The 64,747-nt window shown below is 41.4% G+C and overlaps 2 protein-coding genes across 2 annotated transcripts in view; both read left to right on the top strand.

Annotated features, from left to right (window-relative positions):
- The first annotated feature begins 5,502 nt into the window (after window positions 1–5,502).
- LOC134612524 (ATP synthase subunit C lysine N-methyltransferase-like) lies at window positions 5,503–35,155 on the top strand. The gene is made up of 5 exons (XM_063456908.1): window positions 5,503–5,673; window positions 10,109–10,213; window positions 11,215–11,355; window positions 26,233–26,283; window positions 34,921–35,155. Exons 1-5 carry the CDS (start codon window positions 5,503–5,505, stop codon window positions 35,098–35,100), a joined length of 648 nt encoding a protein of 215 aa, XP_063312978.1. The 3' UTR covers window positions 35,101–35,155.
- Window positions 35,156–61,357: 26,202 nt separating this feature from the next.
- Window positions 61,358–64,747, top strand: part of PLK2 (polo like kinase 2) — a 5,735-nt gene continuing 2,345 nt past the window's right edge. The window contains exons 1-8 of the mRNA XM_063454045.1: window positions 61,358–61,606; window positions 62,494–62,601; window positions 62,732–62,848; window positions 62,975–63,104; window positions 63,371–63,458; window positions 63,578–63,673; window positions 64,193–64,391; window positions 64,517–64,664. Of these exons, the coding sequence (XP_063310115.1) occupies window positions 61,388–61,606; window positions 62,494–62,601; window positions 62,732–62,848; window positions 62,975–63,104; window positions 63,371–63,458; window positions 63,578–63,673; window positions 64,193–64,391; window positions 64,517–64,664 (1,105 nt within the window). The 5' untranslated portion in view covers window positions 61,358–61,387. The remainder of the gene's footprint in view (window positions 61,607–62,493; window positions 62,602–62,731; window positions 62,849–62,974; window positions 63,105–63,370; window positions 63,459–63,577; window positions 63,674–64,192; window positions 64,392–64,516; window positions 64,665–64,747) is intronic.

Below are 64,747 nucleotides of genomic sequence, written 5' to 3'. Positions count from 1 at the left end.
TCCATCTTGGAGAAAGTTTGTTTTCAACTCCTGTAGAGAATAACAGTATTTGAGTATCCAGTACAGTTTTTAAACCTGCTACACCTATAAATGAATACTAATTGATATTGATAAAGTATGAATTAGATTTTCATTTTGCAATGAATGGCGTTTCTTGTGTTTTTTTTTTCTTCCAATAGGTGGCATCCTTTCCATATAGAGATGAAGATTTTCAACCAAATGACTATAAACATCTATCATTTTTTTTTTTTTTTAAAGCAATGTTTCCCAAAAATTTTTTGTAGAATAACATTTGAATGTCAGGAAGAAAAGTTTCAGAAGTACCCCTCAGGAGGTACAAGGGTTTTACCACCCTAGGCAAATATCCAGTTAGACATCCCGTTATATATTCCAGTTTATTTTCCCATCTTGGGCACTTTCTAGTCTCTCTCTCTCCCAATGTCTTCCTTCTTTTTTTTTTTTTTTTTTTCCCAAGCCCTCCAACCCTGCCCACACATGCTTATCATTGGGATGGTTCTACCGGTGGTACAGTGGACAGTGTCAGGGGGTTGCCCCAGGGTTGCAGGGCAGTGGTTCCACTTGCTTGGGTGGGAATTTTGCAAGGGGCATTCGCTATGTTCATAAAACATGTATATTTCAGTTTGTTTGAATCATATAGACAAAATGGCACCGATTAATTGTTTTGCTGGGGCTGGGTTGTTTTCAGCAAGAAAAGGAAAAGGAGTTATGGAAAGAGGATTTGATGGTGAACTATATGTACTGTTAATTACACTATTGTATGCAAATAACTCCCTGCTGGTATAAATACCTCTGCATAGCTTCAATAAAGTAATTTCTATTTAAGCCCCTACATATAATCTCGACTCATGTTGTGGAGTAAAGGCTATAATCACTCTCTACATTTTGCCTCTGAATGCTGCTCAGATTACTTCGAGATGGACATTCCGAGTACTTCAACTTAGCAAGGCGATACCAGATGGTCTGAAAATAGACTAGGAAGCCAAGAATTGACGGAGGTACTCAGCTGGAGTACCCGAAGGCCGTTACACAAAGCATCTGGTCTGCAGTTTCGAAGATGCAGATTACTGTCATTGCTCCTTGTTGTGTAACTTAGTGAATGACTCCGAGCATGGCCTTGATAATCTGACAGCAGCAATCTTGAGTTATTCAGAAGTGTTGGATATGCCAGAGGTTCCCAACCCATGGTACGCGTACCTCCATGGGTACAATCCAGGACCCCTTAGGGTACATAAAACAAAATCAATAATGGCGTTGGGGACCACAGGGTGAAGGGCTATTGGGTGGCCCCTAGCCAGCATTACTCTGCATTTGCCAGTAAAAAAAAAAATCTGCCCTTTGGTCAACAACCCCACCCTCTACACGATAACCCAGACTCTAATACACACACAAAGCTCCCTTGGCTCTCTCTGCCTCCTAACTCTCAACACCTCCAGCCAGCAGAAGCCATCCTTCTGCTCCAATAAGGTAGGAAACTGGAGGCTGGCTAAAATGACCACCTCTATGTCTGTGTATCTGGGTCTCTATGTCCGTCTGAGTGTGTGTCATTGTTTGTATATGCATATGTGGCAATGTTTGTATCTGTGTGTCTGTACGTTTTTATGTGTGTTTGTCTGCACATCTGTATGTGTGTCAATGAATCTAAATGTGTGTCAGTACGTCTGTGTCTGCGCAACTACATGTATGTCAGTGTTTGCATCTGTGTGTCTGTGTATCTGCATGTGTTGCAGTGTGTAGCGGACCACGGGTAACCTAACCGGTTACCTCTGCTAATTCCATTCCTTCAGCCGGTCGGGAACCATGTAAACTATATAGAGACCCATTTCCCCCCCCTCCCCATCCCCACCCCCCCACAGTAACTGTATGACACACAGTCCTAGAGGTACAACAACAATTTTATTGGCCACACACAGCTTTTATGCATAACCCCGTGCAAGGGGTTTCCCACCCCAACATACAAGGACACATCCCAGCATCCTCCCCTTCCCTGGGATCTCAGAGCAGGAAGGGTCTCTTCCACCTTTGGTCCCAAAGCCCGCCACTAAATCCACAGGTTTTCCCACAACAACCGCCAGGGGTCTTCTTCCCAAGAGTCTCTGTGCTTGGGAATCTAGACGCGGTAAAAAGGAACCGTCCCTCTGTCTTCCAGGCACAGGAAAGCCTGCCCGCTCCAGAGAGCCCGCCTAACTCGCCAGTGCCCGGAAAGTGCCCACACCAATCTCAGGGACCCTCTCTTCGGTCCCTCCCTCGTCACTCTCTTCTCTCCCCCCCTTGTCCCTCTCTTCTCTCCCCCCCTTGTCCCTCTCTTCTCCCCCCTTGTCCCTCTCTTATCCCCCCCTCGTCCCTCTCTTCTCCCCCTCCCTTGTCACTCTCTTCTCCCCTCCCCACTCTCATTCCCCCTCCTAACCCCGTCAATTCCACTCCCTGTCAATTACTTCCCCCCCACCTTGTCAATTTATTTCCCCCCCTTTTAATTTATTCCCCCACCCTGCCTGTCCATTTATTCCCCCACCCTCCCTGTCCATTTATCCCCCCTCCCTGTCCACTTATTCCCCCCTCCCTGTCCATTTATTCCCCCCCTCCCTGTCCATTTATTCCCCCCCTCCCTGTCCATTTATTCTCCCTGTCCATTTATTCTCCCTGTCCATTTATTCTCCCTGTCCATTTATTCTCCCTGTCCATTTATTCTCCCTGTCCATTTATTCTCCCTGTCCATTTATTTCTTCCCCCTCCCTCTCCATTTATTTCTCCTCCCCCCCTCTCTCCATTTATTTCTCCTCCCCCCTCCCTCTCCATTTATTTCCCCCCCTCCCTCCCTCTCCATTTATTTCTCCTGCCCTCCTCCCTCCCTCTCCATTTATTTCTCCCCCCTCTCTCTCCATTTATTTCTCCTCCCCTCCTCCCTCTCCATTTATTCCCCCCCTCCCTCCCTCTCCATTTATTTCTCCTGCCCTCCCCTCCCTCCCTCTCCATTTATTTCTCCCCCCCTCTCCATTTATTTCTCCCCCCCTCCATTTATTTCTCCTCCCCCCCTCTCCATTTATTTCTCCCCCCTCTCCATTTATTTCTCCTCCCCCTCCCTCTCCATTTATTTCTCCCCCCCTCCCTCTCCATTTATTTCTCCTGCCCTCCCCTCCCTCCCTCTCCATTTATTTCTCTCCCCCCTCCCTTTATTCCCCCCACCCTCCCCTACCTATGTTGTAGCGTGGCCGAGCTCTGTACTGTCCGCGGGTACAGGGAGCATTTGTTTCCTGTACCCGGCCGGACTAAAAGGAAGTGAACACTCAGTGTTCACTTCCTGTTAGTCCGTCCGGTTACAGGAGACAAATTCTCCCTGTACCGGCGGACAGTACAGAGCTCGGCCACGCTACAGTGAGGGAGTGACAGGAGGGAGTGCTGAGCGCTTCCCTCCTGTCAGCTCCTCTCTTCATGCTGCGCCCGGGCGGTGTGCCCTTATGGACGCACCAGCCCGGGCGAAGCTGCAGCTGCCTGAGGCGACAGAGCGCTCGGGCGGCTGCAGCATTAGGGGGCCCGGCGCTTCTGGCGGCGCCCCTTCCCAAGGGGCGCCCTAGGCGGCTGCCTAGTCCGCCTTAATGGTAGCGCCGGCCCTGGCAGGCCCTGAAACGCACACTAGTGAAGGAAATTGACTGCTATTATACTACATTAAAAAAAGTTTTTTTTTTTTTTTTTTAATGCAAGCTATTGTGACACCAGTGAGTGAGTGGTGGCACTGGGCAAGTGGGCAAAGTATATGCTGTGAGCCTGACACACAGGCTGGCTGGCAGGCAGGCAACTGCAATTACATTACACAAAAAAAAAGCAGACTGATGTTCTAGCCCTAAATAGGGCTTTTTGGGGTGCTGTCCTTACAGCAGAGATCAGATGAGTCATTCAGGACTGTAGTGGACACTGAATACACTAGCCTAGCTATCAATTTCCCTATCAAATCAGCAGCAGCTACACTGTCCCTACTCTCACTAAGAATGCAGCTTCACAATGAATGTAAAATGGATGCTGTCCATGAGGTGGGAGGGAGGGTCTGCTGCCGAATGGCTGGAATGTGTCTGCTGACTGTGAGGTACAGGCCAGGGTCAAAGTTTACTCAATGATGACGAATGATGACTCAATGAGGGGGCGGACCTAACAGCGCATGTGTTCGCCATCCGTGGCGAACGCGAACAAGCAATGTTCGCCAGGAACTATTCGCCAGCGAACAGTTCGGGACATCACTATACCATATTTAAGACTATATCGCATTTGAAAAATTGAATTCCCAGTGTCCATATTGGTCTGTGGTTTGTGAGTGCAATTCACTTAGCACATTAGGGGGTTATTGCCTAAATTGGGGTATGCTGTGTGATTTTATTTATTTGTGTTCCTTTTGTAGGTTTGCTATATCTCCATATGTATGTTTTCATATTTGTTGTATCAGGACTGGGAAATACTGGGAATAAACCTCAGGGGTCCTCAAACTGTGGCCCTCCAGATGTTGCTGAACTACAACTGCCATGATTCTTTGAATTACATAGATAGCCAGAGAATCATGGGAGTTGTAGTTCAGCAACATCTGGGGGGCCGGAGTTTGAGGACCGTTGCTCTAAGTGCTGAACTGAGTAACTTGAAGACATTGGAGGTTATAATGAGAAAGCATTAGCCTGTGCACGAAAGTGTAGTGGTGATTGGCTGCGTCAGCTGCATCCACTCAACCTATCACAGCTGCAATTGCTGGGGTGAATTGCTATTTTCTAATGAGAAGTGTGTAATCTTTGCCTTAGCCATATCTCCAGCGATGGTAAGGCTATGGGTGGCCATGGTCCCTAATTCAGTGTTAAATTGCCCAAAAATGGTTTAACACTGAATGGATGGACATCACTAGGGGACTCCTACTTGTTTAATTCAGTGAGATGAAATGTATATGTGTTGTGTGTCAGTTTTAATTTGTTGCATATTTTGTAATGCATCATTAATACAGTTTATAAATAAATTGTGCCAAATCTGGAGTGTCCAAAAAAAAAATATTTTTTTTTTTTCTTTTCATTCAGGGGTTTCTTCTGCTACAGTAACTAGCTTGGTAGCACCCACATTACATTATCAGCAGTCTCACATGACTTCAAGTGTAGGGAGAATTTCTTGTGATTTACTTTCTAACGTTCAATAATAAAAGCTGAAGATGACCTGCAAAACATCTTTGATCATCTAGCATACGTTGTATGAAGTCATGTTCGTTTCTCAGTCTGTTTGTGCCCACCCAGTTTTGTTGTTTTAAGGGTAGACGACATGGAATGGGCAAACTAGATGGACTGATTGGTTTAGTTATGTTTACAGGCATTTTAAGGGCTCTAGGCACCTTTCTGTTTTGTCTGGCAGGAATATTTTTAACATGATTCAATATCACTTATATGTTTGAACTTGTAGTCTCCCTTGAGTTAGAAAACTTATTTCTTTAAACTTTATTTCTTTGTAGAGTGAAACCGCTTGCGGGCCATGGAAGATAATATTGATACAATCCTACTCAATAAGACCACTAAATTCCTTTTCAATGATACCTCAAACTATCGGTTGCCATGGATTGCTTCTGGAATGACTGTAAGTTCATATGCCTTGTGGGCAATATTTGTCTTGCCAGGCTTCCGGAAGGTTCCTTGGAAACTAAAGGTAAGCCATGTGTTTATGGACAAAATTAAATTACAGGAGCAAGAATACACTTGCTAAGAAACATAGCAAATATCCTGTACTGTTTTCAAGATTATACTTGTCTCGCCACCTAGAAATGACAGCAGAACTGTTACTGTGTGGTCTGTTTTTTTTTGTTCATTTTGCAGAGAACTCCCAACATAACCAGTGCTATAGTAGCTCCCTGAGAAGAAGGGACATTGCTATCTTCTTATTTTGCCAGGAGGTGCATCATTGATGTACTCTTGTACCTGTAGTAGGTAGTAGGGCCATGCTGTGTAACATTGATGGACATGTAAGACTGAGCTCAGAAACTTGCTCCCCATTGCTCAGGACACCCCAATAACACAGGATTATTTTATATGGACAAGTCAAGGACCTTTTACGTTATTCTCATTTATTTGCTGTATTTGTACCATAATCCCTTTTGTGTGCACTGTCTTTTATGTATTAAATCACAATCCATTAGCTTTTTGGTGTTGGCTATTACAGATTTAATCCTGTAATTCAAGGATTGGTCTTGGTCTGTGTCTTCCTGTGAGTGTGGAGGTTAATCTACATGTGTTAACTATATTTGCTCAGGTTTTTTAGTGGAAAAACCTATCTGGGGCTGAGGCAGGGGGAAACAACTCTCATATTAGATGGGTACGCTAGTTTTACGCATGGGCCCTTAATTCACCTCAATGCTGTACTCTCATGCTGGAGCAAAAGAAGACCGTGCAGAAAAAGGTGGCGGTAACCGTGAGGGACAGGTTCAGGTAAGTAAAATTTTGCCTGCATAAGCCACCGAAACCCCAGAGGCGATTTCACCTTTGGGGCTCATTGCAAATTATGCAAAGTCCCAGATGGTGTGACAGTGCTACTTGAAAAGGTCCAAAGATACATAGTTTGCACTAATCTATAGTTTTAAAGTGACATAAATGTTATAAACTTAAGGGGACACTCTAAATACCAAAACAATCTTAGCTAACAAAAAAATGTTTTTGGTGTTTACATCATATCCCTGCAGTTTCACTTATACAGCCTTAGCCACGCCTCCATGGCTGTGACTTGCACAGTTACCAGATTTAGACAGATTTAATTTTTCAACATTATTTATTTTGTGTTTTTATTCAGAATTTTTTATCTCCTTCTTTAATAGTCTGCATGAGCTCCGTTTATGATAAACACACTGTCCTGTAAGATCTGATTCAAAATGAACAGGGGAATACAGTCTCCTCACATACCACCAACTTACCCTGTAACATCACTCTCTCCTCCCCCTAAACAGGCATCCTGTCACATCACTCCCTCCATCCCCACACACACACACACACACACACTCACATTGTCGCTTGACCCCCCCACCACACACACTGTCAGTTTGTAACATCACCCCCCCTTACACACACACTGTACTTCCACATCATGCCACACACACTCATTCACCATGTTACAACACAGTCAGTATGTCACACTAACTCCTCAATCACAGTCACCATGTCATAGTCACTCCCCACACTTAGCCCTCACACACAGTCACATTGAGAAAGTCACCCTGTCGAACTCACTCTTTCACAACCACCCTGCAACAGTCACCCTCTAAGCACACGGGCACCCTTAGGCACAGACCATAACCCTCATACTCGCACAATCATCCCTCACACACACAACGCAGACCTACCATAAACACAATGTAAGACAAAGCCCCTCCCATACACACAACACACAAGAGTCTCCCTCCAGAGATACAGAGACATAGATTTGCATTGCAGGCACAGTCATAGTTACACATACACACAGATATACACTTACAAATCCACAAGGATACTCCCTGCCAGACACACACTTTCAGACACATACACACTACACAGTGATAAATATGCACACAGGAACCAATACACACTGCCAGACAAGCATTGTGAATGTGCGTGTCTCTGTACATCAATGTGTTTGTGTGTGTTTTGAGTGTACATATGTGCATGTATCAAAGTGTATATAATTGCATCAGAGTGTGTGTGTGTGTATGGGTAAGAGGATTATAAACTATGTGAGGAAAAAAGTATGTTAAATGTTGATAAATGTTACTTATTTATAACTGTTTTCCTATATGTAACCTTATTAATCGCTAAATTAATGCACTATTTAGGCATACTGAAACAAAAATATACAATTTAACATTACTTTTCAGGAAACCCAAAATACTTCCTTAGTATTAAAGGGGTTAAAGGACTTGTGTCACTTCCCAGGATTTCTAATATTGTTTAACAAATAGGTTTGTGAGGTTTGAAAAATTAAATTAAATCCACGCATCCTTTTTTATTTTATTTTTTATTCTTTATTTTTGTTGTGCAAGAGATGACAATCAACTTTCAGTGCCACAATCACAATAGTAAGCATTTCAAAGGCAATCCGCATCATGGTAAAAGGAAAAACTGCACATATTTTTAAGTAAAGGAAACACAAATATCAGGCTGTTCTGACACGTCAACTACTAAATAAAGTGCAGGCTAAGCATAGGTATGTAAGACTAGTCAGTCATACTGGAGGGAAGTAAGTTAGCGAAGTTGGAATCACACTAGACTATGCTTAAGTAGCACGATACATAGGAAGCAGAGTGATAATATGCACATTGAGTACATGGGTATATAGACTTCGCTTAACCATGTGTGCGTTAAGGTAAGAAATCCACTGAACGTTATACAGATATGTAGACAGTATAGTACAAAGACATATACCAGTGGGGGGCGCCACAATCACAAATCGTGCGTATATTTACCATCTATATTGCATGGTGATCATATAAAAAGAGGAATAAAAAAACATACATAGTGAAGTATTTAATGACATAAAATATCTAAAACAACAGTAAAAATATACACTCACAAAGAAGGTGGCACAAAGAGACTTATGTCTAGTTGTGCAAAAGCGCTTGTCAACCTCTCATGGGTTTAAAAATCCCTGGTAATATAGTTACAATGTCGATGCCTCTTGAAGTCATCAGCCAGGCAAGGAGATAATGGATATAAAAAAGAAATGTACTGTATTTTATCCCAAAAGAACCGAAGAGCAATGCTAAACACCCAAAAGTGTACCTCACATACACCCAATATATAGTAACAAAGGAGAAAATCTGTACTACACCAACAAGTGACAGTACAGATTAAAGGGGTAGCAGAGCAAATATCATAAAAATACAACCTGTGTATAGAATAACACAACAATTTCCAGGATATCTAGAATGTATAAAAAAATCACACAATGGTGAAGTATGTACAATAATGAGTGGTTCAGACCCGGAGGTAGAAAACTTACAAGATTATACTGGAGATCAGCGCCTGTCTCCCTTCCAAAGGGTATATATACAAAACGGCATTTCCTTCAGGATGGGTATGCGATGTAGTATAGCAGCATATGCAAAGACCTCCAATCCTAAGGAGATAATGGAGTCTTTTAGGGAGGTGTTGACAGGTATCTCTGCTCGACGCGTTTCGTCCCCAGGACTTTTTCGAGAGCTCATTAAATACTTCACTATGTATGTTTTTTATTCCTCTTTTTATATGATCACCATGCAATATATATGGTAAATATACGCACGATTTGTGATTGTGGCGCCCCCCACTGGTATATGTCTTTGTACTATACTGTCTACATATCTGTATAACGTTTTTGGGGATTGGGAGTGATCCCTTATTGGGAGTGGCTGTCCTGCACTTTCTTTGCACTTTATCCCTTATACCGTTTGGATATATTAAGAAATCCACTGATCTTTATCCTGCATCATTGTGCCCCCATATTAGCTCCCTGTCAAATATTAAACCTAGAGGGGCAAAGGTTTAAAAATAATATCAGGAAGTATTACTTTACTGAGAGGGTAGTGAAAGCATGAAATTGCTTTCCAACTGAAGTGGTAGAGGTTAACACTGTGAAGGAGTTTAAGCATGCGTGGGATAAGCAGAAGGCTATCCTAGCTATAAGATGAGGCCAGGGACTAATGAAAATATTTAGAAAATTGGGCAGACTAGATGGGCCGAATGGTTCTTATCTGCCGTTACATTCTATGTTAGAAGATCTGCCATTCGCACCAGGTTCTCAGCATAAATAAAGCATACAGTGAGGATGAAAATGTTTCTCTGTCTGTCCTTATTTGCCGTTTGCCATGTTTAAACTGGAGTATCGCATTCTTTGTAAATGATTGAATTTACATTGAAAAGAAATTCTCATGAAAAAGGTTAACCCAAGTAATAAGTGATTTTTCAGTGTTTTATTCAATGATGTACATTCCACAGAAGTGACAATTCCCCTTTAAGTTACATTCCCTCCCATTCCATGAATTGTGGGAGTGCTTTCTAAATGCTCTGAGAATTCTGAATCGTACCAGCTTTATGGGTTATGAATTATGTGCTTTATTATCTTGTGATTTGTGTTTGTTTTACAGGTGCCATTCTTGCCTTCCAGTAAGCATCAGACCGCAAACGTTGTAAAACTTTTAAATGGGCGGAAAGGGAGACTTGTTGACCTTGGGTCAGGCGATGGCAGACTGGTAAGATTTACGGCTGACTATAGTTATCTAATACATACATTATAATTGTGCTGTAAGTTTGCTTCCATGTCTGTTCCATGACATCCAATAATGCTTGTTATTCAGATGTAGTGAAATGAAATTCTCACTAGCAAATAAAGTAGCAAAATGCATTGTTAATTATGCAAAAAATCTTTGTTTAGCACTGTTTTGTGAGTCAAATTGCTCCCTGATTTTGTACCTACGATTAAAGAAGCACTATAGGAATTCAAATGTGCATTTCTAATGCAATTGTGCCCTAGTTACCATTTATGTGACTCCCACCCGAGGGTTAAAACGCTAGTTTAATTATCTGTTCTCTCATCAGTGGGATATGACAACCAGACCACTTCCTTGAAAGTGATTTGGGTGCCTATTGGGTCCCTTTAAAGGGACATTCTAGGCAGCATAGCAACGTATATTCATTAAGGTGGTTATGGTGCCTTGAGAACCCTTGTACCATCCCACTGTTCACTGTTGAGCCATTGTCAAACAGGTTGAGAGTGTCCATGGCTTCACCCCCACCTAACTCATGGTAAGGCTTATGTTGAGTGTAAAACCACATGAGCCATAGCAATTAATACCAGCGATAGACAGAAGTAATAGACTGAGAGTGCAGAACTAACGCTCTCCACCTACTTGTGCTGCATAGACTAATGTGGAAGAGGTGCACATGCCACATGCAAAATTTAGACAAAATTAATAAAGGCAACCCAGAGCAAATCTTTCTGGCTGCATGACCGTACTGACGTGCGACTAGGCTCAGGGTGCTTTGTACACTAGCACCTTTGCAATCATTCAGAATTGCCATGATACTTAGAGTGACTCTTTATAATGCATCCACGAACAGATGCAGAAAGATGAAGTCTCAGTTATGTATGTTTCCCATATTCCTTTTCATTTTTATAATGCTTATAGCATTATAGGTATTATTACATAATTTGCCGTGTAATTTTGGGCTGTGACATTTTGTGTACTTGTAGGTTTTTGCCGCAGTATCCATCGGGTTTCAGAGCCGAGGATATGAGCTTAATCCAATCCTGGTAACATGGGCAAAAACACAGGCCCGGTGGAGAGGGATATCTGAAATGAACGCAAGCTTTGTCAAGGAAAACTTTTGGACAGTAAGAACATGTTTATCTTTTTGTTTTTGTTTTTTTAAATTCTTTATTTTTGACGTGCATGAGGGTAACAAGCATTCTCGCTATTCCACAACAGTCATAGCGAGGTAAGGGTAAACTATGATGTTAACAGTATAGGCATGTTGATATGACAGTACACATTTTTGTTTTTATATAGAGACATAAGAGTAAATATGTTTAACATATCGAGTAAGTTAAGAAACATTCTGTTGGAAGGCGCCACATCAGCGTATCACAAGTTTTCACAATATTCCGACAGTGGCATGATAGGTCGCACACATTTTATATTTTGCAAGCTTAGCCAACTAGGTGTGTCGTCCGAGTGAGGTTAAGTAAAATAAAACAAAAATTTTCCTAGAAACAAGCGCAGATAGCATGCATCATGTAGAGCAATATACAGTTAGTCCCGTGTAGGATATGGCTAAGCAGTGGACAGGTCTGATAAATAATGTAATGATACAAAGCTACAATAACCAAGTACTGTCCTGCAACTAGCTTAGCTTAAAGGAGACAATATAGGTTGCCATATCTAATGCAAACCTGCTGCACATGCTAGTTAACATAGATTCTTAGGGCTTTATTATGTCAAGACTATGTAAGATGCCCGTGTTCCCAATAGTATGTAATGCATTTAGGCTAGCCTTTCAGGTTACTCTAGTCCATCTAATTGTCGAGTGAAAAACTGGGTGGTTGTGTAACCTAAGGTCTCTACCATCCTGGCTGTTGGAGCACGTCTAGTGAACTATGTATGGACCCGGTGTGTATTCGGTTGTCGGGTCCTGCTGGGGACGTAGGGGAGATTAGATCTGCCAAGATTAATTCTGCCGGGTCGCCCTACTGTGCTTGGCTGTGTTGCCTCGGTTTCGAGTTGCTCAGAGAGAGGGGGAATGGCAAGGATCTTGAGGCCCCTGCTGTCTCTGGTGAGGTGTGTGTGTTTGTGTGCCATATAGGACCGTGGGTGTCAGCTCTGAAGAAAAATTATAAACTATATACAATTTAGCAAACAAACAACATATGGAACAGGAGATTCATATGAACCCCAAACCGTGGGTGAAAAATGAGTGGGTGATGTCCCTTTGGAGCCTGGATAGTCCTGCATCACCTCATGTTGTGGCCACCGCATAGGCATCCGAGCGAGCCCTCTGAGGGATAAACAGGTTAACTCTAGTGGGGTCCCATGTGTGCGTATTAGCGGTATTGCTCGGGCCGGGTCGGGCGAGCGCATCTCGTGGGAGGCCGATGGTTTCCAGCATGGCCGCCGCCTCCTTAAGGTCCCTGACCGCATGCACAGAGTCCTCTTTCATGATGTGGAGTAGCCGCTGTGATCTCCAGCGATATGGGATAGAGTGGGTGCGCAGCAGTGAGGTGAGTGGTTGGAGAGTGGTTTCCTCCATTTCAAGGTGTCCCCAGATAGGTCTGAGTAAAACGTGATCGTCATGTTTTTTCGAAGGAGAGTGGAGAATTCCCTTTGGTTGCTGCCTGTACCGCTGCTTTCTCCCTGCTGCTGCTGAATCTGACCACCAGATCCCTGGGTGCGGCCTCAGGGGCTTTTTTAGGCTTCGGTATGCGAAAGATCCCGTCAGTCATAATGATTTTAGCCTGTTTGGGCGTAAGTAGTGACCCTAGCAGCCTTCTCACCAGATGCAGGAGTTCTGCGTCTGGATCGCCTCTGGGACACCCCGTATCTTAAGGTTATTTCGGCGCCTGCCGTCTTCCATCACTGCCAAGCGTTGTTCCAAGGTGGCTTGCTGTGCCTGGAGGGTCCGTACTTCCCCTGAGAGAGTGGTGATTGTCTGGGCTTGTTCGGCTGCTGTAGTCTCCACTGTCCCCAAGCGGCCCACCAGGCCCGTTAGATCTGCCCTGAGTGAGGCCATGTCGGCTTGCAAGGTGAGCTGGAGGCCGTGTAGTAGCTCCTTCAGAGTGGCATTTGTCACCGGAGTCAGTATTCTTTGGAGCTGCCTGGGGCCGTGGTGGGAGGGGGATCATAGCGGGTCCCATCCCCAGTATCGAGTCCTCCGAGGAGTCTGAGTACCCGTCCATGTCGGCGGCTATCTTGGGCCTGCCTGCTCCGTGGGTCCCCTATGTTCATGCCCGCTTTGGGCTTGTCGGGCTTTTGCTTTTTCAGCTTGCGGCCCATGACCACTATTAGCACCTGTGGTCCGATTTGCCAGCGGTGGTAAGGGGTTTGAAATTGCCAAAATACAGCGGTGATTGTCGGAGCTCATCCGACATGCGTCCGTCTCGATCAGCAGCTTGGCCCCGCCCCCTGTCTACCTTTTTGTTTTAAGTTAACTACTATGTGCATGGAGAAAGTTCACCAAGTTGTAGCTCTCTGGGTGAGTTGCCCATAAATTTAGCCAAGTAATGCGTTGGCATTTTTTTTTTCTTTTTCTATTTTAGTTCAGAACGGAACATTTTACTTATTTTGGAGCTTAGATTTGTAAAGGATTAAATAGCAGACGTTCTCAGAAACCACTGTATGTTTTGCAAGAAACATAGAAACTCTACCAAATGCAGCATTATAATTTCATGCAGCAGTATTATTATTATTATTTATTTGTAAATCGCCAACAAGTTTCGTAGCGCTGTACAATGGGTGGACGAGTCGACACGTATTTGTAACCAGACAAGTTGGACGCACAGGAACAGAGGGATTGAGAGCCCTGCTCAATGAGCTCACATGCTAGAAGGAGTGTGGTATAGTGACACAAAAGGTAAGGGTAGGCTAGGGTAGGTTGCTATGATAGTATTAATTTAATTACCGGTATATCTTCTAATACATTATGGATTAATCTAGTGGCAACATATCTTTCTGGAGTGCAGTTAATGTTCAGAGTTTTATGTGTATTATCGCTGGGGTAGTCTACATTCCTTCTTTTATGGGACATTCTACCTGAAAAGTCAATTCTTATAAGCCAAAAAAAAATTGTTCTATGCTCTAGTGAACGTATTTGTTTTGCTGCATAAATGTAATCTACTGCAGTCCAACGGAAGGCATCTCTTTAACATGGTTTGGTTTCTGAAAGCTATTTATTTTTTCTTTGCATATTGTGTCCGTACAAGTTGAATGAACTTTCTAGTGCTGGACAAGTAACCCTGTGAAAAAAACAAAACAATTATCTCCTCCTACTCATTCCTTAAATGCTGCCATTCCCAAAGTTACCTCAGATCTTTTATGTCCTGACGACGAGACAGATAGACAACCCTTGGTTTATTCCTAGGCTGGTGAGGCACATGGGTTGTTGCTTGTGGGGAGTCAGTCTGATCGCTCCCTGGCTGGAGATTAGCAGGACACTATTTCCAAACCTCTACGGGTTATGGAGTGCTATTTCTGGCTGGCTTATGCCGTGAAGTTCTCGTCAGGAGGCTAGCAATCAGTCCTCTCCAATGCCCAGTGGCAAATGGCAGTTTGTCACATATCTCCCCTTTGGGGGGGAAGACTAACCAGGCACCTGACCTTCTGTCGGTCATTGCCTACGTTAGTCGATCCACCAACCCACAATAAACTAGTGCCAGAGCAGCCCACCCACAACAAACAGTTACTGCACCTGGGTATCCCTCTGGGGGGATGGGGCAACATGCTGTGGGGACGTGAGGGGCAGAGGCCAGCGGCGCTCTGCCCTGATGCCAGCGCTTCTGCTGGGATGAGGGGGTTGCAGGCCAGTCCTGTAACAAGGGGGTCGTTAGGGCAGAGGCCAGCGGCGCTCTGCCCTGATGCCAGCGCTTCTGCTGGTATAGCCTGCAGGACATCAGGCTCTGGACAAGGGACAAAGGGAGGGCAGAGGCCGACTGCACTCTTCCCAACTGCCAGCTCTTCTGCTGGGGTACTTGGGACATATTACAGCTCAGTAGCCAGGGGAACGTGGGAGTTAACATTTCCTCTGTTAACCCTGGGGCCAAGTTAGGAGTTAGCTGGGACTTACGCCCTCCTCCTGTTGTCCCTGTGAGGGTAGTTGGGTATCTGGACAGGCTGTCCAGCATCCCTGTAGGTCAGGCACAGACCCATCTGCGCCTTCTGGGAGATTGGTGTCTCCCCTTGGTAGGGTAAGCTGCCGCTGGGGAGATAGGGTGCTGTGCTCCTCTCCCTGAAACACAGGCTGCCGCTGGAGAGGGAGACCGCCTGTCTCCACTCCCGTAACATTGTCCTGCTGCTGGAGAGAGAGACCAACTGTCTCTGCTCCCTGTAGGACACACTGCTGCTGAGGGGGAAGGACGACACCTTCGGCCCCCTGGAATTCACACTGCCGCTGGGGAGGAAGGACGACACCTTTGGCTCCCTGTAACTCGCACTGCCGCTGGGGAGGAAGGACAACACCTTTGGCTCCCTGTAACTCGCACTGCCGCTGGGGAAGAAGGATACGCTGTTGTTGGGGTGCAGGGACAGAACACTTCGCCATCTCAGCCTAATATTCAGCTTCCTTCTGCAGACCCTCGGCCAGTTCTCTCCTCATTCTCTGTACACGTTCCTCCATTGGGTTAGGCCCATAGAGGTCCAACCGCCCCTTCAGTATAGCGTCAAACCGTACGTGACTATACCAATACTCCAGGCTTGCTTGGTGTTCCCAGGATGCTGCTCCTCGCACTAGGGAAGCCATCCCACCGCTGCCACCACTGTAACGGAGCTCCCCGTACTCCGACCGAGTACCCTCCGTTGATGGACGCTTCCTAGCTTGCGCCGAGGACCACAAGCACCGCACCGGACACCACAACCACCGCAGACTCCGCAACCGCCGTAACTTGACTGGAGTCTCGCCGTCTTCCTTCCACCCTGGATCAGCTTCTGCCCTCCAGGACCGTGTGGAAAAGACCTCTTCCTTCCACCCTGTATGAACCTCCAGCATCCAGGACTGTGTGGGGAAGACCTCTCCTCCAAGGAGAGCGTAACAGGAACAGCTCTTAAAAGAGCTAAGTGATTCAAGCTCAGGGGAGTATGCAGAGCATAGCAATCCCCCAGTGTGATTATAACAGCTCCCTCCAATAACGAGACAAGGCTCCGTTTTGAGGATCAAGAAGAACTGTGGTTTAATGGCACACACTCTGCTTTTATGCAGTGCTCCCCTGCAAGGGAGACGCCCACAGGCAATTAGACATTAACCAACCAGATAACGGTTACATCCCACAGATTCCCTCCCCTCTGCTTGGGAGATAATTGAGTTTCTTACTGTATCTACTCAATTATCTCCAAGCTAAAACTTATACTTTTGATACATTTTTATAACTCCCTGATTTTACATCACATACGAATAAAACTATTTCTGTGATCAGCATAACCTGGGGAGCAACATATGTAAAAATCACATGAATCCGTCCAGGGGTTAAAAAGTTAGGTTGAGGTCCCTTTATTATCAATTGCAACCATGGCTTTTCCTGCCCAAACCAGTTCCCACTGGTCTGGCAGTGTCCCTGGGACAATACCCTGCTGGAGAACAATGGAGCTGGGGGAGGGGAAGAGCCACACTTTCCCAGGGATTCAAAGGGTAAGAAAAAGTGTCCAAAAAGTTTTCATGTGTCCATACACTGTTTTTAAAAGGGCCAGCACTGTGCAATAAAAGTCCATAAGCCCAAATACAGTTCTTAAAGGGCAATACATCCCAGGGCCATAGTCGCAGGGCAGGAGGCTAGCAATCAGTCCTCTCCAATGCCCAGTGGCAAATGGCAGTTTGTCACAGGCTTCAATTTCCAAAATGTTAAACAATTATTCAAACAAGACAAGGAGAAAATGGGAAGATTTTCCTAAGCTAATGTGACTCAACTCTAGGAAAAAAAACACTTTCCCTATTGGCAAAATAGCAAGTCTCAAAGACCCATTGGACAACCGGGCAGAGACATCCTACTGAAGAGTTTTTCAACCGTCAGGTTTTCAGCAGCTATGGTCAGTTGCCAGAGCACAGTGTATATGGCTACAATCAATGGAAGAGTGTATTTTTAAAGAATCAGAAATAGACTTAAGAACATCAGATTGGCGAATAAATTTTTGATTGATGTATCTAAGGAAATACTCAAGTTGTCTGCTTGTGTTCTGGGTGTGTCATCAGTTGCCAGAAGGGCTTTATGACTGAGGTGATCAATGGCAAATACAGCATTTTAATCGGCATTGTGCAATTACCTTTTGAAAGAAGTAAGTTGTTTGGTGCTCCTTGTTATGTTTGACAGTCCCAGGGTATTCTAAAACATGCTTGTTTTAAATGGAGATATTAGACTGCCTACCTTACTTCCCTTCTAATATTATATGGTCTGATATGAGACATCTTAATCTATGTAAATTATCTAATCCCATTAGAATGGATTCTTTGATTACTATAATACAATAAAGAGAAAAATGGGCATTAATAAAACCTTACTTCTACAGACCCCTCTAGAGGTATTACAATATTATATTCTTGATTTAAACCTTACGACATGGACTCAGAAAGGACTAATTTATCTAGCTGATCTAGTTAACAGCATGGGATTCTTTCCTTCTCATCTTTACAGACTCAATTTGGTTTGGCGATTTTAACAAATTTACTTATCTTAGATTAAAAAGTTTTCTCTTATCTAGATCTAGTCTACTAAACCCTACTTTTTTAAGATTTTGTATTGAACCCAAAGAAAAAAGGGCTGAAATCGAGATCAACCAAATGATTAAAGAGTATGGAAGCTATGTCTAAATCTGCCCCTATTCTTAAATGGGAGAAGGACCTGAATAGTTCATTCCCACTATAGGACTGGATAAAAGTAATAGCTCTTGTTACAAGCAACATACACTAGATTAGCTACACTATAAAGGAATCTATCATTGGTATATGGTTCCCCTAATTAATGCATAGAATCTCTAGGTCAAACTCTAATTTTTGTTGTAGATGCCTATCTCACTTCCTCTATTCTGGCAGTAAAGTGGGCAAAAGCAGAGAGGCAACCTCTTCAATGGGACAACATCATGACAGTGACCTACCTAAACAGACAGTAGAAACAAAGGTCAGATCTCTGCATCTTCTCTGTTCACAGATCATGTCATGAAGAAGTTGGAATTCATTGCAGCAACACATATCAAGGGACTGGACAACAGCATAGCGAACAATTTGAGATGAGCCCAATGGACACAATCAGTATGGTCCTTACACCCAAAGGTATATGCTAGTTTGGAAATTTGGTTTGCCAGATATGGTTCTAATAGTAACATGGAAGAACAGGAAGATTCCAGTGTTCGCATTCCTTTACAGACAAGATATCCCTCTATTCTTAGACGGCCTATCAATACGATGGAACTTCAAGGTGGCCTACATGTATCCTCCCATTGCCCTGATGTCACCGATTCTTAAAAAGATAAGAGAGCTATGGTTTTGGCCGCCATCATTCCATAATGGCCAAACCACAGCTGTTTTTCAGGTTTAAAACAGATGACCCTAGCATCATTGGAACTACCAAAATCAGATCTTCTTCTAGAGAACATGGAACTTGTGAAAGACACCCTTCTGATGGATGTTCAGATTGACGGCGTGGCTACTGCAGGGCTGATAATTAAAGATCAAGAGGTTCAGGAACATAGACCTTCCTCTTAATTCCACAAGTAGATCTACATCCAAGATTTATATGAAAAAATATGAAAAAATAAAAATAATCTCCTCTGGTATAGGTATCATGACTGCCTGATTATCACTTGTTCTATTAAAACAATTCTGATTTTTCTGCAAGATGGTTATGCTGTTGAACTTTAAGTGTCAAAGCACAAAGTCCAAGTTCCCCTTCTTAATTCACATGTACTCATTAGGAGATTTTGTTTAAAGATATCCTCCTCAGACAGCCTCCTTGCAAGTCCTTCTTCCCTACTTGGAATTTATCAGGTGTGCTCAAAGCTCTGTGTGAGTCTCCCATTGAACATTTGGATAACGTTTCTTTTAAGCTGTTATCTTTCAAAACAGCTTTTCTTGTGGGAGTTACATCTGCCAGGAGGGTAGGTGAGATTCAAGCTCTTTGCTCCTCTGAGGATTCTACCATTTTTCATGAAGACAAAGTTGTTTGGCACCCAAAAACGTCATTGCAGCCAATCATACTTCTTTGGTTTTGCCAGTCTACTTCATCACCAAAGGAAGAAAAATGGCATCTTCTGGATGTCAAATGAGCTCTGGAAATTTATCTTAAATGCTCAGCTACCTTTAGGTCTTCAGATCACCTGTTCATGAATTTTCATGGAACATATCTAGGTGAAGAGGCATCTAAAAATACTATTGTCAGATGACTGACAGATACTATTAAGTTGTCATATAAGGTCAGTGGTCTCATATTACCTTTTCCAGTGAAGGCACAGAACAGTGGTAGCATCATGGGCTGAGAAAGCTGCAGCATCTCCAGAAGATATTTGCAAAGCAGCAACATGGTTATCCTTTAACACTTGTATCAGGCATTATAGGCTAGACATATTTTCTTTCTCATAAGCTGCTTTTGGGCGGCGTATGGAGTTCCAGGCTGTCTCCTTGTGATTCATCCCCCCCTTAATTTTTTTTATTTATTTATTTATTTTTTTTTTTTTTTGAGATCTTGTTATATCCCACTTGTACTGCCACCATATGCTAGGGAAAATACAAATTTGACTTATTTACAAAGACACTCCAATCTGAAGTTACTGGGACAAATCGGCTCTCATGAAACAATTCAGTAAGCTGATGCAGTAGAGTAATCTTTCCAGTGGTTAAAATACATCTTCCGCTTAAAATATCAGACATTTGTGAAGTGGAACCCTTAAATGAACACTTCATGCACCATGACCACTACAGCAGACTGTAGAATTGTTTAACTTCTCCCCACCACTACTGCATCCGTCAGAGAGCCACTGCTTAGGCATTTCTGTTGGGGCTCCTGAGCTAAGCCCTACAGTGTCTGAGATGCTAAATCCCGAGGTAACCCCTGCAGTGTTTCCTGCTCTCTGTTGGATGTAGTGGAGGCAGAGATAAGGCCAGGCAAACCCCAGGTAAGAAGTCAAACAATTTGAAAACGGTTTGACTACTAGAATGTGAGAGGGGCATGGGGGAGTTTATGTGCACTGAACAATCTGTCCTAGCGGTGGGATAAAGGCCAAATTGATGGCAATTTTTTATATTTGTATCTTTTTGGGTGGATTTGGGGTTTGTTTTGTAGAAATATGTAGACTACTTGTTTGCCAAAAATAATTTGTAGTGACATGATGAGACATTGTATAGAGGAAATGATTAATTTAACAAACCCCAGAAGCCAGGAAGCCCTAGCTGCAAACGTTAAATTTGATGATCACTTATTACAGCATGTTGCTTAGAATTCTTTGTTTTCAAGTTAACTCCTACCCGTGTTAATTACTAAATTGAGAATTGTCCAGAATGTAAAGTGAATGCAAAGCAAATTGCAACATTAATTGCAAAATAATGGACTTGTAACAATTCTAAATGGAGTCCAAAAGAAATGGGATTATTTAAAAGTTGCACTACTGAAGGCAACAGAAAATTGCATTAGGCTTGTCAGTAAAAACAAAAAATTCAAGAAACCACTGTGGTACTCCACAGATGTAGCCAAAATAGTAAAAAACAAAAAGTTAGCATTTAGTAATTATAAAAAAACCCAGAGTGAGGAAGATAGAATTACCTATAAGATTAGGCAGAAAGAGGCTAAGCAAGTTATAAGAGCTTCCAAATCACACACAGAAGAGAAAATAGCACAGTCAGTAAAAAAGGGGGACAAAACCTTTTTTAGATACATAAATGAGAAAAGAAAAGTAAAACAAGGATTAGTTAGATTAAAAACAAAAGAAGGAAGGTATGTAGAAGAGGATAAAGGTCTAGCTGACTGCCTCAATGAATATTTTTGTTCTGTATTTACAGATGAAAATGAAGGAAAGGGACCTCAGTTAAGAAAAAGGATAAATGAGTCATTTATTACACGTGAGTTTACAGAGGAAGAGGTTCTATTTCAACTGTCAAAAGTAAAGACAAATAAGTCAATGGGACCTGATGGAATACACCCAAAGCTATTAAAAGAGCTTAGTGGTGTACTAGCAAAACCATTAACAGATTTATTTAACCAATCATTGATAACAGGAGTAGTCCCAGAAGATTGGAAGTTAGCGAATGTTGTGCCCATTCACAAGAAAGGTAATAGGGAGGAGTCGGGCAACTATAGGCCAGTAAGCCTAACTTCAGTAGTGGGGAAAGTGATGGAAACCATGTTAAAGGATAGGATTGTTGAACATCTAAAAACACATGGATTTCAAGATCAGAGACAACATGGGTTTACTTCAGGGAGATCATGCCAAACTAATCTTATTGATTTTTTTGATTGGGTAACTAAAATTATAGATCAGGGTGGTGCAGTAGACATTGCTTACCTCGATTTCAGTAAGGCTTTTGACACTGTTGCACATAGAAGGCTTATCAACAAACTACAATCTTTGAGTTTGGATTCCAATATTGTTGAATGGGTAAGGCAGTGGCTGAGTGACAGGCAACAGAGGGTTGTAGTCAATGGAGTATATTCGAAGCTTGGGCTTGTCACCAGTGGGGTACCTCAGGGATCTGTACTTGGACCCATTCTCTTTAATATTTTTATTAGTGATATTGCAGAAGGTCTTGATGGTAAGGTGTGTCTTTTTGCGGATGATACTAAGATATGTAACAGGGTTGATGTTCCAGGAGGGATAAGCCAAATGGAAAATGATTTAGGTAGACTAGAAAAATGGTCAGAGTTGTGGCAACTGACATTTAATGTGGATAAGTGCAAGATAATGCATCTTGGACGTAAAAACCCAAGGGCAGAGTACAGAATATTTGATAGAGTCCTAACCTCAACATCTGAGGAAAGGGATTTAGGGGTGATTATTTCTGATGACTTAAAGGTAGGCAGACAATGTAATAGAGCAGCAGGAAATGCTAGCAGAATGCTTGGTTGTATAGGGAGAGGTATTAGCAGTAGAAAGAGGGAAGTGCTCATGCCATTGTACAGAACACTGGTGAGACCTCACTTGGAGTACTGTACACAGTACTGGAGACCCTATCTTCAGAAGGATATTGATACCTTAGAGAGAGTTCAAAGAAGGGCTACTAAACTGGTTCATGGATTGCAGGATAAAACTTACCAGGAAAGGTTAAAGGATCTTAACATGTATAGCATGGAGGAAAGACGAGACAGGGGGGATATGATAGAAACATTTAAATACATAAAGGGAATCAACACAGTAAAGGAGGAGACTATATTTAAAAGAAGAAAAACTACCACAACAAGAGGACATAGTCTTAAATTAGAGGGACAAAGGTTTAAAAATAATATCAGGAAGTATTACTTTACTGAGAGGGTAGTGGATGCATGGAATAGCCTTCCAGCTGAAGTGGTAGAGGTTAACACAGTAAAGGAGTTTAAGCATGCGTGGGATAGGCATAAGGCTATCCTAACTATAAGATAAGGCCAGGGACTAATGAAAGTATTTAGAAAACTGGGCAGACTAGATGGGCCGAATGGTTCTTATCTGCCGTCACATTCTATGTTTCTATGTTTCTATGTTTCTCCAAGTCTGCTATGCTTCCAGTTCCAAGATTTTAAATTCACTTTGAGTACCTGACAATTCTCACTTTTGCTCATAACCCTGTAAGTAAATAACATGTAAATGTTTTTATGCATTTAGCACCCGCTGTACCACCCAACTTTGAGTTGTCTTTCAGTAAAGTTTGGGTCAGTTGTATATATGACCTACTGAAATATCACAGCCAGAATGTACTTAGAAATGAGGTGTAACTGACTCCACTATTCCAGTTAGATGTCAGTCATGTTTTGGAATTGGATATCTGAATGGAAGTGTTGATGGCCTCCAAATCTGGAAACTGATGTGGCGCATATTCTGACTCTGAAGCCTGATGTCTGCATTACTCAACTTTCAAAGTGACTTATCCAAATAAAATCTAATTTAATAGCCCAATGTGATAATGGTTTCTCAGTTAGAGATTTGATACTGTCCTGACATTTACTCTGCAACTGTAACCACATGACTCTCTTAATGTGCTTAGTCAACTGCTGTGCAACATATCAATAGTGTGCCCATTTACCAGTATAAATAGAAGTGGAAATTGAACAGGGATTGACAACCATTTATCACATCTAACACCCCATGATGTTAACATATATTTTGTATCATATATACAATCTTTACAGTCAAAGTCCCTTTGTATTCTGCAATGAGTTCTTATCAAACAAGAAATTAATTATTCCCTGTGTACAGCGGCATTTCAGTAGTGGGGATATTTATGTTAATGATACAAGTAGTCAAATTAAACCTATAGTAATCCCACTACCTTGGTCCATAAATAGGGAGCCCTGTTCTCGCCATCCAGCTGTTACAAGCCACCGGGGTGGGGGGGGGGGGGGATGCTAGACTGCTGTTGGAGCTGAAGGGCAACCAATGTAGGACCTTTTTTTATTTATTTATTTATTTGCTACGCATGCCAGAAGGTGTGCTATGGCTGACCCAGGAGATGGGCAATCATCTAACAAGCCTTGCGCCTATGCTCATCTAGTGGAACCTGGGAAGGTGATGTGTTTCATGAGCTACTGAGCATACGCAAATGGAATGTGGACTCTTGACACCAAATTTACAAATCTTAAAGGTTTTTAAACTGCTTACATGCCTGTTGGACAGCAAGGTTGCTTGTCATAACAGGGAGGTCATGTCCACCAGCCCCCCACACGACCCTGAGGACAATTAAGGTTTGAATAACTAAATATTTTAACTTTGACTGGCTTCTGCATTCTTTTTTTTTTTTTTCCGTTTTTACGATAGCGTTTCCATACTACAGTTGTCTAACCCAACATCTCCAGATTAAATGGACAAAGGAGAAAAGTCACAGCAACCTCCTACTAAATTAAAAGCTTCTAGCAAGACCAAGAATTTCATTTGCGTTTCCTGACAAATGCAGGTAAAAAAAAAAGTCTGCAATATTTGCTCCCAGGATCATTGAAAAGTCCAAGCAAAAAAGACATGTATTCCTTCCTGTCATAGTTTCTGGAAAATCTTTCCAAAGGTTTTTTTTTTTTTTAATTTTAAAGAAACGAACTTCAACGATTTGGAAGCAGCTGGCAGACCGATAAAGAGGCACAGATTCCTATCGACTCCTGAATGATCATCTAGGTAATGTTCTCAGAGTTCTTCTTTTCCAGTTTCACCTAGCAATTGTTCTGGACTGGAAACATGCTTCTGGGAGATCGGCGCAAACTTAAGAAATCCTGAAGGGGGTACAGGATGAAGATAAAACAGGTAAAAATTAAATTATTCATCCTGATCTTATATCCATGATGAAATGTGAGTGGAGATTTCCTGAGAAGAAGGTATTTATTTCTAAACAATTTAAGCAGCTTTTTAAATTACAGGATTCTGAATCATGGGAAACACTTCCCAAAGTGGATGTGACAATTATTCGACTCTAGTAAAAAAAACAAATTTTTGGGTAATGGAGAAGCCTGGTAGATTAGCGGATCCCATGGATAAGACGGCAGAAACATCCTGCAGACGTATATATTAAGCTTCAGCTTTTCTCAGTAAAGTTGCTATCTCTTTTCTTATCTACGGTAGCAAGATCCCAGAACATATGGATCCAAGAATTGAATGTTGGCTTGCAGGTAAAAGTAATGCGGAGTTATTTAGAAATACAAGATTGGCGTATAAATATCTTTATAAAATGATAGGTGTGGCATTAAAATTATCTGCAATAAATATGGGCCTGTCTTCAGTCGCCAGCAGAGCTGTCTGCTGGTACTGTCTTTAAGTCTGCATTATGCAAACTCCCTTTTGAGAGGGAAAAGTTATTTTGATAAGCGCTAGGTGACCTGGTCAAACACTTACTCAGGTTTGAGGTACAACCCCCATATCAGAGGAAGTACAACTACAAAGAGGACTGAAGTCGTCCCTTTCCCAAATCAAAGGTGAGACAAAGGTGCTTTATCCAGGTTGGATAAAAAAAACTAAAAATCTGATGCCCGGCTTAAAGTAAGTGGAAGACCCAATTCTTTGCAGAAAGATTGATACAGACTTCAAAAATTCTTACATTTTAGTTACTATTATTCAGGGATACAAAATCAGGTTCTTTGGCAGACCAAGTCCTCAATTCCTTTTTTCTTAATATGTTTACCAGAAAACGAAAAAAGCATATTTTTTTGCAAAATTATAAAGTTGTTACAGGAGAGTGTGCTAGAAAAGGAGCACAAATACCAAGGAGTTTATGCAAGGTTTTCTCCTCATTAAAAAAAAAAAAATACAAACACAGACCTAAAAAAAGTCCTTCAGGCCTATTCTGTATTTGAAGAGTCTCAACCAATGTATTCATCATCTGAAGTTCCTCCATTGCCCTCCAGTGTATGCTTCCTGCAGGTTATGTTTTCATCATGTTCCCTTCCACATCACAGCCCAAAGAAACCGGTGACAAAGGTAAGTGGGATATAGGAAAACTCTTCGATCATAATGTTTTTTTTTGGGGGGGGGGGGGGGGGTTAATGTTCATTAAAAAGGATCCTTTTTGCCTCTGGTCTTTATTTTACTTGGGGCTCCTATTATTGTTTTATCCTGTTTATGAATAAACAAAAATGCTGTGCTTTGATATTTTAAGTTGCATCTTTCCTTTATTCTTTGTACATTCACAAATATTATATGAGACCTATGTATGCCTACCTATGCACAACTAAAATAAAGAATGAAAAAAAAAAAGTAGAGAGATGGATTGAGTAGGAGTAATGGCATAAATGCTGGTGCTAGGGAAAGTTGTGTTGGATGATTATTTGTTATTTTTATACTTGAACATTAAAATAATACTGAAACCTACAGGTAATTTATAATATATGTGACCCATTTATAATTCAATATCTCATTCTGTTTTACAGGCGGATCTTTCAAGCTATAACAATGTGGTTCTATTTTTGGCTCCTAGTGTGGTAAGTCTTGCCTAATATTTATTTCATTTTAGAAAATCGAAAATTCAAGATTGTTGTATATCTTTAATTACTTTCTCAATTCTGATACAATAAATTTATTAGCCCACAACATTAAAACCATCTGCCTAATATTGTGTGGATCACCTTCGCACTGCCAAAGTGGCTCTGATGCATGGACTCCTTTTAATGTGTCCTGTGATATCTGGCACCAATAAGTTGGCAGATCCTTTAAGTCTTGTGAGGCCTCCATGGATTGGACTTGTTGTTCCAGCACATCCCACAGATGCTTAATCAGACTGAGACCTTGAACTCTTTGTCATGTTTCTTAACCCATTCCTGAACAATTTGTGCAGTGTGACAGGGTGCATAATCTTGCTGGAAGTGGCCCCTGCCATCAGGGAACACCATTGCCATGAAGGGGTGTACATAGCCTGCAACAATCTGTTGGTAGGTGATACATTTCAAATGAACATTCACATGAATGTCAAAATCCAAAATTTCCCAGCAGAACATAGCCCAGAGCATAGCACTGCCTCTGCTGGCCTGCATTCTTCTCCATCTGTTAATCAGATTATTAACCCTGCCATTCACCTGATCTAAAGGAAAACACGATTCATCAGACCAGGCAACCTTCTTCCATTACTCCATGGTTCAGTGTTGACGCTCACATCCCAATTGAAGGTGCTTTAGTTAGTGGTCGGGGTCATTATTGGCACTTTGACCAGTCTGTAGTGACATAGCCCCATACGCAGCAAACTGCGATGCACTTTCAACCATGGCCAGCATTAGGCTAGACAGGAATTTGAGATACAGTATCTCTTCTGTGTGATTGTACCAGATGGGCTAGCTTTTGCTCCCTATGTGCATAAATAAGCCTAGGGCACATGTGACCCTGATGCTGGTTCACCGTTTGGTCATCCTTAAACCATTTTTGGTAGGTTTTAGCCACTGAATACTGGGAAAAACCCAAAAGACTTGCCGTTTTGTAGATGTTCTGACCCAGCATCTAGCCATCATTATATGACCTTTTTCAAAGTCACTCAGATCTTTTTACATGCCCATTTTTCCAGCTTCCAACACGTAAAATGTAAAAACTAACTGTTCACTTGGTGCCTAATATATCCCACCCATTGACAGGTGCCATTGTAACTATATAATCCATGTCTTTCACTTCACCCGTCAGTGGTTTTAATGTTGTGATTGATCAGTGTAGTTACCAGAGCTTCAGGAGAAGTGGTGGCTAACCATTCCTTCCCACGTATGTCAGCTTGATTTTCCATGAACTTTAGCCTCACATCAGGTTGGCATGATCAGATATCATTGCTTATGTTTAGGACATTAGGTTGAACTGCAAATATACAAATTTCTATCCTCTAAAGGGGTCACCAGTGGTTCTTTGTTTTAAAAACCATTCTTTAAAACACTAACATTGGCTCTACTTTATAAGGTGTATTTCATTTTCTTATTGCTCTATTTTTTTACAATAATTGCCAAGAATAAGGTCATTTTAAATGGGTTGAATTTCACTTTCATTGTGGTTTGTAAATGTAATTGAGCCATAAATGCCAGCCTGCAAGTTGTTTATTTACTGGTCGCAGTAGTCTTTCCAATTAAATTATCTACAATACCGTGAAGGTTGAAAAACATTAACTTTTTAACCTTGTTTTGAAAGTAATAATATTGCATTTAACATCACAGTGAAAATTAAACTGAAGTCCAGCTTGCAGAAGACTGTAGGGATAATTCACTGCACAGACAGACACCTGTAGTGAATTGAAAACGACATTGCAAAACTCAGGATATCATAGCCATGCTAAAAAAAAAAAAAGGTTTTCCAACAAAGTGATTTTAGTGTAATTTGGTTTTCAGTTAACTGTAATTCAATAAAGCCTTGTAATGTATTTTTTCTGCAATGTAAGAAGTGTTTCCTGCATGTATCATACACAGGACTGGATATACAAGTGACAGACCCCTGAAATCTAAACGTATAGTTAGTCATATCATGTACTACCCTACAGAAACCATGACATACAGCCTTACATTACAGCGATTTCACATCATAACCAAACATGGGGTTTAGTGACTCATGAGAATTAAAAACAAAAAAGGGCAACATTTTAAACTAAAATAGCAAAGTTGTGACTAAGTTGTATATATTTTTTTCCCAATTCAGCTGTTTTGCCCTAAATTTTAGAATTCCGCATTCAATTCACTACAGTTGGGTATTTGGTGAAAAAACTTACTAGTGTTACATTTTACACCTATAAATGTAATGTTTGACTTTTTGATTTACCATGTAACACATCTTCCAGTTGGAAAAATAAATCTATTTGATAAGCCTGCTGCTGTTAGTTTGCTTCCTTAAAGTCCTCCACAAAGATAGTGGATATCGATATTTTTTTCAGGTTGATGGTAAAATTATAAAATATAAATTGGCGCTGCACATAAATTTTTACTTTTAACATTTACTTTTAAAGCGGCACTGTCATGCCGAATCCCGTTTTTTTTTTAACCCCCCTCCCGCCTCCACTACATCCAATTGACCCCCTAGTCACCCCCAAATGCCCCTAAGCCCCCCAGATTACCTATTTTTAAATCTGTATCTTCTGCCCCGATCTTTATTCAGGGCGCCGCCATCTTTGTGTGGGTAGGTGAAGTCCCTGTGGGACACGTCATCTACCCACACTAGACAGACTGTGAGATTCCCGCACATGCCCAGTGAAACACCTGGACATGCGAACGGGAATTTCATCTATTCATTCATTCATCAGACAGACGAATGAATGAATAGAAAAAATCAGACGAACAAACTAACACTGAGTATCAGTGTTCGTTTGTTCGATCAGTTTATTACAAGGAGGGAGCTACCGACGTGCAGCTCCCTCCTTGTAATATGTAAAGACAGAAGCGGTGGGGAGCTGTGCTCCCCACCACTTCATAAGCCCCCCAGGTCCCCCCCTCACTCTACGGGGGTCAATATGACCCCCATAATAGCACAAGGGAGATTAAAATCTCCCCAATGCCCCTACTCGCTATATCGCGAGTAGGGGCATGTCCACTAAACAGTGAGCAGCCTGTGGCTGCTCACTGTAAAAACATAAATGGTAATAAGGGGGGGGGGGACCTACTGTCCTCCCCCCTGGCCCCCACCCCTGCGCGGTGGGTGGGGGCACTAATAAAATAATAAGGGGGGGGGACCTACTCTCCTCCCCCCCGGCCCCCACCCCTGCGCGGTGGGTGGGGGCCCTAATAAAACAATAAGGGGGGGGGACCTACTGTCCTCCCCCCGGCCCCCACTCCTGCGTGGTGGGTGGGGGCCCTAATAAAACAATAAGGGGGGGGGACCTACTGTCCTCCCCCCCCCGGCCCCCACCCCTGCGCGGTGGGTGGGGGCCCTAATAAAATAATAAGGGGGGGGGCCTACTGTCCTCCCCCCCCGGCCCCCACCCCTGCGCGTTGGGTGGGGGCCCTAATAAAATAATAAGGGGGGGGGGACCTACTGTCCTCCCCCCCCGGCCCCCACCCCTGCGCGGTGGGTGGGGGCCCTAATAAAATAATAAAAGGGGGGGGGACCTACTGTCCTCCCCCCTGGCCCCCACCCCTGAGCGCTGGGTGGGGGCCCTAAATAAAGATAGGGGGGGGGGACCTACTGTCCTCCCCCCTGGCCCCCACCCCTGCGCGGTGGGTGGGGGCCCTAAATAAAGATAGGGGGGACCTACTGTCCTCCCCCCTGGCCCCCACCCCTGCGCGGTGGGTGGGGGCCCTAATAAAATAATAAGGGGGGGGGACCTACTGTCCTCCCCCCTGGCCCCCACCCCTGAGCGGTGGGTGGGGGCCCTAAATAAAGATAGGGGGGGGACCTACTGTCCTCCCCCCTGGCCCCCACCCCTGAGCGGTGGGTGGGGGCCCTAAATGAACCCCCCCCCCCCATCAACGTGACTAGGGGTCCCAAGCCCCTAGTCACCCCCCCCACCCCCACCCCAAAACATTCTAACCCCTACCTACCCCCCTCACCCTAAAAATAGTGAGGGGGGAATAAAATAACTAACCTGTAAAAAAAATAATTAAACTTACCATTTGACGTCTTTTTTTTCTAAATTCTTCTTTCTTCAGCCCCCAAAAAGGCCAAATAAAAATCCATCATACCCGTCGCACTTTAAAAAAAAAAAAAAAAAAAAGAGTGCAAAAAAAAAATTAATCCATGTTCACCCATGGAGGGCACGCCGCGTACTGAGCTCCGCAGGGCGGGTCAAGGCTTATATAGCCTTGCCCCGCCCTGCAATTAGGCTTAGAACACACTGATTGGTTGGTTTAAGCCAATCAGAGTGCTCTGTGTCATTTTACAAGCGTGGGAAAATTCCAAAGAACTTTCCCACGCTTGTAAAATGACACAGAGCACTGTGATAGGATGGTTTTCAAGCCATCCAATCACAGTGCTCTGTGTAATTTTACAAGCTTGGGAAAGTTCTTTGGAATTTTCCCACGCTTGTAAAATGACACAGAGCACTGTGATTGGATGGCTTGAAATCCATCCTATCACAGTGCTCTGTGTCATTTTACAAGCGTGGGAAAGTTCTTTGGAATTTTCCCACGCTTGTAAAATGACACAGAGCACTGTGATTGGATGGCTTGAAATCCATCCTATCACAGTGCTCTGTGTCATTTTACAAGCGTGGGAAAGTTCTTTGGAATTTTCCCACGCTTGTAAAATGACACAGAGCACTGTGATTGGATGGCTTGAAAACCATCCAATCACAGTGATCTGTCATTTTACACAGCGTGGGAAAGTTCTTTTGAATTTTCCCACGCTGTGTAAAATGACACAGAGCACTCTGATTGGCTTAAACCAACCAATCAGTGTGTTCTAAGCCTAATTGCAGGGCGAGGCAAGGCTATATAATTAATTTTTTTTTTGCGCTCGTTTTTTTTTTGTTTTTTTTTAAAGTGCGACGGGTATGATGGATTTTTATTTGGCTTTTTTGGGGGCTGAAGAAAGAAGAATTTAGAAAAAAGAAGACGTCAAATGGTAAGTTTAATTTTTTTTTTTTACAGGTTAGTTATTTTATTCCCCCCTCACTATTTTTAGGGTGAGGGGGTAGGTAGGGGATAGAATGTTTTGGGGGGGGGTGACTAGGGACTTGGGACCCCTAGTCACCTTAATGGGGGGGGGGTCATTTAGGGCCCCCACCCACCGCTCAGGGGGGGGAGGACAGTAGGTCCCCCCCCTTATTTTATTAGGGCCCCCACCCACAGCGCAGGGGTGGGGGCCAGGGGGGGAGGACAGTAGGTCACCCCCTTATTATTTTACTAGGGCCCCCACCCACCGCGCAGGGGTGGGGGCCAGGGGGGAGGACAGTAGGTCCCCCCCCTTATTATTTTATTAGGGCCCCCACCCACAGCGCAGGGGTGGGGGCCAGGGGGGGAGGACAGTAGGTCCCCCCCTTATTATTTTACTAGGGCCCCCACCCACCGCGCAGGGGTGGGGGCCAGGGGGGGAGGACAGTAGGTCCCCCCCCCCTTGTTATTTTATTAGGGCCCCCACCCACCGCGCAGGGGTGGGGGCCAGGGGGGAGGACAGTAGGTCCCCCCCCTTATTATTTTATTAGGGCCCCCACCCACAGCGCAGGGGTGGGGGCCAGGGGGGGAGGACAGTAGGTCCCCCCCTTATTATTTTATTAGGGCCCCCACCCACAGCGCAGGGGTGGGGGCCAGGGGGGGAGGACAGTAGGTCCCCCCCCTTATTATTTTATTAGGGCTCCCACCCACAGCGCAGGGGTGGGGGCCAGGGGGGGAGGACAGTAGGTCCCCCCCCTTATTATTTTATTAGGGCCCCCACCCACCGCGCAGGGGTGGGGGCCAGGGGCGAGGACAGTAGGTCCCCCCCATCTTTAACCCCCGCGCAGGGGGGGGGGGGTTTATTAGGTTTTTTTGTTTTGTTTTTTTACAGTGAGCAGCCACAGGCTGCTCACTGCTTACTAGACATGCCCCTACTCGCGGTATAGCGAGTAGGGGCATATTATTTACTAATACTAAGTAATCTTTACTTAGTATTAGTACATTTGGCTTCAAGACCAATTCAGGTCTTTCAGCCTTTTAGTAGATAGCTCCCTGATACCGTGGGAATTAGGGAGTTATCTACTAAGCGGCTGCAAGATGCAGCCACAGCAATGAATAGGATCGGAGTTTCATTCATTAGGATGAAATTCCGATACGATCAAAGTACCGAATTGCATCCTAACACCAATGGAGAAACTCTTCTCATTCTGTTAGGATGCAATTCGGCAGTTTTGCCGGCGTTCTGTCTAAGTGACAGGACTTTCGGCAATACTGACAGGAAGTATTGTGGGAACTGGGAGGAAAGCTAGGGATCATGGGAAAATTGCTCTGACCAGCGGAAATGAAGCACACTTTGCTCCTCCGCTGGTCAGAGCTGGTCAAGCGGAGGAATCCTCCATAAGGCAAAGAGTCCCTACTTTGTCTTATAATTTTAAAGAAAACTAAAGAAGAATGGAAGAAAAGAATAACAGATCCTGAGAGAGGCGGAGAAGAGGAAGAGATTGAGGAAAGGTAAGTTCGGCATGACAGTGCCGCTTTAACTCCATCGTATGTAATCCTTCAGAATCCTCTTGGGCTCTCTGTAAATATATAAATGGTAATCATATGGAGCCCCTGTCTACAACGGAAGTATGGAAGTTTTTTTTTTTTTTGTGAAAACAGCTTTATATTTTTTTCTTCAGACTTCTTATAAGTGCAATACATTAAGTTTGTGAGTGAGTGTGTGTGTGTGTGTGGATATATATATATATATATATATAGAGAGAGAGAGAGAGAGAGAGAGAAAGAGACCAAAATAGTTAGTGCATTTTACACCTAATGAATGTAAATGAAGTACATATTCTATTTTTCTCTCAATAATCTATTCAATTTGTGGATACACATTTTACATTATTTCCATTACATTAGGTTCATAAAAGTATGGAGGCATGAGGGCGGGCATGACTGCCATGCTGAGCAGACGTGCATGGAGTGAGCTCCTCATCTACCTTCGATAAATCGGTGCTTTAAGCTCTTGACAAGTACATACCATCTCCTGCACACATCGGAGCCTGGCCCCATCGATTTGGGTGCTGAGATCCCAAGATACTGGAGAGGCCTGGTGGGCTCTGATGGCGGGAGAGACGGCAGCTCTCCTGTCCCAAGCCGGCTTGTATATCCCTTTGGACCGGTGGGGGTTATCCCGGTCCCCCCTTTAGGATCGATTACCACAGCCAGCCTCAAAACGAGGGGAGCATTACTTTGCCAAAGCTTATAAAATGGCCGCTGCCTTTACAATTGCAACATGGCATTGGGTGCCCATTAAACTGGACTTAAACAGCATTCTCAACCACACCTTGACTAAAGTGGACGCTACATTTAATCAATTTTGGGCAAACCTGGAAAACTGGGGAATCGACTTTATGGGACCCAGTGGAGAAAGGAAACCCACATGGCACTAAAGCTACTTTTGTACAAGCTCCCTATCGCAGGCACCTACCCAGATCAAGGAGAATTCGGAGGAGCCCCCCGGCGCATCATCCACACTGGCGGAAAGCTCCCAGACAAGGGGGACAAGTCCCTGCTACAATAGCTACCTAATTCCTATAACAACTGAGAGTACATGCTTTATTTGTTATCTTTTATTCTTAAGCTATTTTCTTTTACATCACATGTAGCTATCAATGTGTTATTTTGCATTAAATTGAATAATCTTAACTGGAGTGTCCTCCTAATCTCACATCTAGACCCAGTGGCGTTCTAGCATCTGATCAGCATGTATGCTTGGTAAATAACATGCACTGCAAAAATAAAGAATTTTATAAATCTGTCACCATTAAAAAGAAAAAAAAAATATGGAGGCACATAATCCCCGTAATAAACTAAAAAGGTCTACATTTCCTAATAATCAGTGCTCTAATCACATTGCACATTTTATTTTTTAGTTTTTTTTAAATACACACTTGGTAATTCCACTACAGTTCCTTAAGCTCTCATTATTTATACAGAACATAATTTTCAATTTGTAATCCATTAATTTTCATAGCAGTCACCATGATACCACTTTCATAGAAGAGGGTAGGGAAGGGAGTGAAAAGGAAAAATATAACATCATTTCCTGTTTAATCCTTTTACATAAATAAAATTCTATATTTATATACAATGAGTATATATTGTTATGTCAGTTATAGGCCCAATCCATTTCCACTTCTTCTAGTTTTGGCATATTATTCTCTCTGACCATTTTTTTTAAATCAAGTTTAGATATTCCTTTAACCATTAATCCATTTTGCATTGGCACTATGATACTCTGTAAAATAAGCAGATGCATTATGTTGTGTATTTCTATTTATTAAACAATTACAATATCTACACATACATAGCAGCCCAATTCCCTTGTCTTTACACGTCCTAGGAAATTACATCCATAGACATTTCAAGGTTCTTTTCCATGTCATTTTTTACTGTTCTTGCCTTGCTTTACAAAAACTCATGGTTATTCATATCTAAAAAAACATTGGGATATTTATTTGCTGGGTAAAATAAAAAAATAGAGTTTTGAACACCACTAACTATTATTATTTTTATTTTTTTCTCCTGGAGATGGAATCTCTGGAACAGAAATTATATGCAGAGCTGTCAGATGATGCCTGGGTGATTGCATGTAGATTTCCCTTTCCTCACTGGAAACCTACAGGCACGGAGGGCACCGGTTTGGATCAAGTATGGGCATACAGTATGAAGACCATAAGAAATGGCTTCACTAAGCCACAGCCATCTTGAAGGCGAATGTGGGCGACCTCACCATACTGCCTCAATCTTGGAGACAAATACGTGTAACTGCGCTAAACTTCCGGAATAAAGAAGAAGAATTTTGTGTTGTCTCACCTAAAGAAGAAAAAAAATATCTTGACACAATTACTGTGGAATCACTGTCTCAAAATGTCACATGTTGATGTTATGCTATACTCTCTTCAGTCATTAATGGCAAATCAGAATATTTTCTATTGTTACGCTGTGCATGGGCTGATTCAGTAAAATGTGAAATGTTACGAATACAAAATAAATGCCAAAGTAATTGCACTGGAAATATACATCATTATTTAGTTCTCTAGGTTGCAGAAATACTAAAGTCCATCAAATTCAACCATGAAGCCCATTCTTTGCAGCTGATCCAAAAGAAGGCAAAAAAATAAATAAAAAAATTTGTAGCCTGAAAGGGGAATTTCTATTTTTTCGTATTGTATCTATAGAATCTAGTAACACAACCTCTTTAGGCAGAGAATTCCACATCTTTATTGTCCTTACTGTAAAGAATGCTTTCCTCTGCTGTAAGTGAATATGCCATTCTTCAGCCTCAACGGGTGATCTACTGTCTGTTTTATAGTCCTAAAGGAAATGATTCCAGGTTTTCTAGACATTAATCACATGTTTTCCTTCCGCTCCCTTACTAGTTTTGTAGCTCACCTCTGCATCTTCTATAGTTCTGCAATATCCTTATTTAAAACTGGTGCACAAAATTGCAAATAATTGGAGATGATTTTTTTTCCAATTCAGGCCTATTTTTACAGGATTTGAAACTTTTTTTAATTCCTTTCATTCATTTTGTATTCCTAACAATAAATATTTCAGTGATTATAATAGTTTTACAGTATGCATTGCAAAAGCTTTATTGATCTACTTATTTTTATTTTTTTTCTGCCACACATTTGTGAATCGTCTTCTAAAATATCTTCTTTTGCATATAACGCTTTTCATTGTTTTTATTAAAGGGTTACTCCAAGCACTATGACCACTTCCCTGCGGTCCAGTGGTGGCTCAGCCTGATGGGAGTTCCCACTCTGACTCCCTCCTCTCTTCCTCAAACGTGGCTCCAGTGGTTGCTAGGAGGAAGTGACAAGGGACAGTCACTTCCTTCCTGCGCTCTGACCTCCTCACAGGGGGCCTGGTCACGCTGTTAAATCGCCACAACGATGACCGGACCCCCTGGATATTCATTGCCATCAGGTGGGCTTAACGGCATGGGCCACCTGTTGGGCCCCTTAACATGCTGCCCCGGCGGATCTACCCCGTGGCCATGGCCGCAACACATGGCGGCACACACCCGGTCACAGAGGTCTGCAGGGTGGCCAGGCCCCCTTGGACTGACTGGCCCGGTCGCAGCTGCAACCCCTGTGACCACCGTAGTTCCGCCACTGGTCATGGTTCCTAGAGTCAGCATGTGCAGTGTTTCACTTTGAAACGCAACACAACAAAGATTAACCCCTCACATGACGGAAGTGTAACGAGGTGCAATGAAAGTTTTCACGGAATGTCAGGCATTGGCTGTGAGCAGTCAGCAATGGTTTGCTCCGTTACTGGGGAACTGGCGTCATAACCACTACAGCAGTCTAAAGTGGTTGTAATGCTGGGAGTGACCCTTTAAGTTCCTTCAAATTTAAATGTTTATTATTTTAAAATCTAATCACGGACAACCAGCGAAATATACACCAGCACTTTAGAATAGTATTAATTATTTGTGGGAAATAATGAAATATGTTGTGTTATAAAGAACAAAGTCATTTTCACTGCAGTTGTTTTGTTCATTTTCTCTAAAAATTCTCAATTAATAAAATTGATAATACTGATCTGACATATCCTTACTACTGCCATTAATTAATTCTCCTTCTCCTCTTCAATTAAATCACAAAGTCAAATGTGTATCAAAATATCTCTAATATCTAAAAGTGATTACAGGACTCCACCAGACCACATTGTTCAGTCCGTGATTGTCTAATCCAGGCTTCCCCAAACTCCGGCCCTCCAGGTGTTGTTGAACTCCTACTCCCATTATTCTATAAATTAAATGGGCTGAGAATCATGGGAGTTGTAGTTCAGCAACATCTGGAGGGCCGGAGTTTGGGAAAGTCTGGTCTAATCAATGGCTACCATCTAACGTTGCTGGTATTTAAGATCCCACCTACCCACAAATCATGAGATTTGAAAGAGGGTTTTTCTATTTGTTTTGGTAGGGTAAAAACATTTGAAAAAAGGCATCTTGTGTTTACTAATCCATTGATTGAAAAGCTGATTGTACTCAAATAGCTAAGCTTGAAAAAAATGAATTGTAGAATTTTTCCAGTGCAGCTACATTAGACTAAGTTTGGTTTTTAATTGACCGATCAGTGAATAATCCACTCTGTTGGTAAAATGTAAATAAATAAACTGCACTATTGATTACCACACATTCTAAAATATATTGTGTAGCACTTTTTCTTTTCTTCCATGTCTGGCATTATCCAATCAAATCCTATGTCCTGGAAAATTCAACATAGCAATTCTCAATCTTTTTCTGAGAAAGTGTTCCTGTATGAATGAGAGCTGCGTTGAGCTGAGCTGTTGCTCATTCGCACTAACTGTACTAGAGCTGCAACTTCAGTAATTCCTTAGTTTGAGATCTGTGCTTTTAAGAACTTGATGGAATTAGTCTGTAATCGACCAAATATTTGGAAAAACTTTGTTTAGAATATAAAGACACATATATAGTAATTTATAGTAAAGCTCAATTCAATTATATTTAAACAGTAGTGAATCCTCCTTTCAAACTGCACCCTAGAAGCCTAGGCTTGCTTTCTAAAATATATAGCTTCTTTTGAGGCTACTGATCACCCATTTACAATGTAGTTTATTCAATGTTCCATTATATACTAGAACCTTCACAGCAACTACATACAAATGCATAAATGCTGTGTAGTTGCTGGAATTATTTCCTGCTGAGTTCAAGACTACATGCTTTGCCGGCAGAATATAGGAGCAGAGTGACACTTCAGACACCAGTGTGCATCATGTAGCAGGTACACCAACATTGGGAAGTGCTGTTATGCCGGCTTGGGAAGCACCAGAAATGTAAGCCCATCATTACAGGTTAACTTTGTATATAGGTTACAGCATGCTATATTTCTTAAACAAAATTTACTTTGGGCTGGAATATCTGGTTTATTTTATTCTACTCTTCTCCTAGAATTTAATCTTTAAGATTAAAGAAAGAGCGAATAAAGTTAATCTACAATAATCCATCACTTGTCCTGAGACTGACAAAAGTTTGTGTTGAGTTTCCTGCGTGACTTTCATCTGGATTTGTCATTGTATAGAAATTTGCATTAAAAAAAACCTGATACCTCACTTCCAATTATGATACAAAAAACAAATATTTTATTCAGTTGATGCTTAAGTATGTGAGGTGTAAAAATGAGATAGGTAACTAGTACCTAAGTAAGGCATGTAATGGGGATATAACATGGGTACCAAACTACTGTTCAAAAAATAACCAAAGCAATTACAACATCAAAAAATCTACAGACTGTCCTCTCTTACTGACCGTATTTCATGCTTACGACCTGGTGGGTAAGTGAGGATGCGCTAGCTAGTACATGCAAGAGAGCAGGTCTACATTCGGGGAATTCTCACGAACATAGACCATATCACTACCACAGGAAATCCAGCAAATCTATGTTCCCGGAAACTTCCCCGGACATAATTGGCTTACTAGCACATGGAATCCCAAAAAATCCATGTTCGGGGAAACTTCCTCGAACCTAGATTAACTCACTAATGCAGGTAATCACTGAATCTATGTTCAGGGAAAATTCCCCAAATATAGACCAGCTCTCAAATGTGGAGAAACCCTTAAACCTTACGCTAGGGAGCTAGTTGTAAAACAGGTAGGTCGTTAAGTGATGACCACCTGTACAGGTATAGGCAAAAGAGTGAACATCAATATAATTCAAGTGCTATGACAAAATACCCCTTATTCAAATAAACATGTACAGCAAAATATAATACAAAATACAATATACACAGTACTGTGCAGAAATACATTTCACCACAGTTTGTAGCCGAAAGTCTTAAATGAAAAATCCTGGTCTAGGCAATAATATTGTTTCTCTTCAAAGTAAAGGGAATAGGTACCCTCAAAAATTATTAGCGAAAAATGAATGTGTATACACACGTTGTGCATTGCAAAAATGAAATTAAAATGGACAGTAAAGTATCTGGGACACTTTTAATGGTCAGATCTTAACACTTCTGTAGGTCCAAAGCCTTCTTTGATGTTTTGCCTTGATATCTTGTAACCTTGTAGGTTTGCTGTGGATAATACTTTATAGGCTGGTTCTGTGGCTGGTCCAAGATGTGGTGTCCTGGAACAAGTGGTCCTGTACTTGGTCCGGATTAGATTATGCTGGGACTATGCTCTCGGGACCTGAGTTGTCCTTTCCCAGGCTGTGAAGGGACAATCTGCATCACAGCATATTGTGCATTAATTTCTTTTCTGGTAACAGAAATTGATTAAAAAACTGTGAAAGTGCAGCAGAGTGGTTTAAAATGGTGAAAGTATAAAATAAGTAAAATCTCTCAACTTTTTGATAAACCAGTCCTAGCAGAAAATAATAGTGAGACCTAGGATGATAACAGAATAATGTGTGTAATTAGTGTAGGAGAAGACAATGCTGTCCATTAGGCACTTATTATACAGTGTGACAATGGAAACATAGTTGCACAGTAGATGGGGTATCATTTGGATACTGATTTATAAAAAAAAAAATGAAACAAATCATAATTGAAATATGAATCAGAAAATGTTTTTTTTTTTTTGTTTTGTTTTTTAACTCTGATGCGTATGTTCTATTTTACCTGGGCCATTCTCTGCTATATTATTGGCTGGATTTAGACCCAAAAAATCATGGTTCCGCTATCAGCACATCTTTGCCCCCCACGGATGTGATTGCATTTTGTTTTGGCATTTATGGTGGGAAATCATTCTACTGTGAAAGGCAAGGAGGAAAGCTATCTTCATTAACACACTTCTTCTAAAAACAGCAGGTAACCTTGAAGGGAACAAGAATTCCAACCCGGTTTACTAGACCTTCTAATTATCTCAGCACATTTAACATTTTAGAAGAACTACTGAAATTTTGCATTAAGTTGCACAAAAGTATTGATGAATCAACGTCCTCGAGACACATTCAAATGATGTCAATAAAAAACAAACTTGCTAACATGACCTGTATGCAAGATTAATAATTAACTAGAGACTGAAACATGTTCCGACAAATCCTACACTCTATCTAACACAGTGATTTCATGCTAAAGTGTGGAACTCTATTCTTTAATGCATTACTTTGATGTGGCTTCACACAGGAATGAAAGAATGAATTCATTAGATCATAACTTCTAAGAACAACGCTAATACCATCCGATTTAATGGCAAATTTTACAATCATTCACCGTTTCCTGCAGAAGTCAAGTTTGATGCAATATAGAGAACAGATAATAGATTGAAAGTGGAAAATAGTAAATAGTCTGTTCTATTTTGTTTTCCATTTAACTATAAATTTGAGCAGCTGCTTAGTCCAAAGATGCCCCTCACTATGGAATAATTGATTCCTTCTAATTTAGGTACTAACCATTTGCAGTTTACCTAGCAAATAACGACCTAGCAATTAGGCAAACTGCAAATAGTTAAACCTTATAGTGGGATTAGATACTAGTAGGTCATTATCTGCAGCTAGACTTGAACAAAGACATAACACATGTTATAGTAATTATTTTGATGCCTGCAGCCTATTATGCACAAGGTACAAGGCAAATCTCCAAACATGTCATATGGACAATGGGACACTTCATTATAGGGGAGTGAGTTAGGGTATGGCTAGGGGGCAGTACTGTTTGGAGAAATGTTATTTCTTACTAGTAACAATTTATGCAACTAAAATGTAATATTAAACCAGGGCAATCTGTCCTATTTTCACCAACTAAATTCTACACATATGTATCGTAGTTGAAAGGGACATGCATCACTTTGAGACAATCTCATTAAAAAACTTTAGCTTTAGCCTCACTTAGCAAAATGAAAAAAAAAACAGGTAATATTATATTGTTTCTTATATTTACCTTCTTTATTATGCTTTCCACGCCTACTCCAGGGGAAGACTGATCTAACAAATCAGGGTCCTAGACCTAGGAATGCTGGAAAATGCATTGGACATGCCTGACAGGTTTACACATGGGCAATTTGAAGTTCTCTTCAACTTGCAACATCTTGACAGGGGGAGAAGAGAGGGAGTCTGCTCAGTGGGATAACGTAGAGCAGGCTCCGATGTTGGGGTTCTCTCTCCTAATTCTGCACAATGTTGCTCTATTTCTGTCATTAGTGGACCAGAATCTGAGATGGGTCTGTAAGAGGAAAGTAGGGAGAATTCTGAAGAAACTTCCCTAGGTGAGAGGCATGCCCAATAATGCCGTCAGTAGGGAGAACGCTGAAGAAACTACCCTAGCTGAGAGGCATGACCAATAATGGATTCTGACCACATTTATATAAGTTCTTACTAGGAGAGGTTAAAGGATCTTAACAGGTATAGCCTGGAGGAAAGATGAGACAGGGGAGATATTATTGAAACATTTAAATACATAAAGGGAATCAACACAGTAAAGAAAAACTAAAACAACAAGAGGACCAGATGGGCCCAATGGTTCTTATCTGACATCACATTATATTTTAAGTGTAGAAATGTATTTCTCACTTTATTTTGGTTTGTTAGCCTTTTAAAAAATAAGTGTCAAGTGATGCATGTCCCTTTTTAAGACACATTACTGTGAATATTATTACCGTGGAGCTCTGGTATATACTCACACACCAACAATATGGAGCTCCTAGAAAAAACGGCCAGTTGGATTTGGACCAAAAATTAGAGGGACTTAGAAGGTATGGTAAAGTGTCTTTTCTGTCCATTGTAGGATTCTTTTTAGCACCCCTTAATATTCGTACACAGAAACTTTAATATTGTTCTGTAATTATTACTGTCAAATGATTTGTTCTCATTTTCCTGGACAGTTTCTGGTTCTTCACATGTGCCCTATGACTCACTCTATACCTGCAGAGCAGTGAGGTTAGCGGAGCTGTTTTACATTCGGCTTTTGTAGTTTGACGGGTTCTAAAGTCAAAGCAATTATCTGCTGTTGAACATATAAAGGAAACCGTGATTACAGTAGATTGATTATTTCAAAGTCTTGGAGTTAAAGAAAGAAGGCTTGTATCTTGATAAAAGATAAAGTGCTCTTTGATTGTCTTTGAAATGAAAGCCAGGTGAATCTGTCACAGAACAAAATGGGCTATTGGATGATCTCAGTAAGCTACCAGGCTCTTCTACGGGCAGGTGAGAAACATTCTGAAACTGTTAGGTTCAATCACATTTTTGTTTGTGTAGAAAGTGAACTTATGATCCCACGTTTATCTTTGTGATGATCTGTGGTTTAAAAAAAGACAAAATGAAAAACTTTGAACTATACCCACAAATAATAAACTGCTTAGATCATATTTACAATGATTTGAATGATTTAATGTTCATATATATATATAGATAGATAGATAGATATAATGAGGTTTTCCAAGGAAAGGATTAACATTACTGCATATCCTTTATTCAATAGTTTTACTGTGCCAGTAAAACACACACATATACATATATATGTGTGTATATATTGTTTTATCGAACAAGCCTTTGAATTGTTTGTTAAAGCGGCTGTGCCCCTTGCATTGTGCCCCCCTCTGATTTGTTCCCCCAACCATTTTTTTTCCCTCTCTTTTTTTCTAAATATGATTTCTTTTCAAAGTAATACATAAGAAAAAGTACAGACTAACTGCAGGTTGGCAAAGGGTGGAGCTTTAGTGAAGCTCCTTGTCATTTATCAACTTTTGTCATGGTCTTTGAAGTTCTTTCTCACCTCCTTCCAGCATTGACTCTCACAAGATCCCACGGGCAAAGGCGATACACCCCATCTGACTAGTGAACTGGGAATACGTGTTATGATGGGCACGCCATATGACAGGCAGAAGAGAAAACTTCCAAAGACCGTCATGCGGACATTTGCAAGATGGCGGTGTGGTGTATTAGTCCAGGAGGACAGGCAGCATATAAAAAACAAACAAACTGTAAGTGGGGTCAAGTGCAAGTATTAGGTGGCAAAGGGGGCAACATGGACCTTAATAGAGGCTGAGGTCAGCAACAACAAAAAAAGAGACAGAGTTGCTATAATGGAAAGTAAAATATTCCATTTAGTTTGTCTAGTCCCTGATATACTCTTTTTTTATCTAGGCAAGGAGCATGCAATGTTTTTGACCTAAGTCTACTTCAATTCTTCCATTATATGAGTCTTTTGTCAGGTTAATTATTTTTCACCCTACAGTGTTCCTTTCTTCATTTAGATTACTGAGCTCATTCTTATTTAATATATCATTAAAGATAGTTCTTAAACTTAATTCAAGTGACAGGGCACACTCCTCTGTGCAGTCGCTTCACCTCCAACGGATTCATCAGTTCTGATGGCTTTTGTCCAGCCCAACCCTTCTCTTAGAGAAGCATTGGAGACATGGGGAACATGTGCAGCTCCTCCACCAATCCATTGTGTTTCGTAGAGAAGCATTGAATCCAACAACAAAAAACACCCTATGTAAAACGTAAAGTGATCTTATTGTTCTTTTCACTCCTCTAAAGCCAAAGGACCATGTGACGGAGCTCTCATACTTCAACTAAGTACTCTGATTCCCTTTCTGCTTCCTATCAACTATCAAGGATCCTGGAACGCATCTGCTGAGGACTTCTTCTTCCACCCTGGACCAGGCTGTAGCTCTCACCTTCCAGCCTTTGCCTCTTCAGTTCCTCTCCCAGGCAGGTATCCACACCTCTTCCTACACTACGATCAGCTATTGCCTTTACAAATGGACTTGTGGCTCTCAGGCCTAGCTCTTACAGTTGTAATCAAAATTAGGTTTATTGTCAAAACGTACAGACTTTCAGCTGCTTGCAATGAACAAATCAAACAACAGCAAATGAAATAGCTCAACAGAATGAATGCTTCAAATGGTTTCCCCAAATTCAACTAAAAATGCAATTTATAATGATTTCTCCAGTCTCAAAATTTCTCACCCTGCTGAATATAACCCCCCACATTAGCACAAATATGCAAAATAGGCATTGTCTCAAGCATATCTGGTGCTTCATTAGTTGCACCAGGCGGTTGCAGCATACAAACCCAGGAATATCACTGAATTGGAGGCCATTGCTTATCAGCAATGGGCTACGATTCCTCAGAAACACTGCCAGGCCATTTCCAGCAGACCATGACAGCAATGGGGTGCTCTACTAAGTACTTAAGAGTATTGCCTTGAATGATTAGGAGACTGTCATTATAAGTTGAATTTTTGTGGAATTTGGGGAACCATTTGAAGCATTTGTTGTGTTGAGCTATTAAAAGTGCCTGTTTGTTTGTTTTCCATTGCAAACATCTGAAAGTCTGTAAATTGTGCATTATATAAACCTTTTTTTGCAATGGGGGTTGAATGATTGTATTTAACTTGTCCCAGGAACCAAAGGCCAAACCAGACCGCAAGTCAACAGGTGTGAAGACTGGTTTTCTGGGATCCTTGAAAAACGCAACCAAGACACACAATTCTCAATGGATCTAACTCACTCGGCTTTATTTTTTACTCAGGACTAGCCATTGTGTGCATTACATTAAATTTACTGTGACAAACTCAATCTAATACAAATAACCAAATCATATGGGGAAACATACAGGAACTCATAGTAACGCAATAACATATTTATAAATCAGTGGGGAAGACAATAACATGACACATGTTCCCTGCCTGCAGAAATCATAATATGCAAATTTACCTGAATATGCAAATTAATTGGTGAAGGACAAGTGACAAAAATGGCACTGGTATTGCATTTACAAACTTGAATCTCACAGTGATACACTATTGTGCTACCTGTTCTTTAGGATGAATACTGGATATGAATTTACTTGTTTGCAGACATAAACTCTCATTTCAGATTTCTATTTGGATAAAATTGTAGATTGTGAGAAGAAAACAGCATGGACAGCTAAGAAAATGGTGTCTTATTTTAGTCGAACAAAATACAAAGAGAAAGTGTATTATAAAACGGGAGACTCTTGGACTCATAGTCCACAATTTAAAAAACCTTAAATATTATATGGGAAGGTATTATTATGGGGTAGGATATATGTAATAACCTTCCAACAGAAGTAGTGGCTTTCACTAAACTTATGTAAATACACAGAGGAACGACACAGATCTACCAGTGGCTTAGGATACTGGCATTGATTAAATAAATGTTGAGATCTTCTAATGAATAGATATGCCAATGTCCTTGCAGCCTTTACTGGTGACGGCTGGGGGATTGACACTTCTAAATGGTGGTAGTTCCGCCCAGTGTAAAGCATTGAAAAAATACTGAGACTAAGTAGCCATTTTGCTAGATAATACAGATGAACAGCTGGGTAGAAGGCCAATGAATTTGTATTATAAGTTACATTCAGAAAGGAATAGTCTATTGGTTTCTATGGTGATTGTTCTACTTCTGCATCTTAACCTATTGTGGATTTTTAAATATACCCTATGTGGTTTTATGTTTATGGCTGTATTGAAGGACACAAACCACCAATGACTCAAGCCTTTTATGATGGCACTTGTAAACCTCAAGGAATAGACGTAATGCTTTAGTAATTTTTGATTTGCTGAGAACCAAAACCTCCTTGGTGTGTCACATAACATTGTCCGAATGATCCACTGAACCAGCATTTGTGTGGACTCGACAAGGGGATTGCAAATTGTAGGCCAAAATAGCAAAATCAGAAAAAAAATATACAACTCTGATATGCTTCTAGCTCATCTATTTATATTTCCAATTGAGTAACCTCATTTGTGTTGAATAAGCATTATAGAAATGCTATAAAATTAAAAACTCGAAAGTGTCTCCTCTTCAACTTCTGCCTAAAATGGAAAGCTCTGTGATGTTTACTTTGTGGTCCATAATCTATGCAATACTGAGATGATGTAACTGTCAGGGTACCTGAGGTCTCTACCTCTGAGAGAGGTAGAGACTTAGAAGTTTATCCGTCCGGACGGCATGTCTCCTCGGCCCCTCGCGGTTCACTCGGTCTTGCTAACGCCGGCCGCGAGGGAGTCACTTCCTTTTATAACAGGAGGACCGGAGGTAGACGTCATGACGCCAACCCGGAACGTCCTGTCACTCAAATCTCGGGAGACGAATCAGGACTCGCCGGAGGCGTGTCTTCTCTCCCTAGCCAGGATACTTAACAGTGGCTCTCTCATTCACTCATTGCCCTGTCGTGGTTCTAGTCCGCCTAGTCACACAGTGCTTTGTTATTCTCTTGTCTTTTGGTTCTGACCCGGCTTTGGTATTTACTCTCCTGTCTTTCTGTTATCCTTGACCCGGCTTGTCTCTCGCTTACCTGTCTTCTCGTTCCCTCGACCTCGGCTTGTCTCTGACCATTCTATCGTAGTTATACGTTAAGTCCGGCCATTCTAAGGACCGGTATACGTATCTGCTACTCTTTGTACTCTGCGTGTTGGATCCCTGACCCGATCCTGACATTACGACAGGGCCATGGATCCTGCAGGTACAAATTGTCAGCTTGGTTCTCCTGATCCTAGGTTTGACGCCATGGATCATAGGATGGATCAGATGGCTCTAGCACTACAGGCGCTGCTGTCTCGTCCTATTAATCCACCTGAGGAGATGCGTAATATCTCTGCTCCTTCTGTGGGTTCAGGGCTAGAGGTAGCTACTGTAGGTGCTTCTTCCCGAGTTACCCCACCTGTACGTTATGCTGGTTCTCCTGAGAGGTGTCGTGGCTTTTTGAACCAGATCAGTATTCATTTCGAGCTACAGCCTCGTTCATACCCTACCGATAGGGCAAAAGTGGGATTTATTATTACCTTACTCATTGAGAAAGCTCTGAGATGGGCTAATCCGTTGTGGGAGAATGATAATCCATTAGTCTATAACTATAATTCCTTTGTAGCTGCTTTTAAAAGAACTTTTGATCCTCCTGGCAGGAGGGTCAATGCAGCCAGATTACTGTTGCGCCTTAGACAAGACAGCCAAACACTTGTGGATTACGCACTAGAGTTCAGGTCTTTGGCGGCAGAGGTAAAATGGAATGAACAGGCCTATATAGACGTATTCTTAAATGGATTATCTGATGTAATACTTGATGAGGTAGCGACAAGAGAGCTTCCCGAGAACCTGGAGGACTTAATTTCCTTTATCTCTCGTATTGACGAACGTCTAAGGGAGAGACAAAATACTCGAGATAGAACCGGTAAATCTTCCTTTAGACCAGCACCATCATTTCAAATTTCTGAAACCAAAAATCCACAGGCTTCAGAACCTATGCAGTTAGGCCTTACTCGTCTCTCAGAGGAGGAGAGACAATACAGGAGAAGGGAGGGACTGTGTATGTATTGTGGGGCCAGAGGTCATGTACGTTTGAGCTGTTCCAGTCGTCCGGGAAACGCTCGCACCTAAGTTTCTCTAGAGGACAGACCTTGGGTGTTTCGATTTTGTCCTCTACTCATAATTACAAAGAACATAGACTCCTATTACCGGTCTCTTTAACTTGGGAGAAGGGAACTTTAGAGACTATGGCATTGATAGACTCCGGCGCTGCTGAGAATTTTATCGACCAAAAGTTTCTCACCAAACACACTATCCCATCCCAGTTAAGGAAGACACCCTTGGCTGTTGAAGCCATTGATGGTAGACCTTTAGTTGAGCCTGTGATTTTCCGAGAGACCACACCTCTTTACTTAACTACTGGTATTCTACACAAGGAGGAAATATCCCTACTACTCATTTCATCTCCTTCTGTTCCCATAGTCCTGGGATACTCCTGGCTTAAGAGACATAACCCCGTTATAGATTGGAGATCAGGGGAAATAGTTTCGTGGGGTCAGGATTGTCAAGAGAATTGTTTAAAGAAAGTGTCACCTCTTTGTAGTGTCAACTCACTTAATAACGCTACTGACTCTACCAAAGTACAGATACCGTCCTTGTATCAAGATTTAAAGGCAGTATTTGACAAAGGAAAGGCTGATACCTTACCACCACATAGGCCTTTTGATTGCAAAATTAATTTACTTTCTGGTACCATGCCCCCTAGGGGTCATGTATACCCTTTGTCTACGAATGAAAACTTAGTTCTAGAGGAGTATATTCGTGAAAACCTAGACAAGGGGTTCATTAGAAGATCCTCCTCCCCTGCTGGGGCTGGATTTTTTTTTGTTAAAAAGAAGGATGGTTCTTTAAGACCCTGCATTGACTACCGAGGTCTTAACAAGATAACCATCAGAAATGTATATCCGATCCCCTTGATCACCGAGCTTTTTGATCGATTAAAAAGTTCTAAATTTTCACTAAGTTAGACCTTAGAGGTGCTTATAATTTGGTGAGAATTCACGACGGTGACGAGTGGAAAACTGCATTCAATACTCGATATGGGCACTATGAGTATACTGTAATGCCTTTTGGTCTCTGCAATGCCCCGGCGGTATTTCAGGACCTTATTAATTAAGTTCTTAGGGAGTTTCAAGATGACTGTGTGATTGTATACCTTGATGATATACTTATACATTCCAGGGATATTGAGACTCACCACGGACAAGTCAGAAGGGTTTTACACAAACTCCTTCAGCATGGCTTGTACTGCAAACTAGAGAAATGCAGCTTTGACCAATCCCAAACTACCTTTCTTGGGTATGTGATTTCTGGGGAAGGGTTTGAAATGGACCCGGAGAAACTCCAATCCATATTAGATTGGCCTTTACCTAAGGGTCTCAAGGCTATCCAGAGATTTATTGGTTTCTCCAATTACTACAGACGTTTCATTAAGGGATACTCCTCTATCATTGCTCCCATCACCAATATGACCAAACAAGGGGCTGAGACTAAGAATTGGTCTACTGAAGCACTTCTGGCTTTTAAGACACTCAAGGAGCTGTTTGCTTCCGCACCAATTTTAGTTCACCCTGATACTACACTACCTTTCCTACTCGAAGTTGACGCTTCTGAGACAGGTATAGGTGCTGTTCTGTCCCAAAGGTTGGGTGTAGACAAACCATTACATCCTTGTGGATACTTTTCCAAAAAATTGTCAGGTACTGAAAGCAGATATGACATTGGTGACAGGGAACTACTAGCGGTTATAATGGCCTTGAAGGAGTGGAGACATTTATTGGAGGGTACTTTGCATCCTGTTACTATTTTGACAGATCATAAAAACTTATCCTATATTGGAGAGGCTAAACGACTATCATCTAGACAGGCTCGTTGGTCCATATTTCTCACTCACTTCAACTACGTACTCACATATAGGCCAGGTTCCAAGAATTCTAAAGCCGACGCCTTATCTCGCCAATATGAACCTGCTGCCGTATCTGAGCCGGTTTTGTCCTCTATAGTACCCAAGTGTAACATTATCGCTAACACTACTCTCAAAGTTCATTCTCCGCTTCTTGATCAGATAAGGAGCTTGCAGCATCTGGCACCTAGACTGACTCCGGCTTCCAGACTCTTCGTTCCTCCTGAACTCCAATTGGAGCTCTTACAGTGTCTTCACGAGAGTAAGGTGGCTGGTCATCCGGGTGTTCGCAAGACGTATTCTTTGATCTCCAAGGATTTCTGGTGGCCTTCGTTACGGAGGGATATTAAGGATTTTATCGGAGTTTGTGTGGTCTGTACTAAAACTAAACTACCGCATTCACTTCCGTGTGGCCTTCTACAACCTCTGGAAATTCCTGACAAACCTTGGTCCTGTGTGGCAATGGACTTTATTGTGGATTTGCCTATTTCTAAAAAGCACACGTTATCCTCACCGTACTCGATAGATTTACCAAGATGGCACATTTCGTACCTTTGCCTAAACTCCCGACTTCCCCTGAATTGGCGGAAATCTTTGCTAAAGAGATTTTTCGCTTGCATGGGATTCCCTCGGAGATCACTTCTGATAGAGGCTCCCAATTTGTTTCACGTTTTTGGAGGTCGTTCTGTTCTCAATTAGGCATCAAATTGAATTTTTCGTCCGCCTATCATCCTCAGTCTAACGGAGCTGCCGAACGAACCAACCAGAAGATTGAGCAATACTTACGCTGTTTTGTTTCCGAACACCAGGACGATTGGGTCGGTTTGATTCCTTGGGCGGAGTTTGCGCACAACAATCTCGTTTGTGACTCTACGCATTCAAGCCCCTTCTTCATGAACTATGGCTTTCATCCATCTATTCTTCCCTCGGTTTCTCCTTCCCAAGGAGTGCCGTCGGTTGATGTCCATGTGGCCAATTTGAGGAAGTTGTGGGATCAGACTCGACAGATTCTTCTACACAATTCTGTACTGGTTAAGAAACATGCTGACAAACGTAGAAGGGCGGCTCCGAATTTTGTTCCAGGCGATAGAGTTTGGTTGAGTACTAGGAATATTCGTCTTAAAGTTCCTTCCATGAAATTCGCTCCTCGTTATATTGGTCCCTACAGGATCTTGACTCGAATTAACCCAGTGGCGTATCGTCTAGCCCTCCCTGCTACTTTACGCATTCCGAACTCTTTTCACGTGTCATTGCTGAAACCTCTAATCTGTAACAGATTCTCCTCCACAATCGCCCCTCCGCGCCCTGTTCAGGTGGAGGGTCAGGAGGAGTATGAGGTTAACTCCATTATTGATTCTCGTGTCTCCCGGGGGAGAGTACAATATTTAGTTGACTGGAAGGGATATGGTCCTGAGGAGAGGAGTTGGGTACCACAAGAGGATGTTCATGCATCGCAGGGCATTTCACTCCCGCTTTCCATCTCGCCCCGGCTCCTTCCGCCCGGTGGGCGTATCTGAGAGGGGGGGTACTGTCAGGGTACCTGAGGTCTCTACCTCTGAGAGAGGTAGAGACTTAGAAGTTTATCCGTCCGGACGGCATGTCTCCTCGGCCCCTCGCGGTTCACTCGGTCTTGCTAACGCCGGCCGCGAGGGAGTCACTTCCTTTTATAACAGGAGGACCGGAGGTAGACGTCATGACGCCAACCCGGAACGTCCTGTCACTCAAATCTCGGGAGACGAATCAGGACTCGCCGGAGGCGTGTCTTCTCTCCCTAGCCAGGATACTTAACAGTGGCTCTCTCATTCACTCATTGCCCTGTCGTGGTTCTAGTCCGCCTAGTCACACAGTGCTTTGTTATTCTCTTGTCTTTTGGTTCTGACCCGGCTTTGGTATTTACTCTCCTGTCTTTCTGTTATCCTTGACCCGGCTTGTCTCTCGCTTACCTGTCTTCTCGTTCCCTCGACCTCGGCTTGTCTCTGACCATTCTATCGTAGTTATACGTTAAGTCCGGCCATTCTAAGGACCGGTATACGTATCTGCTACTCTTTGTACTCTGCGTGTTGGATCCCTGACCCGATCCTGACAGTAACTCACCTTCTCTACTAGAATGTGATCATCATCACTCTTTAAGCTATGTACATGCACCATATTAGCAATGGTATCTGTGTTTTATTGGTCATGTGCAGTAAACTGCTTCGGCAGATAAACATTTGCACTTCAAGTGCTCATTAACAAATATCTGTATTATGTTCATAAACCATTGAATTATTAAAGATAGCACTTCATTGTATTATTTTTCTTTTAGCTCACTTGTAGCAAGGACAAAATTGTGATAAGACCAATACTACAAAGACATAAAGAATAGTTACAATCCAGCATACAATACGTCATATCTGGTAAGGTTTTCAAGTTCACCTAACTCTCACCATTGCATCTGTGTGTTTTATTTAAATAAAAGATAAATAAAACAATTAAAAAATGGCCTGTTCTAAAATGTACAGTAATTTTTTCATGGAGGATAATTACATTAAAAGCATAGGTGAAGTGCATTATATACAAATTTAAAAAAGTTATATTTAGAACTGTGTATGATATTTAGAGGAAAAAATAATAGAAACGGGTAACTGGAAAGAAGGTACCAACTGGTTAATTTATGTTTTTTGTTTTTCCTTGGTTTTTATATAAAATTATTATTATTATTACTACATTTTTACTTCTTTTTCATTTATTTTTTACCAACTGTTTAACTTGTGTTATTTGTTTTGTTTTGGATAGGGAGTTTCGTGGGAACTGTGTAGGTCATTGAAAAGTCTTGAAGGTAAGAGTCAGGCAAGTGCAGTTCTTTTGGGATGGAACATATTTATTAGTGAGGATACATAAAGGGTTCCCTATGGATGATTTTAAAAGGACAGTAAACGAATGACCAACAAGAAGTGGTTGTACTAGTAAAAGGGGGAGATGACTGTGGCATGGACAAACACTTTAGCTAAATCTGGGGTAAGACAGATAGGATGCTAGCTATGTTTTAAAATGAAAATAGCTGTAGATCGATGATGTGAGTAAAGGAGAGTTTAGAAGTAAAGACAGTGAGTTAATGGTAGCAGCACTGATCTGAACAGAAAATAATATGGAAGATGACCCTTTGAGGAGACTAAGATTCAGATAATAAACCATTTGACATGACAGAGAGGCAGCTGGTGACCTGATCCAAGAGGAGGGTCTTAAAGATATTGGGGTAGACAGGTAGATGTAGGTGTAATCAGCATCAAAGTGGTTTTGGAGTCACCAGCACCTGAAAACACCACAATGTCAAGATATATATCCAGTGGGCACCAGGAGTTCTTAAATGGTAAAGACATGTATTTCACTGCACATTTTCACAAAATTTCAGGTTGTGGGAACCAGGCTTTCTGGACAAAATCCAGTATATAAACAGTATTTTACTAAAACTGGTATTATTTTTCTTTTATGCCTCTTTCCAGGTGGTCTAATACCGAACCCTCTTTTCACTTGTCTTGAATGTCATTAGCACAACATATACAGGCTCAGCTATCTACCTAATGTCCCATTGATGGCATTCCCAAAGTATTTATGTTATTTGGTATATCAATGACCTCAGACTTAAAGGAACACACCAAGCACCACAACCACTATGGCCTGCTCTTTCCCAGGGTAAACAGTCAAACTGCTTGCTAATGTTTTGACCACTTACTGGAGGTAAGACTTACCTCCTACTTCTCTGCAGCCTGGAAGCTCCCTACACCGAATAAGCCCAGTGGTGCAGGTAGGCACTTTGTGGCAGGTCACAGCTCAAAGGAACTAATGAAGCTCCTTGCAGTTTCTTCTGACTTCACGGGAAGCTCCAACTGGCACCCGGGAAACCCCACATGAGATAACTGTTTGCAGGTCTCTCCTGGCCCCATAACTGCTACTGTGGGCTCTATGGTTATGGTACTTGCAGTGTTCTTTGAATGTGAATGTACAGGGAGTGCAGAATTATTAGGCAAATGAGTATTTTGACCACATCATCCTCTTTATGCATGTTGTCTTACTCCAAGCTGTATAGGCTCGAAAGCCTACTACCAATTAAGCATATTAGGTGATGTGCATCTCTGTAATGAGAAGGGGTGTGGTCTAATGACATCAACACCCTATATCAGGTGTCCATAATTATTAGGCAACTTCCTTTCCTTTGGCAAAATGGGTCAAAAGAAGGACTTGACAGGCTCAGAAGAGTCAAAAATAGTGAGATATCTTGCAGAGGGATGCAGCACTCTTAAAATTGCAAAGCTTCTGAAGCGTGATCATCAAACAATCAAGCGTTTCATTCAAAATAGTCAACAGGGTCGCAAGAAGCGTGTGGAGAAACCAAGGCGCAAAATAACTGCCCATGAACTGAGAAAAGTCAAGCGTGCAGCTTCCAAGATGCTACTTGCCACCAGTTTGGCCATATTTCAGAGCTGCAACATCACTGGAGTGCCCAAAAGCACAAGGTGTGCAATACTCAGAGACATGGCCAAGGTAAGAAAGGCTGAAAGACGACCACCACTGAACAAGACACACAAGCTGAAACGTCAAGACTGGGCCAAGAAATATCTCAAGACTGATTTTTCTAAGGTTTTATGGACTGATGAAATGAGAGTGAGTCTTGATGGGCCAGATGGATGGATTGGTAAAGGGCAGAGAGCTCCAGTCCGACTCAGACGCCAGCAAGGTGGAGGTGGAGTACTGGTTTGGGCTGGTATCATCAAAGATGAGCTTGTGGGGGCTTTTCGGGTTGAGGATGGAGTCAAGCTCAACTCCCAGTCCTACTGCCAGTTTCTGGAAGACACCTTCTTCAAGCAGTGGTACAGGAAGAAGTCTGCATCCTTCAAGAAAAACATGATTTTCATGCAGGACAATGCTCCATCACACGCGTCCAAGTACTCCACAGCGTGGCTGGCAAGAAAGGGTATAAAAGAAGAAAATCTAATGACATGGCCTCCTTGTTCACCTGATCTGAACCCCATTGAGAACCTGTGGTCCATCATCAAATGTGAGATTTACAAGGAGGGAAAACAGTACACCTCTCTGAACAGTGTCTGGGAGGCTGTGGTTGCTGCTGCACGCAATGTTGATGGTGAACAGATCAAAACACTGACAGAATCCATGGATGGCAGGCTTTTGAGTGTCCTTGCAAAGAAAGGTGGCTATATTGGTCACTGATTTTTTTTTTGTTATGTTTTTGAATGTCAGAAATGTATATTTGTGAATGTTGAGATGTTATATTGGTTTCACTGGTAAAAATAAATAATTGAAATGGGTATATATTTGCTTTTTGTTAAGTTGCCTAATAATTATGCACAGTAATAGTCACCTGCACACACAGATATCCCCCTAAAATAGCTATAACTAAAAACAAACTAAAAACTACTTCCAAAAATATTCAGCTTTGATATTAATGAGTTTTTTGGGTTCATTGAGAACATGGTTGTTGTTCAATAATAAAATTAATCCTCAAAAATACAACTTGCCTAATAATTCTGCACTCCCTGTATAGTATCTATCTAACTATGTCTTTAACCTCTGTTTGCTGAATGCATGTCTTATACTTTGTCCATTACCCTTAGTTCAGATAAATGATATGATCATGATACCTGGTCTATTATCTTGACTTTAGATTTAGTATTGGAGGTCAAGAGTGTTATAGTGATGTGCCCATCCCACCTCCCAATCTATTCTCTCTCCTGCCCCCTCTGATATAATTGGCTCTGTTTGGGGATTCATCATTCAAAGCTATCCTCCCCTGTAATGCCAACAACTATGCTTCATTGTCAGATCATTAGCACCAGAATGGATTCAAATCTGTCACTCGCCCTATATTCCTCAAATATAAACAGGTCTGTTTTGCTAGAGGAGTAATCGCAGCAACTGCAGTGTGTGCACTGCACTTGCTATGACACAGAGCAGGAGAACTGTTATTAGAAATGTTTTCCTTTACTCCATCTGTCACTCAAGTTTGACAGTGAGCTGTGCAAGCTATACGTAAATAATTGATTGACAGGCTGAAAAAGTCTAAAATATTTCATAGGTTTTAAAAGCCCTACTAGAGCAAATTATTGATGAACTGGTGTCTGTCAGTTAAACTACAGCCATGTGTGCACCATGACAGGTACGCTTTCAAATTAAATTCTTTTAGAGCCTCTTCTCCTTTATAATCTTTATTTTTTAAATTTTATTTTCGTCGTAAACAGAGAAAATTACAGAAAGTAAGTTACATAGTAAAAGGGAAGTGTTACAGTAGTTTCAAGGTGGACTAACACTGAGTACATCATCAGGAGTTCATGCAGGCGTGGTGATGCTGATATTTGATAACAAGGTTTAACGGGTTAATATTGGCACATAATATTGGCAAGTGCTGACAGTTTGTCCATTTCCTTTGTCTCCTCTATTTTCCCCAGGACCTTGGTTAGAGTGGGGATGTCTGTTCTCCCCCAATGCCTGCCAATGGTTCGTCTAATGGCTAAGGCTATATTTGCGATGAGCGTGCTTTGGGCTCTGTGGAGCCTCTCCTCTTAATTCCACTAGATGTCACTCTCTCATAAACGGCTTCTGTTCTACATTGTAATCAGTCTGATGGCAATAATTCTAACATGTTTCTTTTTATTATGAATCATAAACAATAATCCTAAAACAATGTGCAATTATCATTTATTTGTTAAAAAATTTTCTCCTCCAAGACTTTACCATTCTGTCTCAAACAGAATAGTTATTCAGCTATGGCCAATGACTGAATCAGTATATAAATGATTATGTCAAGATATATTTAAAATGGTCTGCAAACTGTCTATATAGGGGTGCCCAAAAGGTAGATCCCCAGACGTTACGCATCTACAGGTTACCAGTCATTAGAATGGCAAACATCATAGTTATACCTCTAAAACATCTTGGTATTTATCTTTTGAGAATGCCTGTTTTTTTTTTTGTTTTTTTTTTTTTTTTACATATTTGAGGTTGTATGAATAATACTGTTATTAGATTTGCACAACAAATGTGTACCCTCCAATATCCATGGATTATCCTGTAGCCTAAATGTTGAGAATATTAATCTGATAAGTGGTAAATCGAGTATTAGATTTGGCTACTGCTGATTTAAAATAAAAATAACTCTTGATGACAGTGGCATTGTTAATTCTGCTCATTGTATATCATTAGATTTCCCACTTAGATTCAGAAGAATTTTAGTAATAAAATATGTCATCAGACTCACAGCAGTAGGTTTGGTATACGTGGTGGTTTGTAATACCAGCTAACTGATAATATTGGAAATCTGATATGTCATTCCTGACCAACCATTTCAGTTTATTCTTTATACTGGCATACGTGGCAGGGAGCAAATGCTGTTTACATTGACCCCTGTTTAAAAGAAATTTAAAGGATCATTCTAAGCACCATAACCACTTAATCATCATTATTATTTACAAAATAAGGCCACAAGCTCACGAATAGTCCAAGCCATTTCTAAAACTATTTGAGAGTGTATTGATTATAAATATTAGTTTTTTGTTGCTTCACTGCAAATGCACCATAGCATCAGAATCCCATAATCTTTAAGAATGTAGTACTGGATAGCAAGGGGACCCTATGTGTGTACTTTACTTATTCTCTGTTAATAAATGCTTACGCTAGTAAGCGAGGCCGTTTTGCTCCACTTTTAGATTTTTTTTACAATAATCAACAATAATCTAAAAATTCAGAAATTGTACTGTTTATGATTACAGTGTGACTAATATTTTCATTAAGATTGTATACATGAATGGAATGTTTTAAATAGTTATATTAAAAAGATTTTCAGAGAATTAAATTAATTTTCACTAGAGGGCGACCTTTCTGCACTGTTTCTCCTGAATTGACAGAGTAGCACAAGCGTCTACATTTCTCTCTAAAATGCATTGTGCACCAACAAACAATTTCAGACACTGGCTTCCAACATGTATAGACATCCAGGTGCCGAACTGCAAATGCTGGCACTGTAAAATAGAATTGTAATTTAGTTTCACTAGTTATTGAACTGTAGGATTCCAACAGGACCTAATAACATATTACACGAGGGTGGTAGGCCTTCTACTTTGTTGATAAATACTCCCTGTTTAACCCCTTAAGGACACATGACATGTGTGACATGTCATGATTCCCTTTTATTCCAGACGTTTGGTCCTTAAGGGGTTAATGCTGGCTGGCTCTGCCATAATGAACCATGGCTGCTTGTAGGAGACCCCAAAACATCCTTCTTACCAGCCATAAATGCATAACTATACACCAGGGGAATCCAATCTTAACCTTTCAACAGTTCAACTACATTTCCCAGAATTCCAGCATTACCTAGAGAGCCAAGGTTGAACGCCCACGCTATTTTAGTACAACGTTATTTATATTTTATGAAGCCTGCTGTGGTACACCCATTGGCTTGCATATACATTAGTCTGGAAAGTAGCCAAACTATTGGCCATCAGTTGAGTACCACTCACCATGTCTTGCCTGCTAGGTCACCCTGACAATAATTCAGAGAGGATGAGATCATTCAAGATCTCATTACAGCACAGGTTATAGCAGTGTAACCCCTGCAGAGATGGACTAATGGTCAGCATATATGGTTGTTAGTTTGTCCTCTAGCATTAATAAAGAAAGCAGTGCCTGGTAGGGACCAACGATTATGTCTTTATTGCTTTAGGTACGCATGATACCACACTACTCCAAAAAATTTCAGAATAATATGGATTAAAGATTTTTTTTGGTTTGTTTTCAATCGAAAAAATATCTTCAGTTGACCATGTGAAAGTGGTCAATAGTAAGTCATTTTAAAGTCGCAGTTGATGTACGCACTAGCATGCCATACCGAACCTGCCATCTCTTCCTTTTATTGCTAATTAAAGGGACTTTACATTCCATTGTGAATGGTTGCATCAATATGATTATTAGCCAATGTCTACCACCTTATCTTGCCTCAGGCTGCCTTCCTATGTGATGAGAACCGAAAAGGTCACCACCTCTTTTTTAAATACTGTAAACAAAAGGCACTTCCTACCCGTGAGAACAGATAAACCCTATTCAGAATGAAAAGACAAGACGCTCCCATCAGAACCTGTTCACATGTTTAACTGATAGAGATATCCTAGCCAATGGGCCATGTCTAAACATTCTAAATAAGAATGTCAAGTTACAACACTTCTACCCCTCATAGACAAAGTGATTAAATATTCTACTACTATAAATAAAGCAGCTCTACATAGTATATATATTATAGCTAAGACCCATCTGTGCAATAGATCTCCTGGGTTTATAAACTAAATAATACATTGGGAAGAATTAACCAGGGCTTTGCATATTTGAAGTCAAAAGGGGCCAGCTGATAAAGTATCCGAGCTGTGTAATGTCTGGAGTAAAATTTGCGGTTCCCTTCACAGTAATTATTAATGTAGTTAATAAAAAGCCACAGATTTCAAATGTTACATTTGTATCTGAACGATAATGATTAAAAAAAAAAAATTACAAATGTTAAGAGAGATTTAATTGTAAAATGCTAATCAGCAGCAAGTGGAATATGAATAAGAGGCTTGGGGGTTGTAGCAGGGTTTCTGATTAATATGTATTTCTGACATTTAATACGAAGCAGAATGTTTGGTACAATTCCAATTCAGAATAAGTCAAATCTGCTGTTGTCCTGAAGCAACAGTCAGAGGCATCCCCTTGGCAGCAGTTTTACTGTAGACCCCAGAGACATTTAATGAACCAATATTTTCAGACAGCACAAGGTTTATGGGCAGGGAAATATGGGTGCTATGTGATGCATGCTGTGAGTTAGCTTTATTAACCACTAAAATGCAGACAGTGTATTTGCCCCTGCCAAAGAATGCAATTCTGGTTTTATCTTTTTTATATCTTCAGTTTGCCTTTCTTGTACATCAAGGTGAAATGATGAAAAACAATTAGTTGCACATTTTTTCCTAAAAAGCTTTATGATCTACCATAGAGGGCTTGATAAAAGCTTTTGCACTGTCCAGGCTCTCTGATCACTAAATGAAAGAGATTCACCTTTACCTTACAAGCACAGGTTTCACAGCTGAGCTGAGAACATGCCCTAGCTTGTCAGTCTGAAATTACAGAGCAATGAACACCAGTTTGTCCTGCTTTCTGAGCCTGGCTGGCTGTTAGAGATTTGTGTTCTCTACATCAGGGAAAAAAACCCCCCAGACATTTCATGACAGGGAGAAGCCCCCCTCCTACTTCCTCTTTCCCTCACCCTGGCTTCCTAGACAGCTTTACATGTCAAGTGATTTCACTGCTGTGGTTGTGATTAGACCCATAGAGGAAAAGGAAGGATCTTTTTGTGTACAATGTATCTATTCATTAAAAAAAAATGAAGTCAGCAATGGTAGAGATCTGGGTGGCTGGTGTGGGTGCCAATTTTCCTTTTGTCTGCTGTGCCTTTAATGGGTTGAATTGATTTTTGAATTTCATTCCAAAGGCAGCCCTGTACAGTAGAATCAGCTAGTGTTTCTGAATCTCTGGTGAAACAGATGTAAATGAATATTCTTGTTCTGTGTCAGCCTTTGAATTTCCAGAAATGTGACATTGATTGACAGCTCCTCTCTGCAGGAGGTTAAGGACTAGCTGGTGCTATTGTGTGCCACATGCTGCCTTGGCAGAGGGTACCGGTGGGTTTCCCATCACTGAGTAATGATACAGGCTATCCAGAAGGGTTACGTTTATTTTAAAAGGGTTTTGATGATCTGTCATGTGGATGGCTAATGCCTGTATTATCCCAATTAAAATCAGTGCATCTGGTGTGCTACCTTATGGCAAGACAGCAGTACAGAAATAAAATGAGACACGTATTTGAGGTGACAGGTGATGCCCAATGTCAAACATGTAGCCACAATGAACGAGATATATGGTATGATTCATTATCAATCACACATTCACAGCAGTGTAAGTATAACAAGGGCGTTATAAACGCACATTTTATTAACCCCTCCATGACAGATGGGATGCTGAGATATAGATAGACCGTCCTGAAGGGGTTAATGCATTTGTTAATATACAATGGTGTTGTTTTCTGGTGGTATCAGTGTTCGTAACAGAGTGTGTTGTGATGAAGAATATGACATGCCATGGCTTTCTAGATGAGGGACCAGATTTAATGTCCTCTATTCATTTTACATTTCTTATATTGCTACAAGGTAACCCATGAAATGCATTGCACCATTTATTATTATTATTTTATTATTTAAATATAGTGCCAGCGAATTCCTGGAGCCAATGTAAGAATTGTGATGAAGCCAATTAGCTCCTTATCAGTGTGACAAGAAAACCCCCTGTGATGTGCCACTCTGGATATTAATTGCAGATGCCTGATTCAGAGTCTCTGTATTTACATTGCCAGCTATGCCTGAATCAGGGTCTCTGTATTAACATTGGCTGAGCTATGCCTGATTCAGGGTCTCTGTATTAACATTGGCTGAGCTATGCCTGATTCAGGGTCTCTGCATAAACATTGCCAGCAAATTCCTGATTCGGGGTCTCTGTAATAGCATTGGCTGAGCTATCCCTGACTCAGGGTCTCTGTATTAGCATTGCATGATTCAGGGTCTCTCTGTATTAGCACTATCTAAGCCTGCACTAGGGATATGCCCAGACAATGACCACAGGATCTAGCAGGAGGGAGGAAGGGGTGAGGGCATGTGCTAGGCTGCTCCATACGTCACGTGTGGGCGTGTCGGCGGTAGCTGATAAAAGGAGGTGGCTGCTCCGGGAGCCTGGCAGAGCTGTGTAAAGCCAGCAGGGAGGAGTGCGCAGAGGACTCATGGACATACTGAGGAATATTGCTTATCAGCCGGCTAGCGGGGGCAAGATGTGCGAGCAGACACTGGGCAGAGTCGTTGACAGCAGCAGGAGGTGGAGGGTCCCAGCTGAGGGCGACCATATCCACCACACCTGCCCTACCTCTGCCAGCGAGGTGTCCAGGATTATAACAGACCCCAGCACTGGAAAGAGATACTGCAGGGGCAGAGTGCTTGGCAAGGTAACCCACCGGGCATGACACATGGCACTGGCAGCTGCTGATAAGGCATTGCTGCTGGCACACTCTATGGGATGCATTGAAGCATTGCTCATCGGATGCAAAATGTGGATTTACAGACATTCTAAATGGAATCCAAGTCCTCTCTATTCTAGTAACATAAAATATTTATTTCCATATAATACCATGGTATTCCAATCTCCCCCTCCCCATCTTGGATTATCTGGGCATCTCCGTTGTTATTAAACTGGTACCTCTCACTGCATCTTCATACCCCATCCTCTCCCTGCCAGCAGTGGTTACAGCCAAACACTATTATCAGTGGCTGGTGATGTCTAATTCTGAATGAAATTCACATTAGATTGATTTATTGATCAGCAACAGGTTAATTTAAATGTGTCTTTCTATGCTGGTACTGTACATTTGCAGACACATAAGGAACATGTATTTTTTATGGTTTCATTTACTACTTGGTATTATTGTCTAATAAAAAATACTCTAATTCTGCATCAATCTAATTCATTCCACTAAAATAATAAATCACTGCATTTTATAATCCGCATGGGTTCTGCCTCAATGCATCATTCTACTTGATTTCTATACGTTGTTTATTAAAAATTAAATAGACTTGTCAGAATATTGTTTTATTTGATTGCTGATACCTTTGTCCTTTGTGCATTGAGCCTTTTGCTTTCTCCCCCAGTCTGCAGAGGGGTTAAATGTACCAGATTTGCACTACAGATATATTGCATTATGTGTATTGCAATGTTTTAGTTGGATTGCTGTGGTTAATCCTTTAATCATTTTATACTTGCCACACTGCATTCACATAGGTTTTGTCATTGCCGTTTCTTCCAACCTTTGATTCATTATCATTGCTTTGTTTATAGGGTGGATTTGCAAAATGCTATGAAATGACAGATTTAACAACCAACAAAATCTATGCTGCTAAAATAATCCCTCACAGCAGAGTATCCAAACCACATCAGAGAGAAAAGGTAGGTACAATAAAACTTAATTACACATGTCTAGTTTATTTTTAGTGACAATAACTTTTTATGGAATTATGGAATTTATAATATATGTACTTAAAAAAAAATGTAATTTTTTAATTTTTTTAATTTGTAGATTGATAAAGAAATCGAATTACACCGGACCCTTAATCATAGACATGTTGTGCAGTTTTATCACTATTTTGAAGACAAAGAAAATATTTACATATTACTGGAATACTGCAGCAGACGGGTAAGCTTCTTGGATTATTTTAATTGTCCCTCCTTGTTTCTAACGAAATCAGCCTCTCAGATTGATTTCTACGGTACCAAGAAATTCACTGTCACATCCCAACAATCCTTTCATTTGTCTTTGCAGTCAATGGCTCACATATTAAAGTCCAGGAAAGTATTGACGGATCCTGAAGTGCGCTACTACCTCAAGCAGATTGTGTCAGGGTTAAAATATCTACACGAGCAAGAAATCCTCCATAGAGACTTAAAATTAGGTAATCATCTTAACTATTTCTTTTCTAACTATCCTTCATGTATTAGTAACATCCTGCATGTGTTAGACTGCAAGCTCTTTGGGAAATATATTTTTTTGTATCCTGAAAGAATCATTCATGTGATCTTGAGATCTATATATAATATTGTATTCAATATGGAGATTAATTTGGTCAAGGCTCAATCTGGCTTATTGCAATTTCAGGGTTCTCTTCTATGATTTTTTTCGTGTTATAGTAATGGTTTGCTTGTTTTTCTTTGTCTCTAGGAAATTTTTTTATAAATGAAAGTATGGAGTTAAAAGTGGGCGATTTTGGTCTGGCAGCCAGATTGGAACCTCTTGAACAAAGAAGAAGGTGGGTTTTTATTTTTTTATGAAGTCCACATGCTATAGCAGTCGATCCTCAAGGATCTCTTTGTTTAGATCTTAACAATACGATTGGATTTTAATTTTTGGCTTTTCTTCTCCCCCCAGAACTATTTGTGGCACACCAAATTACCTCTCTCCAGAAGTGCTTAATAAACAAGGACATGGATGTGAATCAGATATATGGGCATTAGGATGTGTAATGTAAGTGTCTCCTAAATTAAAACTGGCATACATTTCTAATCCTATTCATATAAAAAAAAAAAAAAGAAGTAAACTAAATGTCTTTAATAAAGATACATAAAATAAATAGATAGTTGCATGTCATCACAAACCGCCATACTTACAGAAAACATTAATTTGAGAACGACATAGCCCGGAATGCATGTGGAGGGTATTTATTGTTTCTTAAAAATGCTTCAATGTGGGTAAAGCAATCACTGTTTTTAAGGTAGTGTATATATACAGCCAGGCACACTAGAAGTAGGTTATCCCTGTAATACAGTTTAGATGGGGTTAGGTATTTGGCCTATATTTCCAAATTGAACAGAGGGGTGGAGTAGCAATGCGTGTAACTTTCATTGTAGAACTATGCAACCTACATCAGAGTAGTTAATTATATGAGAATGTATGCCTATATCTCTTAAATGCAGATGTTTAAGGATTATTTTTACTGGAATAATTACAGTGCAATAAAACAAGATTTGTCTTCTTTTCTTAAAGGTATACCATGCTACTTGGCAGACCACCCTTCGAAACAACAAATCTTAAAGAAACCTACAGATGTATCAGGGAGGCAAGATACTCCCTCCCATCGTCATTGATGTCTTCTGCAAAGCATCTCATCGCAAGCATGTTGTCAAGAAACCCAGAGGACAGGCCAAGCTTGGAAGAAATCATCCAACATGACTTTTTCTCGCAGGTATGTGAATGACATTGTCTTTATTATCTGTTTTTGTTTTTTTGGATATTTTAATTTATTTTTTTGTGATGAATGCATAATTAGGTCATTAATTGGCTCTTTACTTTTTTTCCCATTTCCTTCAGGGCTTCACACCAGACAGACTTTCCTCCAGCTGCTGTCACACTGCACCTGATTTCCATTTGTCGAGCCCTGCCAAGAGTTTCTTTAAAAAGGCTGCTGCAGCTCTATTTGGTGGGAAGAAAGAAAAAGCAAAATACTTAGATAATCACAGTGAGTATCAAAAGGTTAATTGTTTACAATAAAATGATAGATGGAGCATACTCCTCCATACGTTCTTCATAACACAGACACAT

Source organism: Pelobates fuscus, chromosome 5, assembly GCF_036172605.1.
Source record: "Pelobates fuscus isolate aPelFus1 chromosome 5, aPelFus1.pri, whole genome shotgun sequence".
NCBI classification, from domain to species: Eukaryota; Metazoa; Chordata; class Amphibia; order Anura; family Pelobatidae; genus Pelobates; species Pelobates fuscus.
Note: the sequence above shows the minus strand (reverse complement) of the source record. Positions and strands in the feature narration are given on the sequence as shown.

Excerpts from the sequence above, each read along its gene's own strand:
- LOC134612524 (XM_063456908.1), top strand. The coding sequence starts at position 5,503 with ATGGAAGATAATATTGATACAATCCTACTCAATAAGACCACTAAATTC. Across the intron at positions 5,674-10,108 it reads AGGTTCCTTGGAAACTAAAG|GTGCCATTCTTGCCTTCCAG; the intron begins GTAAGCCATGTG and ends TTTGTTTTACAG. Across the intron at positions 11,356-26,232 it reads TCAAGGAAAACTTTTGGACA|GCGGATCTTTCAAGCTATAA; the intron begins GTAAGAACATGT and ends TCTGTTTTACAG.